The sequence below is a fragment of the Pituophis catenifer genome, unplaced genomic scaffold (assembly GCF_029215685.1).
Source record: "Pituophis catenifer annectens isolate HBS135680 unplaced genomic scaffold, rPitCat1.0.hap2 SCAF_4, whole genome shotgun sequence".
Lineage (NCBI taxonomy): Eukaryota > Metazoa > Chordata > Lepidosauria > Squamata > Colubridae > Pituophis > Pituophis catenifer.
Window position 1 is genome coordinate 40,137,266 of NW_027256884.1, and position 72,089 is coordinate 40,209,354.

A 72,089-nucleotide genomic window follows, 5' to 3' on the forward strand; every position below is an offset into this window, starting at 1 on the left:
TGTCATTAGCCAACCACTGAAGAAACCCACTAAATGCCCATACAAGGTTAGTGCACATCACAGATCAAGTAACACTTACAATTGATTCCCTTGACATGGAATATAATATCCACAACTGTTTAAGTGAGCAAAAAAAGCCAGTTTTTAAATTGGAGTCAGTAGACCAAAATGAATGCTAAAGGGTAGAAAATTATAGCCTGTTTTCAGGCAGGATATAATTTGCTACATGTACCAGTATGTATCTAGTTTATCCAATGATGCTTTACTTGTGTTCTGAACTGCGATTTCCATTCACAATCATGACACTTTTTTCTCTGAATCTTGACAAGGTTAGTTTTAGCTTGAAGACTGCAAGAGCAAGGACTTCCATTATTAGAGTAATCAAGAAAAGGTTTAGTATTTTGTATAAAAACAAACCAGTACTTTTACTTTATACAAGATAAAGAATTCCTTAAAGAAAGAGTATCTATAAATAATTTATTTTTTCCTAGGCAACAATCCATTGAATAAATACATAAAAAGTGTCATTCCATACAAATGTAACCATTTAGATATTTTGAAAGTTAATTTTGCAACACAAACTCAATTTTACTCTTTTGGGGAGGGACAGAATTCTACACAGATTTAGCAGACCTGCTGCAGACAGTCTTTATACTTCTACAAATATAGTTTATTCAAAATCGTCTTCATAGTCATAATCATCCAAGTCAACATCTGCCAAATGGGAAGGCATATCAAAAAAAGGTCTTTTCTCCATTTGATATTTTAGTATGTTGGTCTTTTGAAGGTCACCAGGAATCAGCTCAGCTTCGTAACTAAAAAGAAAAAAAAATGGAACAAATTCAAACTACAGACAGTTCTCTTAAATAGGCACAATTGGGACCAAAATTTCCATCATTGTCACAAGTCATTGTGATTGTAAGTAGAATGGAACCTTATTTTACAATAATTTTATAGCAGTCATTAAATGTATCACTTTACTTGTTTAGCAAATCAGATGGCTGTTAAGTGAATCCAGTCTCCCCAATGGGCTGGGTTTTTTTTGCCACAAATTGGCAAAAGAAGTCCCAAATTGCAATCATGTGACCATAGGATACTGCAACTATGCATAAATGCTAGGTAATTACTAAGTACCCAAACTGGTAACTGGGGGGAGGATGTATACGACAGTCCTAAGTGCGAGTATAAGTCATAAGTCATTTTTTCCAAGGCTGTCATAACTTTAAACCACTGTTAAATAAATGGTTGTCAAGGATTTCCTGTATACATATTTGTAAAAATAACTTGTGTATTTATTACATCATATTCCATAAGAAACAACCAAATCTTGCTGTGCACTATTACCTAAAGGAATTTTAAAGACAATATGCATTAGGGTTGGATAGTGCTTTGGCTTCAAATGGAGAAATGTATGTTGGAGTGTGCAGTGTGCACGTTTAATATTTTTTGACAGCTGCTTAAACCAAATGATTTTTCCCAGGGTTGAACTGCAGTTATGGAGGGCAGCTGTGAGAGCCCATCAAAAGACATAGCTGCTTTAAAGGATTGCCAACAGGTGTTGCATGAGTGCCCTTGCATGCTTTGAAGCACCTTTCCCCCTTTAAATAGCAAATACTGCACACCCTAATATGCATGTTTATGCTACAGCGGGGCAAGTAAATATAGATAGGAATGTACTTTACTTTGGAAGTGTATGTCCACTTATTCAGAAATAGGCAGCACTATTCGGTGGATTTCTGCCCCCTCTCAGTTAAATTCACGTATGGGAAGCACTTATAATTTCTAGAATTAATCTAGATGAAAGTGAGTGTGTGACATCAGGTAACATATCCCTCTTTCTTATTGTATGTGTCCACTTTGTGCACTGCCTGGAGGCAACTGGTTACCATCTGTTGGATTAAAAGTAATAAATTAAGTCTGCTGACAGAATTGCTTCTGTTGGTGAAAGAGGAGAAGGAGATGAAACATCCCTTCTCCTATGTATCTTGAGAATTGTTCCTGGAGCCTGTAACACAGAGAGGGCAGGGGGTTGAGAGCCTTTGCTCTAGCCAGTTCCCACAATACTGGATTTCTCTAACAATCGTCAGGATGGTTTTTCAAATTATTTAATAATGTTTTTTAATGACTCAAGCAACAAATCACTAAAATCCTCAATAACACAGACTTCTACCTTGAAAGGCTCGAAGTTAGTAACTATGTTAAAAAAAAAATCAAATTAAAATATATGACCTGTCAAAATAGTTAAGGCTTTTAAAGAACCTTCAGACACACAGATTTTTCTCATAAATTAAGGCTGTAGCCCTTCCTGGAGAAAAAAATTCATAACAATAGATTAGCTACTAAGCAATTTTTCTACATGTATGTATATCCAACTCTCAAGAAGTCAGTGTCATTAAAAAAACACTGAGTGATATTAGAGTGTATTTGCACCATCCTATTACCTAGAATGTATCCTAGAGAAGTTGAAGGCATTTTAAGCGATTTTTTTGTTTGTTCAAGGAAGAGAACACAGTATCCTTAAATATGTATTTAAATATTTTTTGTTGTAATAAAACCAGTGTCTTTTCCCACAAAAAGGGGCATGCATAAGCGCACCATCCCTGTCCTACTGTCCCCATTTATTCGTCCCCATTTCCTGTATTAATATCCATGTTTATACTTATTCCTGCTATCCTGTTATGTTTGACAAACTAAATAAAGAAATAAATAAAATACAGCACCAATGTTAAGTTCCTATGATGGAATAGCAATGATGCTTTAAATAAAAAGGCCAATTTGGCATTCCTTTATAGAAAGGATGCTGCTACTTATGTCCCCATTTCAGCCTTACCAAATTAGCTAATTGCTTGTGCGAACAGAATCCCAAAAGGAGGAGGACAGCTGGTCCTGATGATTCTCCCCAGACAGATTAATCCCGATGAGACATGGCTCAAAGAGGTTCTTGAGTTAAGAAGAAATAAGTGAATATAGTAATAGCTATTTAAGTGAGGGCACAAGCAAGCCAACTCCAGCAAAATTTGTCTCCTTTCACGTCTACCTTTAATTAACTCTATAGTAGAAATAATTGACAATATTATTTTATAAAAATATAATTAGCATTTTGTTTGGCAGCAAGGCATATTGGCAGAAAATACCAGAACCAATAAATGATGACCAACAATGACTCAGAAAAATATTGTGCTACTGCATTCAAGATACCACTTCTGTCAGGTTCCAATTAATATAGCCATTGCAAACAGAACTCTGAGGCAGTCCGTTTCCTCAAAGAACAGGTTTATTTAGATACATCATCCTGGCACAAACTGGTGGAAAACCAGTTCCCGCGCTTTCCACCTCACTTTAAGTAAAAGTTTCTCATTTTCCCAAACAATATATCACATTGTCCAATTGGGATAAGGGCTGGCTGCTGGTGACTTCTCTCTTCCTCCTCTGGCCAGCCAGCCATTGGAATGTATCTGACTCATCAGATAGCTATGTTGTTTTGGCTGACGACTCCATCCATCTCTACTCTCCCCCTTTAGCTCCAAACTGTGTCAGCCTGAAATCCATGTGAGAATAACCCACAATAGAAACAAAACCCCCACCGGAAATGGACCGGCCACAGCCAGGTCAGATTCAGGCTTAACAACTTCCTTAGTTCCAAAGGTATTGAATGATTTAATTTTTATTTATTTAGTTTAGAGGTTAGGGTTAGGGTTAGGATTGATGATATTACCTAGTTTGGAAATGAAATGTTTGCAAGAAAGCAATAAAACTCAGATAACACAAAGGACCCCACAGTTCAACCCTGAGCTACAAATATTTTAAGAATAATAGTGTAAACACTACTTACCAATCATTCCACTGGTCGCTGGCTGCTTCTTCAGCAACTAGGACATCATACTCCTCAGCAGCGTATTTTTCCCAATCAGACATGTCTTGATTTTCATTTTCAGTACCCTAAAATATTATCATAAGGCATTTAATACTAAATTGATAAAACACTGAGACTGACTTTATAGACAAAATCCTTTTCAGCACCAATCGTCCTTACCCTCAGTACAGAAAACTGATCCTTCTGCTCATGGTCTAAATATTTCTCAATATTGAAGAAAGTGTCAAAGAAAACATTTGCCATCCTACATCTCTTTAAATCATGAAGAGTTATTTTTCCTGGAAAGAGAAAAAAAATTGAAATGTTTTAGATTGTGGTGCATATCCCATGTAAAATTTAAAATTTAAATGCTTGTTTTTATTAATAATTGAGCAGGTACAATTAGTGACAGATTAGGATTGCCTACAATTGTAAGTCCCTCAGTTAGGATGACTGTAAGGGGTTTGGCTTAAGAATTTCATCTGCTGTTAATAAAAACAACAATTTTACAACATTTTATAAAGACTGGCCATATTCATTCTCAATATAAAAGTGAAAGTTCTAACATTGCAAATTTTTGGCTAATTTTGATTTATGCACAACTCAATTTTCAGACTGAATGAAAGTTAAAACAGAAAGTTAGACAAACAGATGCCTTTTTTATCTGCCAAATGCAATAAACAAAACTTACTTTTACAAGAACATTTAAAGCCAAACACTGAATGGCTGTATTAACCTGGTTAACAAAGATACCACAAATAGAGATGGAAAAGATCCATCACCTTCATTCTCTGGCTTCACAAGATCAAACATCTGGCAAAGGCAGTCTTCAAATGGCAGAGGTTCAATCGCCATATTATCCAGTTTTTGACACTGTTCTTCATAAAAATATTGTAGTTCATACATGGACAATATGCCATCACCATCAAGATCCATACACCGAAACCAATATTCAATGCTGAAATGAATCATTAAACAATTTAGCAATCTATTTATATGTTCATTTCTATGTTATGTTTTGAGAAGCAACACAAAATCCCATTTATGAATAATTAAGAATTCAAGACATCTATCTCTAGGCTTTTAGACCAGCAACACCAAAATATAATCCTTAGAAGCGTCTTATATGGGTTCATTTTTCCTGGACTCCCTTTCGTTCCACATGATTTGGTTATTTTGGGCACTATGCTCTACCTCTGTGCTTATATATGAACTTTTTCTCAGAATATACAGGAAGCATTTCTCCTACCTCACCCACCTAGATGCCTGCAAAATGAAACAAAACTCCAAAGAATGCTTGATTCCACAGATCTTATATGCTCCTTCTTGTCCCTCGTCACCCTTCAATGGCTGGGTAATTAGTATTTTTGTGCATGTGTATGTCTTCAAGTCAAGGCTGATTCCTGACTAGTCCTTCCAGTTTTCTTGACATGGTTTGTTGGAAGTGGTTTGCCACTGCCTATTTCCTAGGACTGAGAAAGAGCAACTGGCTCAAAGTCACCCAGCTGGCAGAACTAGAACTCATGGTCTCCCGGTTTCTAGCCTGATGATACAATGGCAATTTGGACCAGGACTGTCATCACTAAGTAATGCAGTCATAAAGCGGGATGTTACATCACTGCATTGCTTAGCAATGCCAATCCTGGCAGTTCTGATTGCTGTTGTAACTCCAAAATGTGCATGTCATTAAGTGAAAATTAAGTCCCTGGTAAGAAATGGGTACTATGGGGGAGGCACAATGCAGACCAGGTATAGGGAGGCCAGGGAGGGATGGTATGGTGCTGTGAGCACAGGCTGGATGGACTTACTGGAACGATTTATGAACTTCCCTGCTGGCTTCGCCATTGATTTTGCTTGTAGGAGACCAACAGAGAAGATCGCAAATGATGATCATTTGATTGTGGGGTGTTACAATCCATTATAAATACAAGCCAGATACCAAATTGTGATCATACAACTGTGGGGGTGATATGATGGCTGGAACTTCAAGGACAAGCTGTAAGTACCACTTGTTCAGTACTGTTGCGTGTTGCACATAGCGTTGAATGATGAGTGAACAAGTAGTCAGTAGAAGACTACTTGTACCAAACTGGCTTTCTATAAAGTATATATATCTATACAATGAATATATTGTCATATAATGTAGTAATAATAATAACAACAACAACAACAACAACAACAACTTTGTCATTGTACATGTATACACAGTATACCCGTACAACGAAATTCACTTAACACCCAAAGACCAGGTCCAACACATATAACAATCCCTAAACACACCTCTACCCACCACAAATTCCCCACCGCTAAACCACCCAAACATCAACACAACAGACCAAGTAATGCTGTCCAACAGCTCACTGATGATGGCCCTTTAGTTCATTGTTGAGTGCAATTATAGCTCTGGGATAAAAACCATTCAGAAAACATGTGGTCTGAGTTTTAATTGTTCTGTATCTTCTGCCAGAAGGCAACAGTCCAAAAATAATTGTAAGCAGGATGGGAAGAGTCTCTGAGAATGTAATATCTTGGTGACTTAATTTTGACAGCATCATAACATCATAATCTTATGAACAACATTTTTTTTCTTACCTAGTGGCAGTCCTTTTGTCTTCTTCTGATATCAAAAACCACACAAAATCTGCATAACTGATTTTTCCTTCTCTCTGTGCTTTCTTGCCCCTTTGAAATTAAGATTTTTTAAAAAAAGGAGGGGAGAGAAAGACAATACGCAGTTATATATACAGCATCTTAATTTTAGAGTTTCAGATATTTGACTACAAGCTGCCTTGACAGTTCTGTGGACAGAAAGACAGTATAAAATGGGCATATAATATTGTTTGAAGTAAGGTTTTTATAAAACACAATTGTATTCAATTGGTTTTACATGTTCCTCTGATTTTTTACTAGGAAAATAAAATAAGTTTTAGTTCTTATCACTGTAAAATATGGAGAAACTGACAGGAGAAATTGTCTACTGTCAACAATGCCACTATATTACAGAGCTGAAAAGCCAAAACTTGGACTGAGATTTCAATGCTAATATCAGATTGCAAGTAGGAGCTTGCATTGCTCAATTACAGCATATACACAACTCTGCATAATTGGTGGTGAGGGGTAATTTAATCAGAGCACGTAGTAAACAACATTTCACTTTCATATAGTTTACACATAAGCAATGCTAAAAACTTAATTCAAAGTATCTATTTTACACTAGCATAACCAGTGGTTTTTGTGGTGGACTTTATAAAAATTTGTTAGCTAACTTGAGAGCCAGATTTATTTATTTATATTTATTTACATTGTTTACACTAAAAGGGCCTTTTATTATAGTACACTTTGACACATAATGTACATGATAGGAAATATATACTGTATGATTTTTTAAAAAGATACCTTGTTACAGCTCCAGAGAAAATCCTCTCTATCATCCGATTAGATATAGCTGTGAAAAAAGGGAAAATAGTAACATTCAATTTGGTTATGTCTGAAGTTATTCATTTATACTTTTTAAATTGTGTTAATCCCCCCCCATTTTTAAACAGCATCAGCAATTAGAAAAAAATATTATATTTCTCTTATTCAATAAAGATAGCGATAAAGATGTACTTTTTCCCTTGCCCATTAACAAATCTGAATTTTAAAACATATCTTGCTTTTCTGCTACAGTACATGAAACTAACTTCATGCACTTACTTCCTGCTTCTACTGAATTTTTAATCAGGAATATTGCCTTACTCTCGGTGTTAAGCACAGAAAAGATCATGACAAAGCTTGTTGCAATGCTCATCTACCCAAATGAGCCCTTTTTCAATACCCCTCTCTTCAAATCCTCAAATACCAATGGTATGCTGCCTTTATCCCCATTGGGGGAATAAAGACAACTGTTGCATATACTGTATACATATAACATGTAGGTGTCACATACATATATATAGCATGTTGGCTGGTCTTTCTCCATTTGAAGGATTCTTGGCTAGGATTTGAAGGATTTTGTGTACAATCCAAATGGCAAATTCTATTAATATTTGCAAATTGCAAACACTAACATAGGCGGAGTTTTCAACAGAAGAATGAAAACCCTACTCTGTAAAGAAACTGCCTCTTTCCCCAGTCACTGGTACACTGGCCATTCCTGCTAAAGAACACATTTCAGCATCTAGTGTTAGCTGTCTGGAGGTTTAACAGTACAGACATCATAATAACAAAAAACAGAAAAAGCCTCTTTGTTTATAGCTCCTCAATGGTTTTCAGGATGCCCCATCAGTCAAGTATTTAAACTAACCAAGATTTCAGCATTGGTATTAGCCAAATGGCTACCATACCACTAACAACCTTTTGATATACTGAAGATGGCATTTAATTTCTTTGTACGAGGTGCGATGACAATAAAGTAAACTAAACTAATAAGCAGAATTTGAAAGGACAAAGCTTAATCTTTGAACCTTCTTAAGAAGAAAGATACAAGCATTCATCCAGTTATGGTCGCCACGATGTAAAAAAATATATGTTGAGACTCTAGAAAGAGTGCAGAGAAGATCAACAAAGATGATTAGGGGACTGGAGGCTAAAACATAAAAAGAACAGTTGCTAGAACTGGGCATGTCTAATAGTTTGATGAAAAGAAGGACTAGAGGTGACATGATAGCATTGTTCCAATATCTCGGGAGTTGCCACAAAGAAGAGGGAGTCAAGCTATTCTCCAAAGCACCTAAGGGCAGGACAAGAAGCAATGGGTGGAAACCAGTGGTGGGATTCTGCCGGTTCTAGGCGGTTTGGCTGAACCGTTTGTTAAATTGCTGGCTCGCCCTGCCCCTTGCCCCGCCCCTCCGCACCACTGGGTGAGGGGTGGGCGAGTCAGCAATTTAACAAACTGTTCGGTGCTTTTTTATAATTTTATTGGCCTCGCAGTTGCCGCGGGACTTCAAAGGGCCGCCCTACAGCTGATCAGTGTTAAAAGAAAACAAATGAGTAGACCGACGCCTGCAAAAATAAATGGGTAGACCCAGTGGTGGGATTCTACTTTGGTAGAACCAGTTGTTAAGTAGTTAAGCCAGTGGTTGCCAAAGTGGGTGGTACCGCCCCCTGGGTGGCGGTGGAATGCCTTAGGGGGGCGGTAAGCGGCAAGGGGGGCAGCAGAGGGACGCTAGAGGCAAAGGGGGGCGACAGGGGGGCTAAGTGGCAAGAAGGGTGGCCCCCCCTTTGACCTGTGCCTCGCAGCACTTACCTCTTTGCAAGCAAACAGCAAGAAAAAACACAGCCTCTTTCAACTTCAGCAGAGATTAATTAGCATGATTAGATGGCCTCCGACTCTCAGCTGATTCGCTCTCAGCTGTTTTGCAGGCTCGTTTGCAAACTTTTGTTTTGCAAGCTCTTTGCTTGCTGCAAAGAGTGCTGGAGCAGATTTTTTTTTTCCCTAGCTAAAAGGAAACTGAAAGTAAAGCAGGCTCTGATGCAACATGACAAAATGAGGCAGGAAGAGAGATTTCTTTTTCTTTTTCCTCACCAAAAAAGGTAGGTGCAAACAATGGGAAATTTAGGGCAAAAGAGGAGAGTTCAAGATTTTAAAACACAAATGAAAAAAAGCTCTAATTAACTAGGGAATTGTAATAATTGAGATACTATTAATTGTATATTGTGTTGAAAGCAGAAATGGTTAAGTTGTGGTTTGGAGGAATATATGGGGGAAATTATTTGGTTTATTATTATTGGTAAATATAATTAATTGATTTGTAAGAAATTGGATTGCATGGAAATAATTGGAACATTCATGTTCATATTGATTAATATACAAAACAGATAGTTCAATTCAATTTCAATTTATTCAATTTATATCCCGCTCTTCTCCTAGTGGACTCACAGCGGTGCACAGCCAGAACTAAAACACATATCAATACAAAATTTAAAATTATTAAAAGAATTATATAACTGTGGCCCAAAAATTTAAAACATTGACTATAACAACTAGTTATAGTTATATAACTAATTGATTATATTATATTAAATATTATATTATATTATATTATATTATATTATATTAAAATGTTGAATTTGTATTAAACAACTGTATTACATAATTACATAATTAATCAATGTGAGGATGGATATAAAAATAGATGACAATGGGAAGGGGTATAATATAGATTAGAAGGGAAAAATTGAATTTGATTAAGATTAGAGATGAGGATGAAGGGTAATATTGGTTTTTTTTAAAAAATAGATGAGGAATAAATATGGCAAAAAGGAAAAATAGAAATTGTAAATTTAATTGAAATGACTAAACACTGTTTAAATTTGTGAACCGGCCAAATACTCTGTTCAAAGAAAATACATTGTATGTTTGTATGTGTGTTTCTAACTATTGTTATTTATTCATATTTGTTCTTTTTTATTCTTTAAAGTTTAACAATTCATTCTTTATCTTAATATCTTTATATTTGTTTGGGGTTGGCTTTCTTCCCATTCCTCTTTATTATTGTATAGCAATCTTTCTCCTCAAACCTACCACCTCTCTCTTTTCTTTCCTTCTTACTTTCTCTCCCCCCCTTCTTCTCCTCCCTACTTCCTCTTCCTTTCTCCTTCTCCTCCTCTCTTCCTCCCTCTCTTACCCTCACTCCTACTCTAATTTACCTTCCCTTCCTTCATCCCTCTCTATTGCTGTATCCTTTTATGCATATGGACTACTCAGAGGGCTGAAAAAGTTATTTTTGACTGGTCGTCACACTTTTGACCAGTCCTCGAACTTACGACTGTCCTCACATTTTACATTTTTGCCCTATCTTGTCACCCTGGTGAAGAGAAGCAGTTGTGAAATGAGTGACACGGTTGTTAAGAATGCTACAATGGGCATAAATGATGACCAGTCATAAGTGCGAAGACCAATCAAAAGTGCGAGGACCTGTCAGAAATCACTTTTTTCAGCCCTCTGGATAGTCCTTTTGTGCACATGGACTACTCAGAGGGCTGAAAAAGTTATTTTTGACCAGTCCTCGAACTTACGACTGTCCTCAGATTTTACGTTTTTGCCCTATCTTGTCACCATAATGAAGAGAAGCAGTTTTGAAATGAGTGACATGGTTGTTAAGAATGCCGCAACAGGCATAAATGTGAGGATGGTCGTAAGTGCGAGGACAGATCAAAAGTGTGAGGAAAAAAAATTGAATCCCACCACTGGTGGAAACTAATCAAGGAGAGAAGCAATTTAGGACTAAGGAGAAATTTCCTGACAGTTAGAACAATTAATCAGTGGAACAACTTGCCTCCAGAAGTTGTGACTGCTCCAACACTGGAAGTTTTTAAGAAGATATTGGATAACCATTTGTCTGAAGTGGTATAGGGTATCCTGTCTAAGCAGGGGGTTGGACTAGAAGACCTCCAAGGTCCCTTCCAACTCTGTTATTCTATTCTATTCTATTCTATTCTATTCTATTCTATTCTATTCTATTCTATTCTATTCTATTCTATTCTATTCTATTCTATTCTATTATTCTATTCTATTCTATTTTAATTCATTTTTAAGCATTGTTGCTCTTAAAGAGACACATAATAAACTACTGGTTTGCTCTATCAGTATTGGTGGGAGTGGTCTTGGTGGCTCCTAAAGTCCATCTATTTGTTGTGAAATTAAGGAGTTTTCATAACAAATAGGTTTTAGCTCCCTTAAGAAATAATGTGCAACTGTACTGAATAAATGTTAGATTTTAATTTCTACTTCTTAGAATACTGCCATCTTCCTGAAAAGTAGAATAAAAGTAGAAAACTACCAAAACTCATTCTCATTCTTAGTGTCATTCTCAACACTAAGAACACCAGAAATATAAATGTGTTCTGACATCTCAGCTATTTTCTTTATTATAATTTGTAGAAGTTTTTAATCATTTTTAATATTTAAATTTGTTTTATAGTTTTAGAATTGTAAGCTAGCAAGGGTCATTTGGTTGAGTTGGGAGGCTACAGAAATTGAATAAATAAAATATGCACATCATCCATGAACATTCATATAATTTTATTTTGAATTAAGTTGATATCATAACATACCATGGTCGTTATGTCGAGCTAAATCCTTTTGGTCGATGTAAAGATCGTGGTCTGTATCTAGCTCCCAAAATTTACAATAAATTACATAAAAATGTTCATAAGAGAAGTATTCTGTCAGCTGGTTAATATCTACTTCCTCTTCTAACAATGCTACATTCTATTGAGAGAGAGAGAAACATTGAGAAAATTAAGGCATTAAACTCATTGATTGGGATAGGTTATAGCAGGTTGAAGTTTCCAATATCTTAACCTCATTGTGAATTTACTCCGGTCCCAATAATTTAATACCAGGCAATTTATAATAACTAGTTTACATAGTTACATCAACAACTGATACATAATCAAAATAATATAGTCACTCAACATATGACTGAGGATGGTACAGACAAGTAAAAATGACTAATAACAAGAAGTAAAAGAATCAAATATAATAATGCACGCTGTGGTCAGGGCAACTCAAACAACAAAAACCATAAATCAAGATGGACTCATAAAACCTCAAGACAGGTCTTCAAAGTCTTTAAGGAGGTAGGTAGCATCAGAGCCATCATGGGGAACACTGTTCCATGGAGCAGGTGACAAATAGTGAGAAATAAGCCACATCTCTTGGATCCCAACAGATGGCATTGCTTAAGGGACCCAAAGCATGTGAAACCTATCAGATGGACAGAGGAAACTAGAGACAGGCAATCCAACAAATAACCAGGCACTGTCCTATGAAGGGTCTTATAACTGATGACCAGCTATCTTAATTAGCTTGGAAGCTTACTGGCAACCTGTGCAGTGTTACATTGTCATACAGAGGTTGCCTATAACAACCCGTGATGTACTCTCACTACCTACAGTTTCAGAATTGTCTTCAAAGACAGCTTTATATAGTGCACACTGCAGTAATTCAGAGTCATGAGTGACCATGAGGGGCCTTCTGATCTAATAATGGGACAGTTGGCAATGCAAGATGGATTTGTACAAAGGTCCTCCAAACCAAACATAAGCTGTCAGTCTAGGAGGACCCAAAATATTGTGCACTGGGTTTGCGTGGGCAGTGTGACACTATCCAGAAATAAGGATGGACAATTACTGCTATTTATTATTTTGGTTTTACTGGTTTAAAGCCTATGTTTGCTGCCCAGAGTTGCAATTGTTAGATGGGTAGCCATATAAATCAATAGAATGGATGAATAAATGCATCCCTAGAACCAGACAGCTCCCAAATCCACAGCCATTAATTTTGCTAGAATTGATCTGGATTTTTTCTGTGCAGATTCCACAGCCTCCCAGAGACAAAACTTCAGTGGCATCATTTGGCTGTCCAAGAGTTGGGATATATACTTATAGGTAACCTCACCCAGTGTCTTCATATAGATGTTTAGACAGAAGTAGGGAGAAATCAGGCCCTAAGGCCCTCTACAAAATGAAATCAAGGGCTATCTTACTCCATCAATGGGCCACGGAGGAAGAGAACCATGCAATAATGAGGCCCCTACTTCAAATTCCCTGAGCTACTCCAGAAAGATAATCAATAGCATTAAAGGTCATGGATCAATCAAAAAAGAGTAGGATGGCTGCATCACCACCATTTCTGTCCTGACATCCACAAGTACAATCAATGCCTTCTTGGTTCTGTGTCAAGACTTGGAATTGATTGTAAACCACCCTGCTAATCCTGACTGGAAAGGATCCAACTACTTTTATTTCCTTCAAAACCATGTAAAGCTGCAGCGTGACCACTTTCTCAACAATATTCCCCAGACAGGAAATGCTGGACCTGGTCAGAAATCGTATGACATTGTTGGGATCAGTAATGTTTTCCTGAGGAAAGTGCAGACCACCTCCCCCTTAAATGAAAGGAGAATCACGCCTTTGCTAAAGAATGAATTGATCTCTGCTTGTACCACGGGTGAAATCCAGCAGGTTCTGGAGAACCGGTAGCGGAAATTTTGAGTAGTTCGGAGAACTGACAAATACCACCTCTGGCTGGTCCCAGAGTGGGGTGGGAATGGAGATTTTGCAATATCCTTCCCCCAGGAGTGGGGAGGGAATGGAGATTTTGCAGTATTCTTCCCCTGCCACACCCACCAAGCCACACCACGCCCACCAAGCCACGCACACAGAACAGGTAGTAAAAAAAATTGAATTTCACCACTGGCTTGTACCTAGTCACACATTACTTCCTAGGATGCCTTAACCAACTAGCATCAAAACTTGAGATAAGTTTTATACTGATTAAAATCTGTGGAGAAACTTTTTTGTTACTATTACTGAATTTGCAAAAGTACGGCAGAAGCTAATATTGGTTTCCATTGAGCCAAGCTAAAATCAAGTAAAGCCATCAGAAATGTAAAATTTCCTAAGTTCATTTCTAAATAGAAATAAACTATAAAGTTTTTTTTAATGATCCACCTGAACAGTTAATCAGTAAAATTTATTTTATTACAAAACTGCATGCCATACCTGTAAAAAGCTGCTTTTTCTGAGTTCATTACAAGTGATTCTTCCTGACCATGACCTGTTTACTGTATAAAATATCCTTTGTATTACCTACAAGAAAATAAAGGGTGTGATTGTTATATCAATCATATACATTATTACACAAGTGCTTAAATATTACAGTAATTTGCCATCTTATTCATACATATATTGGGAACATATATTTAGAATCTACCAATTAGGAGGATTAAATCAATTCAGAGTATTAATATTTGTATCTTTTTCCAGGTTATATCCTTTCCATCTGGAATTAAATAAAACATAACTACTCAGTCCTCTGTACATTATTCCAAACTATTTACAGAAAATAGCAGCATCTATCAAACTATGGCCATACTTGAAAATGGAAGACTAAACTGGCTGATGAACTTTTAAGGGAACAAGGCTTGTTTAGCCTAATGAAGAGAAAGATTAGGCTAAATAAGCCTTGTTCCCTTAAAAGGGGGGCATGATGTCTGTCTAATGGTAACTGAGGGGCTAATACAGGGAGGAGACAGTTGACTTATTCTCCAAAGCACCTGAGGGCAGGACAAGAAGCAATGGGTGCAAGCTTGTTAAAAAAAAAGATCCAATCTGGAACTAAGGACAAATTTCCTGACTATAAGAATAACAAATTAATGGAATAGCTTGCCTCCTGGATCAATAGATCAATAGCTATCGCCACAGATGAGCCACATGAAAAATATTTTCTTTACAGAAGATACTTACCGTTGTAATGTACCGTGAATGAAATTCTGATGCTTCTTTTAAGAAGACTAGACTAGGATGACTATTGACCACATCCTAAGTATGAAAGATGAAAGAGGCATCAGTTCAGAATTTTATGAACTACTATTTAATGAAACAATTTAATTCTGCCAAATTATAGCACCATATAAGGGGTACATTTATAACATCATAAGCAAAATATTCAAATTGTTTCAAGATAATATAACAAGTTTCATTTTTAAATAAAAAAATTAAAATGCATGGAAAATTCAGTTCCTTTAGAAAAAGAATTCAGAATTAAGAGACAAGAAATGAACCAGGAACATATTAGGATTGGAAGATCTAATGGAAAGAGAAGAGGAAGGCAACTCTACAATTTAGCTTAGGAATCAAAAGGCACTGAGAAGACTCAGAAAGCAGTTTAGAGCAGGGGTTCCCAATCCCTGGTCCGCCGCCCAGTGCCAGGCCATAGCCCATTTGGAACTGGGCCGTGGAAGTGGTGGGCGTAAATGCAGCATGTGTGAAGCTGCATTTGTGAAAGCAGGGCATATGCACAAAACTCCCCTCCCCACCTCCTCCACCAGTCTGCTGAGTCTGCTGAGCTGGAAAGAGATTGCTGGTTTAGAGATTGCTGGTTTAGAGAACAGAATTCTCTTGTTTTCATATTTCTCTAGTAATCTAATGAGTTTCTATCTACCAGCTACCATGTCAAGGGCTCAGTAGACTAAATTTAGCCATTTCTGACTTCTTACATAAGAATGAAACATCACTGAGTCAACTAATAGTTCTGGGAAGATGGGTGATTGGGTGTGCATTTCTGAGGTAATAATGAAAAAAAAAAGGAATTTACTTGTAAAAATGGAATGAAGTCTTCTTGTACCAGATAATTATATCCAGGACTCTTTAGAAGGTGAACAAACTTGGCAGCAGCATCATGACAGGTCTGTAATATTCTGCAAAGCATAATTTGTCTAATTTATGCAGATATAGAAAATTTATATATCTTATTTTTCAATTTTAAAATATATTCACAAGTATGAATAACATTTGTGTTGGGCCACATGGAACACCAATCCCTTTGAAATAAATAAGGTATATGGCACTTTTGAATGAACACTATGAAAAGCTTGGAAGAAGAAAGGTGACTGGATAGATATCTGTTTTCAAATTGGCCTTACAAAGTTATTGCAGACTAATGGCTTCCCTTTTGCAGCTTCTATTTTCATATATAATGTTCAACTATGCATAACGTAGGATTCAGCGCTGAGATGAAAAAATGTATTCCCACTATGGCAAAGGTTATTTGCCTTATTCATCACCTGAATTTATATACAATTATCTGACCGTGCTATATTAAATTGTCAGCGTTCATTATATATAAAATGGGCAGTCTTGATCCTGTACCACTAGGAACACAGGCATGGGTTCTTTGAAAGTAAAAGTCCATTGAAGAGAGGAAAGCCAAATTCTCTTCTCATCTCAAATTTCAAAGATAATTCACCTTTCATGTCTATTCATTTGCTCTTAAAATTGCTCTTCATTCATTCCTCTTCAAAATTAAGCAAATTTAAAGAAGAACAAATGTTCAGCCTAGGGGCCAGTAGAATCCACAATCTCAAATTCTTTCAACTGTCCTGTATGTCATCATAGAATTTAGGAACACGGCACACTTAAAGTTAAGTAAATTAAATTCAGCAATATCTCTCCCTCCCCAACTTCTATCATCTATCATTCATTTTGCCTTTTAAAAATATCTTTCAAAACAAGTTAAATAATGAATTCCAATAGAACTTAGATCCAAAATGTGTCTTCTTACGAAGCAGGCGGATGGAAATGTTAAAAGCTATTCCTCAACTGTCTTTTTCATTAAAATAATAACTAGATTTTCCTTAAAAAAATCTTCAAGTAATATTTTAAAACAAGTTAAGTAACCTTACAGGAAATGCATACTTACTTTCGCCACATAGCAATAAACTTATGAACTGATACAAATCCTGTGCGCTCTCCTCCAGCACAATAAAATAATGGACCTTTCCAGTAAAGGGGGCAGTCACAGGCCTAGAATTAAGAGGTATCATTAAAAAGCAACAACTGGCATTTATTCCTACACACTTTCAGGGCCTATTAAGTATGGCAAGAGTTTAGTAAAAGAAAGATGATTCTAGAAAATGGAATGATGATTCTAATTTCTCTTTATTTTAATATTTATATCATGTTTCCCCAGGCAAACCAGCATGTTCAGAAAGGATTGAATGATTTAAAAAATTGTCTCATCCAGAGAACCAATGAGAAGTGCACCATGCACTGAAGAAACGTGCATACACCATGCACAATATTAATTGTGGCTCTTTTCTTTCCCAAAACCCTGCAGATGATACATTATAAAGACTAATGGTTTGGATTCTAACTTGGTCTTATTTGTTTTACAGTGACCTAGTGGTTAAGGCACCAGGCTAGAAAACAGAAGACCTTGACTTCTAATTCTGCCTTAGGCATGAAAGCTGGCTGAGTGACTTTGGAAGAGTCACTCTCTCTCAGACCAATGCATCTCACAGAGCTGTTATTATTGTTGTAGGAAAATAGGAAGGTGTGTTGGATATGTTTGTCATCATGAATTATTTGTAAAAATAATAAAAGCAGGATACAAACGAAGAGATCAGTAATTCAGAATCATTTTTCATGTTTCTAAATTTCACATCCCTGCAAGAAGTACAGAAAAATGTCAAAACCTCTGCATTTTTGCATGGTTTGAGACTTAAAATAATTAACCCGAAAAGATTTCAACATCAGGTTTTGGTGCCCATTGACGAAATTAACTCCAAGTATCTACTATATGCAAAGAGAACTGCTCCCTTCCAGAATGTATTTGTTCGATAATACATGGAGAGGGGAGAAGGAGTGTGATGTATGAACCCACCCCCAGAAAAGAAAAATATTACTCATTTTTTTGAGTAATATTAATATAAAGAAATTGGTTTACTATTTTAGATTATTTTCATTTTGATTTGTTTTGGCTGAGTTCAATAGTCTATCTTATTCCTAGATTATATTGGTGCCATGTACATTTTCTCCTGGCAGAAAAAGCAAAATGAAATAAAATTAAGTTGGCTATGTGGTAATGTACTAAATGTTTTAAGTACTGTTAAATAAAACCAAATAGGACTGAATTGGACAACATTTCAATGCAAATAAGTTTCTTAATTGTCCCTTTGCATCTTGTAGGCAAAAAAAGAAAACATCTCACCACTGACCTTTGCAACTTTGCCCATATCTTCTAATGTAGCTCTCTCATTGGGAAACTGGGAGAAAGTTCTGTCTATTTTTGCAATAATAGCATCAATGTTGACTTTTTCTTTTGGACACCCTTGAGGAAAATAAAATGTTGGAATGGTTTGGCTCAGAGATGGTTTTAAAGATTCCTCTTTCTTTGACTGAACCTGGAGTAAAAGGAAAGTGACAGTTTAAAAAGAGGATTTTCAGCAATTGCACAATATTATTATTTTTTAATCCTCCAAATATACAAAAACTAAACAGAAATGGAGATTAAATTGGTCTCAATGGGACTTCTCAGTAGAGAGATGGATTGGATTGGGCTGTAATATTCAAACATGATACTTACATTTTAAGATTTTAATAAAGCTCAAATCTGAGGAAAAAAAGGGAAAACGAAGGTGTTTTCTTCCTGATACAAAAGCTTTATTTTGCCCTGCAACCATTTGGCCTAGTTTTAGAAACACATTTCTAACAAATATTTGCACTTTTTAAAAAGGTTTTCTATTACTGGAAGCAGCATTACCCATCAAGTCACAAGCAAATAATAAACAGCTTAGCTAGAAGTGACTACACTCTAATTTCCACTTTGATATATCCCTATCTTCCCTGAGAGCACACACTTTCCACTCCAAAGCCAGACGGGGAAAACAAGGGGTGGGAAAAGACATTTGCCTTCTTGGAGATGTACGTGGTTGCTTTAAAATTAGTCTCTATTTAAAGAGAGAGAGAAAAAAACCCTTCTCACAAGAGCTGTGATATTCCATTACTTAGTATTTAAAAGCAGCAGTGACATTACTGGAAAATTAATTAATAAAAATTGTGAAGGGAGACTGTCCTTACAGTCATGCTATCTTCTGGAAATATTACTCCATACAGTTAATGATAAAAGATGCAATATTTCAAAACTATAACCTCTCACTAGTTACAATTAAAATGAAAAGATTACCAGGGAGCAAATCAAAATGCAGTATGTATAATTTCTAGGGGTTGAACCTCACCACTACTATTCATCAACTGCTACAATTAAAAATTTAATTTAGGTTATGAAAAAATGTAAAAAAGGAAAACATGCTTAATGTTCCTAGAGATGGAAACTTATCTGTGATGAGTTAAAGGATGAACTTTTCCATTTGGTTCAGAAGTGTAGGCAAGTTTTACTAAAGGCTCAATCCCCATGAGAAGCAAAAGGGATATGGCCAGGTCCTTTTCATAATAACCGTTTCAGGGGCCACCTACTCATCAAAAGGCTTCTACCCTTTTGACTTTTCAGAATGCACTTAAAACCTTTCTATGTCAATGCGGTTTGGGCCCAAAATGAGGAATTGTGGGCAATGGTCTAGTCCTGTGATGGCGAACCTATGGCACGCATGCCACAGGTGGCACACAGAGCCATATTGGTGGGTATGCGAGCGTTGCCCTAGCTCAGCTCCAGTACGCATGCACACGCCAGTCAGCTGATTTTTGGGCCTTCCGGGCTCACAGGAAGTCAGAAAACAGGCTGTTTCTGGCCTCTGGAGGGCCTCCATGGGGGTGGGGAAGGCCATTTTCACCCTCCCCAGGCTCCTAGAAAGCCTCTGGAGCCTGGGGAGGGCAAAAAACGGGCCTTCCAGTCCCACCATGCCATTGTGTGCCAAAAGTGGGGGGAGCGCGGGGAGGGTCATGTGCGCATGTGCGGGGGGGAGGGAGCATTGAATTATGGGTGTGGGCACACACACTCGTGACCCCCCCATGCTCCCCTTGCTTTTGGCACTCGATGGCAAAAAGGTTAGCCATCACTGGTCTAGTCCAAGGGTGTCAAACTCAAGGCCCGCGGGCCGCATCTGACCCACAGGATGCTTAGATTTGGCCTGCGGGGCCACCCTGGAAGCAGCAAAGTACTGGCCTGCGGTGCCTCTGCCAGCAAAAATGGAGCTTGGGGGCCATGTGCACCCCCCAGCTCCGTTTTTGCTGGAAGAGGGCTGCAGGAGGCAATTGCAGCCAAAAATGGGGCTGGGAGGGCTGCGCACGGCCCCCCTGTGCTCCATTTTCATTGGCAGAGGGTTAGCAAAACAAAATAAAAACAAAACAAAAGGAGAAATGTTTCCCCTTTTGCATTTGAGCATCCAAGAAGGGACAGGAAAGGAGTAAGGGAAAGAGGAAAGACAAGTGAAAAGAAGGAAAGATGGGAAGAGAGCAAGGAAGGAAAAATAAGGAAAGTGGGGAAGGAAGAAGAAAGGAGAATGAAGAGGGAAGGAAAAAGAAAAAAAGGAAGGAAGGAAGGAAGAAGATTATGATGAGAGTGAGGGAGGGTCTGAGGGAAGTCCTGCCTTAGCACTTGTCCACCACAGGTGCCCCGACACGAGTGATGCCGAGCTGGCCAAGCCCCACCAGGTCAAACACAACCCTGATGCAGCCCTCAATGAAATCGTGTTTGACACCCCTGGTCTAGTCTTTTATTAACTTTTTATTAACTTTTATTTAATTTGTATACCTCCCTTCTCCTGAAGGACTCAGGGTGGTGAACAGCCAACAATAAAATACATACATACATACAAAATTTAAAAAACAGAAATAAAATCGAATTAAATAATTTGGCCCAGACAGATTAAAACCCCAATCAATTTAAAACAGATTTAAACTTTGAAAATTAAAAGAGATTAAAAATATTAAAATATTAAAATTGTTTAAAAAGAGGGAGAAAGTTAGGCCAGGCTGCCTGGTAAAATAAAAAGGTCTTTAGAGCGTGGCGGAAGGTGCGCAGATAGTCTGATGGCTTTGTTGTTTAATGTGGTTTGGTGATGTAGTTATGGCTAACCTCATTTTATTCACTTACCAGAACATGTGGACTGGAACAGTATTTGTAAATTACACATACATACAGCCACAGTAACTAAAAACATACCCTGTTTTCTCCAAAATAAGACATCCCCTGATAATAAGCCCAATCGGGCTTTTGAGCTCATGGCAATAAGGCAAAGCGCTTATTTCAGGGTTCAAAAAAATATAAGACAGGGTGTTTTTTTCGGGGAAACACGGTATTAGATGATATATTATAAGCAATGTAATATTTTATATTGATTTTACTCAGTAAATAACATTTCTGAGACTTTCAGAATAATTATTATATCTAGCAATCCCATTTTTTATTTAGCAATCTATCCTTTGAAAAAAATGTGCGAAACACTCAGTGTTTAAAGACAAGATTTTCATATTACAATTTATTATAGGTTTTGAATGATAAATGGCATAAAATTATTAGAAATCTTGTACATTCCTATGCATAAAATGTTACATATTTTGATAGAAAGTTATAATTTTATAAATATTTCTGTAGAAATAAGATACTTCTAAGATAACACATATTTACATTTTTACATTTTACATTGTATTTTATAACCATATCACTTTTTGCATTAGCAGCATAAAAGATTTGTATAGTTAATTATTTTCTCTTATTATGGAAACTATTTGTAAAAAATGCTGAGATTCAATGAAGGCAAGTTTATTGGTTAAAATATTTCAAAATACTGATTTATGGCAATGCTGTACTTAGTAATACAATTTTTAAACGAATGTAATTTTTTGTGTGTAGGTTGCTGAATTATTGATCACTATCATCTTCTAGAACAATATCATGGTGGAATGTCACACATGAATATTTTTCTGGAACAATTAAAGTTTATCTGCTGTATGTCTAGGTATTATTTTTCTGTATTATTTCTATTTTTAGCATGTATACGCAGAAACAGAAACAAAAATGGAACACACACATATAGGCAATATGACTTTGATGTGAGAATGATCACATGATGAAAAGTTCAACATTCCTTTTAATGTGTAATTCATGGTTTTGTTTTATGTCACCTGCTGTTTAATTCAGCTTCTGATCCCTTGTTATCTATGCAAACTGTGCAAACAGTGAGAAAAACTGCACAATTAACATGTGTTCAGTACTAGCTTATGAACTGTTTAGGCATACAATACTGTTCTCATAACGAAAAACTGACTTCTTCATATTTTGATAGGAAACAAAAAGTGATTAAACATTATGAAGCTTATTCAATATTAATAGGCCTACCTGTTAATAAAATACATTTTTTTAAAAAAAAATCATCAGATTTTACAAAACACGACTAGACAATCATGACCCTCATTAAAATTTAAGCCACTATTCAGCCCAAATTACCAAATAAAATGTCTTGGGTTGCTCTCAAGTATTAGTGGTTGCTTTAATGCTTTCATGATTAACGAAGAAAGTGCTGTTCTGACTTTCAATCTCTTCTTCTGAAATGATATTAAGGAAAAACGAAGAAAGCATGCTGAACCCATGAAGTCTGTGGTTTGACACAGACTCATGATGACATGCTTGGAAGTACCAGGCAAACTTGACTAGATCATACCCAGCTGTATGCAAAACTGATGCATTTTTTTGACTCTTTGGGCAAAGATCTAATATATAATTTAGTCGTAATTTGAATCTGTCTTCAGCACTAAGCAGAACACAGACTTTTTGAGAGCTCAGAGTAAAGATTTTACATGATGGATTAATGATAATGTTGAAAATGCTAATTCTATGTGGCATTGCATTGTAAGTGGAGAGTATGTATGACAGAGAAAAGCTAAATTCCATTTTCAGGTGATAAAATGCTAATCTTATAACATTCAACTTTTTTTCCCCATTGTTAGCTTTACATTTTTCAAAAGCATAGTCAGTCAGATTTTTATGTGGTGGAATTACAAGGGCATTTCCTTGTGTTTTATTTTTTTGCTCCATAATCAATAGTATTCTAATAATGGCTATAAATACTCAGACATTGGCATATGGGGAACACAGCAGTCAATTCATTATTGATCTAATCATAACTTTTTTTTAAAAAAAGTTTCTAGCTGACATGTCAGCAAAGATAAGCTGAAGGGAGTAAGAGCAATATTTTGAAGGTGAAGTGTACATCACTAGTATACCTACTAATCAAAAAGCATAGCTCTTCATAGCCTATTGCCTTAAACTGAAGAGCAAATTTTAAATAAGTTGGAGAAGGTTTCAATTATCTTGCCTCAGTGCCTTCTGCAAAAAAATGAAAAGTGAAGTTTACCGAAAACCTCTTGTGACAACTTAAAGTGAAATTAAAATGTCAACAACAGAACATACAATTTAAGACTACAGGCCTTAATTACTTTCTCTAGAAACCAATTTAAAGACAACTGAGCAATATATTAAGTCTTGGAATTAAGAAATGTTAATTATATTAACATATATATCCACAACAGTACTTTTTCCTTTCAGTTAAAAAATAGTTAAAAAATACCAACAACTGTTTGGCTTACCCTGATTTCAAAGGATACACTGCATTTAAGTATATATTTCTTTCAATTTCAGAATAAATGGTATTGCTAACAATTCATTGCTCAAGATACATTCAAATTATGAGCGAAATGAGACAGAATCTTTTATTTATTTCCTTATTTATCACACTTAAATGTAATGCTTTTAAGCATTAAAGCAGAAATAGACTACCCTAATGCCTCATTATATCACATCATCTTGAACTCTGTGCCCGAAAAGAAATGTACCTCTTAGTTTTGTTTTGAAATAGAATTACAGAAAGAAAACAACAATACACTGAGTTTCCATTCTCTCATTTAGATAAATAAAATGGTGCTTATTAACTGTATGTCTGCAATTATACTGCAAAGCATTTTGACTTTAAAAAGAATATATTTCTATACTTTTGGTATAAATATGGTATGCTTGTTTTGCAATTTATTGGAAGAGAATTTCTATAATACAAAGCAGCCATCGTTAAAGAAAGCCTAGATTCTGTGTTTGTTTCTTATTATTGTTATTATCCATTGTGAGGTAACAGAGATCTAACTTGGTCCTCCAGATGTTTCAAACAATTCCAGGAGCTGCAACTAGCATGGTTAATGTTTAGGAATAATGGCCATCCAAAATATCAGGGAACACTATTGTTTATACTTAATTCAGTTGCCAATTGTCCTTTATATATAAATGCTGCATAAAAAACAATTCAAAGTTATGTTTGTATGTCAACATAATCTATTGACTATTGAAGTTTTGTACTTCATTAGAAAAGAAATCCTTACTGGAGGCTAGAATGGAATGCATGAAAGCCTTATTCAGGAAGAGGAAGCTCAGAAGAGCCCTGGGGTAGGCACAAAACATTGTGTACAGCTCCGTGAATCCAGTCCAAAATTTAAAAGCCAATAAAGTGACTTACAATTCAAACTCTGTTTCTTTCCATTTCACATGAGCCACACAATCAAACAATCGTGATCAGGCAGTCTAAGTTCTGTATATATTAAAGCTTGGAAAACATATCGGACTATGTACACATAATTGGTTTCTATTTACATTTTGTCTCATTGTAAAATAGCTAAACATACTGTTTATAATATAGGTAACTACTAAAAGTGCTTAAAAAAACCCCATTCACAAGGCTGAGCTTCAAGGAAAAGTGATAGTACTGAGCAGAGTTACTAACATTCTTGTCTTTTTTCTTGAAAAACCTCCAAAGAGATGATTGGCAAAGGAAATCAAGAACTACAAAAGGGCTTCTTAGATATACTCAGAATAAAGGAAAAACAATCAATACACTGAATATTCAATGGAGATAGCAAAATGCTAAAAAATAATAAAAAGTCAGCGTATTCAACTCTTATTTTGGCTCAATCTTTTTTGATAAGAAGGAATGTGAACCACAGAAAATTGTGAAACAGACAATAAAGAAAAGGGTTCAAGTTTAGGATTGGGAGAAAGATGATGTATGCCATTTTAAATGTCTTTTAATCTGCATGCCCAGGTGAGCTACGTCCTAAACTACTGAAAGGACTAGTTCATAGTCAGCTTGAAATTTTACATTTTATCTCTGAGAATTCTGGTGAAATGCTAAAACAACTGAAGAAGACAATATTGCGCTATCTTCTGAGAGGGACAAAGGAATGAATCGGGAATTATAATTCAGTTAATAAGATACTGATATCTGGGAGGATTCTAAAGTAGTCAAATGTAGTTGGGAGAGCTGCAGATTTAATATCTCGATTTCAGTAAACAGCAAAAGTATCATACAATATTCTGCTCAGGATTAGTTAAACAAAAGATGGGGGATATCACAGGTAGATGCTATATAGCTGGCTTAAAAATACTCCAGGAGTGTTCATCAGCAGTTCCTCATTAAATTTGAGGTAGTCACAAAGTGGGATGCTCCAACTCAGTCTGGTATCCCATTTTAAAAAAAATATTTTTATTTATAAATTGGATGAAAAGGTGGAAAAAATACTGATCAAATTTGCAGTTACCATAAATTGGATGGAGCAGCTAATATCCTACTGCAAAAAATAGAAATAAAATTCAAAACAAAGTTTTTTGAAAAACACTAAGAATAATTGAATGACATTCATTTAACAGAAACAAATGTAAAATTCTTCACTTAAAAAGCAAATTCTAATGTGCATGTATAGGATATGATACAGTAGCGGCCAAAATTGTGGAAACCTTTTGAGAAAAGTGTATTTTCTAAAGCTAGCTAATAATACCACTTTTTTTTGGAGTATTACCATAAAATTATATATCAATGGAAAGATAATTTAATCAATAATGTAATGCAATAACTTTTATGAAGGATTTGCTATTAGAATACCAGTTACAGTATAAAGAGGAAAAATGAAACACGTAGAAAAAATGAGATATACAAAAATTATCACCATAGAAAAAACAAGATACACAAAAATTATCATGTCAGTTAATACTTAGTTGGGTAACCTTTAGCATGAATTATGGCTTTACAACATCTTCCCATGGAGTGAACCAAGTCTTTTTGTTCTGCAGCTGTTATAATATGAAACCAAGATTGAATGATTGCTTCTATTAACCGGGTTTTATTGCTAGGTCGCTTCTGACTAACAAGTTTCTTTAGTCAACTCCATAGATTTTCAATTGGGTTAAGGTCTGGGCCATTCCCTGGCCATTCCAGCAGTGGAATATGATTATCTTGAAACACCAAAAAAAAGTGGTGTTATTAGCCATCAAACCTCACTTTTCCCAAAAGGTTTCCACAATGTTGGCCACTACTGTATACCTGACTTAATAACAGTTACAGGGAAATACATTCACATTGCAGTTGACTATGAGTCAACAGTGTGATATAGCTACAAAAAAGGAAAAAGCAATTTTGGCTGCAACAATAGGAGTATAATTTCCAAATCACCAGAAACTATCTCCAATTTACATTTCTTCACTCATACCGATATCAAATACTATGTCCATATTTTTAAGATGCATTCACAGGTTCAGAGAAGGAAAAGAAGGCTTATGCCCTATGAAAAGACTTTGAAGGTATTGGGCAAGCTTGGCTATGAGAAGAATGCAAATCTATACAGTAGAACCTTTGAACTGCATGAAAGCATGTTACACATAAGATCAAATTTTGTTTTGCATAATTCCAGAGTACAGGACACAAAATATTCAATTTAAACTGCAGGAAGGCAGATTCTAATTGAATGCCAGAAGGAAAAAAAAAAAAAGGAGTCACCTTGCAGCAACATTGATGGCACACAATTTAATAAATAAATAAATAAATTAAATAAATAAGAGGAATATGATAGTGGAGACAAATACTCAGGCAAGTAATGGGCTTCCATTCACTGGATGTATTTAGATACGGGTACATAGCCATCGGTTAGGAATGCTTTAACTTGGAATCATAGGTTGGAAGGGACCTTGGAGATTTTCTAGTGCAACTGCCTTATATCCTTTAGTCCTTATATTATCCTGGACAAATGGTTGTCCAATATTTTCCTGAAAACTTCCAGTGATGAAGCACACACAACTTTGTACTAATTGTTGTACTAAGCAATCATTTGGGCTCAATCACTAATGGCCCTTCAAAGTCTATAAGTTTGTTCTGAATATTTTATATTATGTAATTAACCACATTAAACCCATTAACTTTGTAGTTTAGACAATTTTTGAGGCCAATTGCATTTAATTCCAACTTGCAATATAGGATCAATCACAATCAAGTTCAAAGTGTCTTATTTGAAAGGCAGTTCTCATCAACAAAAGAATAGAATGTAACCGCAGGAATTGCATGATCCCATCCAACAGTTGAAGTCAATAGCTATATCAGGGAGCAGCAAAACATGGATCAGATGACAGATACTGGCAATGCTCTCCGAATTCTAGGGGCAAAGTGGCAGTTGATTTGTGTATGAAAGTTCTAAAATCTCAATAGAAGTCTACAAATTCCCAGGCTGTAGTCCGTCATACATGACTATGCTTCTCTCCTGAACTGCTTATGTTTTTATTTGATTAGGGGCTTTGAAGAAAAAGCCAACAGTAAATAAAATACTACTCCTCTCATTCTTAAATCAAACAAATTAAAATAGCCAGATTAAAATATTCCACAATAGGATGCATAAATAGAAAATATTCAGCAATGCATTTGGAGACCAAGAATGGCCTATTTTTATTAAGTCTTCATTGACTGGCCAACATTGCTGACATCGTATCAATGTATATTTGATATGCAATGTCTTATAAATCTTTAAGTTTCATTTAGTGCACAATAGAATATTAAGAAGAAAAACCATAAAATAAAGTAAAATATGTGAATTTTAATATTTAAATGCTTCTTTAAGTCTTATAACAGAACAGTTCTCCGATCCAAAACAAGTTTCTGCATCTCTTACTCACTGATACAAACACCTCTAGCAAAATCTGAAAATTGGATACTTCTAGATTTCATGGTCAGAATTCATTTAGGACATAAAGATTCCAGTGGAGAGGAAGGCAAGCCACCAATGAGAAGGAATGGCAGCTGCAAAGACATATCCTCTTCACCTATTTCAAGAACCTTAGGAATTCTTCCTTAATCTATTTTGCTATATATATCTAGGGAGCCGCCTGCGTACATAAGATACACAATATTCATTTCTGAGTACTGGCATCAAAAGAACTTCAAGTGGTTAGAAGGAAAAGTTAATACTGAAAAGTGCTGTGTACTCTGCTAAAGAGGAAAGTTAAAAAAAAAATTCCAGAGGGAAACAATTCTCTGTTATATTATTGCCATTGTACTAAATGGAATCACCAATGATTAAGTTCAACTTCTTATACTACTGTATGTGGATTTTAAAATGTTACAACTTTTCTTCTTTAAAAAGTTATTCATACTATTTCAAATGAACAGTCTCACAAGAGTTGAAGATTTTGTGCAAAGATACGATGGCATCTGAAACAGAGGCAGCAATTCTGAGAGAAGCTGATAGTTTGACTGCAAAAGAGGGCATAGCTTAAAATCTTCCCCCCAAGAAGAATTCACTGGATGCCTGACCTAATCTAGCCTTTTCCAACTGGTCTCTGGAGTGCCAGAACATATTATTAAATTATTGTGGAAAGTGCATTTTGTTGAATATATTTAAATCAATAGATTTTATATATAAAGTAAGTTGGACAATTTTGCAACGACAAAACCAACAACAACAAAATCCACAGAATAGTTTAACATTCTTTTTCTTTTGGAAAAAAAAAGGGGGGCGGATTGAAAACTTAAAACCCACAAATCAAAACACTTCAGTTATGTCCTGTTTGTTTATAATTTTTCACTCTCACCCATCTTGGGGTGAGGGAACATTCTAGTCTTTGAGAAATTCAAGTCTTTGTTCAGCCTTCAGCCCGTATCTAAATCTCAGAAGGAAAGCAGATTGTGGGAGCCTATCATTATATTTTGAAAAGTCATTGTGTATATCCCAGCTATATTGATATCACTCCTTCTTTCTGATTGACCTTGCACAATCCATATATTCATAGGCATATAGTGGAAAAACTAGACTCTTCCGGAATCTACCACACTATGCAAATTCTCTGCAGGCATGAACACGTACATTTCAAAGTCAACTTCTGAGCATCAGGGGATCAGGAGAAATTCTTGGAAAAAAAACAGTATTTACAAGACCAGTATTTACTACATACCCGGGAAAAAAAGTGATGGTGAAATGTATAATTTGCAGATTTAACATTTTGCTCCTGACAACAATCAGCTGAAGTCAATGCTTTAATTATATTTACAGCTTTAAGAAAGAAAATTTAATCTTCTGTCCAACTATCTCCTTGTAGAGATTCCCTCATTGGTAAATGGACAAAATACCGGTATTAGAAAAGCAAGTTGAAAGAAATTAAAGAACTGCACACTGTAGCCAGTTAATAGTTCTATTCTCAGGATGTTCTATTTGGTCACAAATATTATTATTTGATCTTAAATATACTATGCAGAAGATAATGATCATAAATCAACACTTCTGAAGCATATGATTTCTGCTATAAGAAAATAATGTTCACTCACTTATAACCTTCCTTTCAAATGTCCTTTATGTCATTTTACAGTACAAATAACATCATGTAATGCATTATTTATTTTCAAATGTGTAAATTACTCAATAAAATATGAAATAAAGAAAAGCCCTGCTTGGATCAGGTTATATTTTTTCACAATTCTTGGACACACTAAATGTCAGAAGGCAAAAAAAAAATAATAATAATAGGGGAAATACTAAAGCAGTTTTCTAAGAATTATTCTGATCTAGGCTTATATTTATTCATTTTTATACCAAGCTGAACATTTTCCAGATTTTTCAGAGTTCGAATCATTAAGTAGTAAGGCACATGGATCTCGTTTCCAGTCAAAGCAGGAATTTTACTCCCCTCCAAAAACCCCAAACGCATACTCTAGCCAAATGCATAATAGAAAGCAAACCTGTACTTGTTGGAAAGCTTTGAGCCTCTTCTTGAATCTGGAAGGCAGAACAAAATCACATCCTCGAGCTAATAATGCCAATTCTTTTCGCAGATCAGGGTCTTGTCGTAAAGAAATCTCCTTTATCCTCATGCTTTCAGATTTCATATAATGCTTGTGTGTGCACCAGTCCGGGCTCTTGAGTCCCAGTAAACAGCAGAGTCCTATTATCACACAGTGCCACTTAAAGTAGCAGCTGCGTTTTACTTCTGTGTTATTCTGAGAGCCAGTTCAGCGTAGCCTGCTCCATACATTAAAAGGGAACTTGCCAGGACTGCAAACACAGACAGGAAAGAAACTTAGGAGCCTGTCCCTTACTTCACACATTCCAATGTTTTAATAGTATTGTATATAAGTGAGTTTCTCATAAAAGTGACATTTTTAACCGTCAATAAAATAAATATCTGGTTTAGTAAAAACAATGAAGGAGGAACAGTGTCAGAGTAGTCTATTTAGTATTAGGTTTGGAGGCCTTTTGGAATTTGCAAAGGTCTTTCACATATTCTTACTGTATATCCTAAAAAACTGAAATACAAGAGACATGTTTATTTATTTGTATCCGCCTTTATTATTTTTATAAATAACTAAAAGCTGCAAACATATCTAATACACTTTTCTCCTATTTGCCCCACAACAACAGAATAACTTTGCTTATGAAAGTTAGCTGCATATATACAACAAAAAATAAATAAATAAATCTAAATTCATTTTCAAGTACGGTTGATATTGACCAACTTTTGATTATCATCATTTGTAAAAAAGCAAAAGCATACCTTTTGGTCTACCTCCTGTCCCTATAGAATACAACTATAAACAGAGGCTTAATAAAACACTGTTTTTCTTGCACACTTAAATTAAAAGGAAATATCTCTGGAAAGCTTACATTTAATATGGAATATTGCATTGACTAGATTTTATCAGTGCCTAAGCTCTCCCTCACCCAGAGTAGATCTACTTCACTTTATACAAGCAATAAAACTGAAATATTGTATGAATAAGGATCAGCCATGTCAATTGAACCAAATCATCTACATCCTCACTATAAGACCAGTATAAAATTAAATATTAATATCTTATGACTAATAGCAACCCATTCAAAAATGTTGTTTAATTTTATAAGTTTGAGCTTCTTTAGTTTTTGGTGTTTGCAATTATTTTCTCAAGGGAAAAGTATTTCTGTAAAACATACTCCTTTTTTAGTCTTGTCAGTTAACAGAATTTGTCCAGAATATATTTACCATTTTACCAAATAATTGTGGTTAGAAACAACTAACTGGAAAGTAAAAGTTGACCATCCTTTCTTAATTAACCACAAGATTCAAATCTACCAATGAAAATTAAGTCTATATGTAAATGCTTCTTTTCTATAGCCTAATTTTTATTTGTGGTTTTGATTACCACATGAATCAGAATCCAAAGGGAGAACCAGAATAATATTGATGAGAAGCACATACTCCTCTTTCCACAAATGGGTAACCATGACAGTCTTTATCTCTTTCCAATCAACTTTAAAATCAGACTGAAGAACCAATTTCATCAGATTCATATAACACTAAGAATTATAATATTTACTGTACTTTGTTTTAGTGACTAGCTCCGTTTTGTTATTTATGTGAATTTTGTATATTAACTAAATGAAAGTATATTATTTGGTAATCTATGCATACAGTTTTATCTGTGATACAAGCAGCATTTTCTCTTTGCCTGTTAAAAAAATGAGAGGTAGAAAAGTTACTTTAAATACTATGTGAAGCAGTTCGCATCTATAGAGACCAACTTTAAACCAGGGAGCAGGGCTAGCCCAATCCCATTGGTTCATCCTCTCCCTTGTCAGCAAAGAGCATAACACTCAATAAATCGCTTAAGCAATCAACAGCTAACTGAGATGCTATTTTCTCATATTCATTTTTAGTATCTGTCACTTTTTAACTTCTCCGTTCTGCAACTGTTGCAAAGTCCTGGGCAGCTGATGGAGATCAGAAGGATTACTATCAAGTGGAATGCAGGGGACATCACCCAGCTAAGGAGTTGCATTTAGTGTGACTACAATTTGGTCCAAATTGCCAACAGTGCTCTCTGCCCAAAAGCATAGCTGGGACAGATACTTTTGAAATTCTGGCAGCTGAGAGTTTCCTAATTGGTGGAGCCTTGCCAGGAAGAACAGTTTACCTCCCAAGCAAATTAGCAACGGTATATGGAAAGAGAGGTGAAAGTTATGTGACCTATGAATAAAACATCTAGGAAAGTGGATCTGGTTCGTGTTCCTGCCATGTTTGTAAAAAGCAAGAATTGAGTAACATAGAAAGGACTTAACAAAAAGCAAACATCTGATGCGCAAAATAAATATTATGATTTACATTTTAACACAAAGTCTTAAGAGGTATAGTTCATTTTGACCTGTGGAACAGAAAATGTACCTAATGGAGCTGCAGTCTTTTAAAATATCTATGCTCATTAACTGGACTTTATAAACAAGGCAGAAAGCTATTGCTGCACGGCAGATTGCATTTTATCTCTACCCTTTTAACAGGCCTTTTGCAGAAAGAATATCGCAGCTTTTCTCCACTAGGGTTTAACATCTTAAATCACTTTCAGACATTTATTCAGATGTGACAAGGGATCACACTGAGCCCCCACCATCATCAGATAAGGCTACATGTGGCAGTTGGGAAAAGTGATCTTCTCCCACATTTTTGATTATTTGTTGAGCAGCCAGTGAAGACCATGAACCCTTGCAAATGATTCCTTGTGGTGGAACATTCTGTGAACATATAAAAGAAAGTTACAACTTCCTCACCACCCAGCCTTGATGCCTGTCACATTAAGAGTTAACAATCCCAAAAGTAGGAGTCCTTGTCACCATGGTGGACCAAGGGAGAATAGCATCTCACTTTAAAAAATTACAGTAATTTATATAGCCAATACTTGACACCTCATTTGACTTTGAGAAGAAACCACTGATGATCACTTTATGAATGCTGTTTGCAAATGAACTGGGAATCTATGTTATGCAATTTAACTACCTTGTTAAAACAGAATGTCCTGGGGAATTCTGTCAAATGTTTTTAAAAGACAATGTTTATCCTGCCCACAGCATTCTCACAACATATTGATGAACTCAGCTAATGAAAAAGATCATTAGTCTGATTATATTTTTTCCTAATAAAGTCACATTGACCTCTACAAATCATTGCATTGTTTTCAAAGCCCTTATGGCTCATTTTACTATCTACTCTAGAAATGTCCCATAGTATCCTCTGGATCACCTGCAAAGAGTCCTCTGTCCAGTGGTTCTGTTTCTTTCTTGATGAACAGTTCCACTCAGTCATTGGTGAGGTGGCAGGAGAGATCAACCTCATAAAATCAGGTGTGACTCACTTAACAACTCCCTTTGATTAGCAACAGAAATTCTGGTCTCGATTGTGGTTGTAAGTTGAGGACCTATAAAGAGTTACTTGGCTTGGTGCCTAGCTATCTGCAGTTATTTCCCAGTTTAATCTACCTGAGAGAAACTATTAGTGGTTCTCCATTGTAGGGCAATGTGGAGGGATAAGGCTTGCTGGTGTTCCTTTTCAGTGGCTGCTCTGATCCTTTGGAATGGCTTCCTAAAGGACATCTGGTTTCTTTCACTATTACCGTCTTCTGAAGTAATAAAAACAGGGCTTTTCCAAAGGGCAATTGAGTCATGAATCTATCTAATGTACATTACCTATATTAGTATAATAGGCACTTATTATGACTTCCTTTTTGAATCAGTATATGTTTATATTAATTCATCCCATAATGAGAGACAGGGAGGAGAGAAGAGGAGAGAAAGATATAGGTTACAGAAGATTAGCATAATGACATGATTTTGGAAAGTTATATCTTATCAATAAAACTTTTACACCACTTTTACACCAACTCTTTAAAACTACTTCTGGTCAAGTCATTGCAGCTTGTTTCTAAATTGATACATGTACATTTGCAGTGTAAAACTGAGTGTCTCATGTTAATAATCCCCCTTTAATTATAGCTTTGGAACAATGCCTTATGTACTCTCTTCTGTAATTTCCATGAAGTCTTGCAATTTAGGGAATAAAAGCCTGGAATGCAAAACCAGCTTCTTATAGGCCATGCATATATTTCAACATCTGCTCTAAATTCAGCTCACCAGAAATTCAGAACATTTGTAAGGATGAATGCCCAGCACAACCTACAAAGATAGGCCAACTGCCTTCTCTCAGTGGAATTTATACTCAAAGCCTAAATAAATGACTTTGAGAATCACTTTCAAAGACAATATTTGCAAAAACACAGTGTATAGGCAAAAACACAAGAGTATAAAACAAGAGTGTACATTTGAGAAGTCATGGGTTGCAAGTGAGACTTCTGACTTTTAAAGAACTGTATAAGATAGTGACATCACTGAAAGGTAAGAGGCTGAAGTTTTGCAGCCCCTTTTTAAAAAGTATTTTAAGGGTGGAAATAGGAGTGGGATACCTCTGAGAAGTAAACTGTTCCCATTCTTACCCATAAAACTTCTGAAAAAAAGCCTGAAATTGGCCTCATATCCTCTCTCCGAATGCCAAAAAGGCCAAAATGTTTAAATCTAAAGTAATAAGCTATACACCTTCCAGTTCTGTGTTTACATAAGTTTAGACTGCTGGGAAATCTGCCTTCAATAATTCTGAAAATTATTTTCCAGATTCTTTGGTGCTTCTTTAATGAGATGCTATCTGGGATTGTTACTTTTGAAATACTTGTGGGAATTGGCAACTGACTAATTCTCAGTTTTGGGTCCCTGGCTGATTTGATTTTAACGAAGAGTTTTTGCCATGCTGGAAAAGGAAGATTGTCTATGGACGCTTAGTCAATACTGATTTTTCCAAAAGGCTAAAGCAGAGGTTAGTAGAAGCAGAATGGAGACTTTCAAAAAAACTTATGCATATTTTCTCCTCTCAGAATGGACAGACAGGCAAAATTCTAGCTAAGACGATCTATGGTGACAGAGTTGAAGAGAGCCCTTAGAGATAATAATTATACAACAGGAGATCTGTCAACAAATTAAAATTATGATATTAAATAGATAAAGTGGCAGTTGGATACTTGCCAAACAGAATAGGACATGCTTTTCCAGGATCTGTCTGGTTCCTGGAGGACACATATATACCTGAGAACAATCAGGCTACTGTTATAGCTAACCTTAGATTTCATTGTGCAACTGACAGGCATCACATCTCATTTGAACTTAAGGTATGTAATATGGAAACAGTGCCTGGCTATGTTAACTGTAAGTATTGCATCCCATTAGAAAAGTCACATCTAATTTTTTGAGAACTATTTTACTTGTCTAAATGTCAAATGTACTTCATGTGCAACCACAGAAGAAGTGAGGTACAGTCATTTATTAATTTTCTGCCTTTTGTTTATCTGACACTCAAAAGGTCTAATTAATTAGCAATCAATTGCTGTCATTAATATTTACTTTGCCAAGCCTGGTACCTGTATTTCTCCAAGAAGATTTTCGATCTGTCTGGAAAAGGATAATAGAGAAAAATCAGGTCTTATCCTTTTGCCTGGGAACTCATGATTGCTGTGGGGTTTCAAAAAGCCAAGCCCATGATCAACCAATGTATTAGGGACACTGATCTATAAAGGAATTCATATGTAATGTTTGGTTACTATAGCTTTGTCATCAATAGTAACAATTACACTTTAACATCTTTTCTTCCACCTTCATTAGAAGACCTTTATTATGACTCTTTTTAACATTTGCCATCAGCCCTGCTTGAGGATATATTTTGACAGCTCTTATATTATGAAAACGTCTATCTCTATAGCTTGGTGGTAGATATGGTTGCCTATGTATTGCTTTATTATATAACCTTTTGATTATGTTAAACTCACATCCTGGTCATCTCCCCTACGGACTACAGAAATACACTCTTCATGGGACAACCCTTGAAGATTATTTAAAAACTGAAGCTGGTGCAGAATGCAGCAACAGAAACAATATTGGGTAACCCTAGGATTGCACATATAATATCTCTGGTATGTGAGCTGCACTGGATGCCAATTTGCTTCCAGGTCGAATTCAAGATGTTGGTTATTACCTTTAAAGCCCTTCATGACATGAGACCAAATTACCTGAAGAATCTTGTCCCAATTACACTGAATGTCCCATGTGGCTAGGCAGAGAGGATATATTATGGACCCATCAATTAAAGAATTTTGATTGGTGAGGCCTAGGAAGAAAACCTTCTCTATTGTTGTCTCTACTCTATGGAATTTCTTGCCCCCAGAGGTAAGGTGGCCCCCACTCTTCTGTCCTTCCAGAAGAGGATCAAGACTTGGCTCTGCCAAAAGGCATTGGTGTGGTGGTGTCTAAGAATGGCATGCAAACCAAGATGTGGTTGAGGGCTTGAGGTGCTCGCGCTGCTTTTTAGAAGTTTTTAATAGCAATAGCACAGCAATATACCGCTTCACAATGCTTTTTAAAGCGGTTTTACAGAATCAGCATATTGCCTCCAACTATCTGTGTCCTCATTTTACCGACTTCGAAAGGATGAAAGGCTCAGTCAACCTTGAGCCGGTGGGACTTGAACTGCCAAACTGCTGGCAATCAGAAGTCAGCAGAAGTAGCCTGCAGTACTGCACTATAACCGCTGTGCCACCAAAGCTCAGTGTAAACTTGTTTTTAATTCTGTTTTTAGCTTTGTTGCTACCTACAGTAGTGGCCAAAATTGTGGAAACCTTTTGGGAAAAGTGTAGTCTCTAAAACTAGCTAATAACACCACTTTTTTTTTGTTGAATAGTAAATTATATATCAATGGAAAGGTAATTTAATCAAGAATGTAATGCAATAACTTTTATGAAGGATTTGCTATTAGAATAGCAGTTACAGCATAAAGAAGAAAAGCGAAACACATACAAAAACAAGATGTACAAAAATTATCACTATAGAAAAAATGAGATATACAAAAATTATCATGTCAGTTAATACTTAGTTGGGTAACCTTTAGCATGAATTATGGCCTTACGTCTTCCCATGGAGTGAACCAAGTCTTTTGGCCACTACTGTATGTCTCTTTTATGTGTATAAATTTGATACATTAAAAATATTGACATAGGAAGTGCCTCACAAGTGCATATATTATTTCAATAGAGAACTGACATATTTGGAAGCTTAACAAACATTTTTTTTTCTTACTGCTTTTATTTTACAATTATTGCAATTCTTTCTTTTGCCATGAGAGCAGTACAACCCCTCACCAAGACTCACTCATAAAAGCTATTGATATCACAGCCAACCCACTGTTCATGGCTTGCACTAAATCAACCTGTGGGACATGCCAAGTCACAAATAAATGGAAACAGCTTGTTGTCCCCTACTCATACTGTACAAGGCATTTTAATGTTTATACAAGATATAATTAGCTAATAGCTTTTGCTGGGCTCCTGTGTGGTATATTACTACAGTTACATTCTTCAGTAATCATCTTCATTAGTCTTTTTATTCTTCATGCTATGAAGAACAAAGTTAATGAGCAAAGATGTTCTACAATTATTACAATTATTATCTAGAGGCATTTGATGTCTTTTTCCCCCTTGAAAACAATTATTGGCATATATTATAATTTTGAAAGAAAAGCCTTCCAATAGTCAACAAAACCATAAAGTTGAAGGAATATAAGGAGTCATCTAGTTCAGCCTCCTGCATACTGCAGTATTCATTACATCTTTCCCAATAGATGACTATTCATCCTTTGAAAACCTCTGGTGAAGGGAAAGAAACCACTTCATGGGATAACCTATTTCAATGATTGGTAGCTGTAGCTGTCAGGAAGTTCTTCATTATGTCTAGTCTATACTTACATGCTTCTGTACAAGTCCACATGACAGAAAAAAAGCACAACATATATTAAAATATAAACAACCAGATGGTAAAATATCCTATCAAGTATTCAATTTGTCACCTGCATTCATCTAATAAATGGAGACTTTCTAGACTGCTCAGTCCACTAAGATCAGACAAAGATTTTACTTTTTCTTTTCAGAGCATAATTTATTATTAATTATAATGCTTCATACAGCAGGTGGATTAGAAATGTCACTATTAATGGCCATAATCTTTCAGAATAAAAATCAGTAATGTGTTCTATTTTTTTTTTCTTAACATAATTCTTAACCTATTCATTTCGACTGGGTTCAAACCCCCGATTTCAACTTGGCAATATTTAAACTCTATGCTATCTCAATATTTTTTACCACTAGCTTTTTCATAAACTCCTATAATTTACCTACTGAAATTAGCACTATACAGGGTGCTATTAACCATGATGCAGTATGTTAATTTTATTTTACCTTGCATTAAAGTTTAAACTATTCTTGATGTTCCGTCATCAAACAATATTCTTAACATGAAGATAACACTTATATATGTGCACTTAGATGACTATAAATTTACTGTGGATCTAGTCTGTGCAAAGTTATCCTAGAAGGAGTTAATAGAAAACTTTGCGGGAAAAGGCAACATGAAGCTAATGGAAATGTAGACATCCCATCAAATACAATCAATCAATCCACACACGCACGTTTCTCCAAAAAGACGACCCATCTTGAAAAGAAGCCCTATCATGTTTTTGAGTGCATGCAATCAAATTAAGCCCCACCCACAAAATTAGCCCTAATTAAGACCTTGCCCACTCCGGAGTGCAGGGGATGGGGGAGACACACAGGTAAAAAGTAAGCTAGGGTGGGGATGGGGGTGGTGGAGCTGCTTTACTTACCAGGCCTTGCACACCCTGACACTTGCCTCACCTTCTTCTGTGACAGCTTCTTCTGTGGCCGCTTTTTCTGCAGCCGCTTGCCATCACTTGCACTCATTGCCCTGGCCTGTGTTTCATCTTCAGATGCCTGCCGGAAGGCATCTGCAGCTGATAACAGAGATCCGGATTGATCTCTTATTGGCTGCAAATGCCTTCTGGCAGGCATCTAAGGTGAAACGGAGGCCGGGGCGATGCGTGTGAGTGGCAGTAAGTGGCCGCAGAAGAAGTGGGCCAGCAGTGGGCTCCTGCTGGCGGGGCTATCGGTGCCACCACCACGAGATGAGTCAATAATTAGAACCCTCCAAAAAGAAGGCCTAGCTGTTTTTTGGGGGGTCAAAAGAAAATAAGACCCGGCTTTCTTTTTGGAGAAACATGGTGTGTGTGTGTGTGTGTGTGTGTGTGTGTGTGTGTATATGTATGTATATATATACACACACACACATATGTGATTATTACCATTTAGCTTTACCACATCTTCATTTGAATAGTATTCCATAGTCAAGCTTCAGAACTGCAGCTTATGAAAGTAAGATAATTCATATTCTAAACCAGAAGACAAGTGAGATATAAAATATGCTTTCTACAGTAAGAAAAAAATAAAATTGTAAAATTACTCTAGATTCTGCAGTTTAAAAAGCATTGACTTACATGAATGCAAGATATGCTAATAAGTAAAAGAATGTAATTTAAATAACTTCTTTAAACAGAAGATACTAATGAAGCAATGTCTAAATGTCTCCACCATCAATGTTGCCTGATATGCTATTCATTGGAGAAAAGAAAGGAAGGGAACAAACATTAAGAGCTGAAGCAAACTAATATGCATCAAAATTAATGTTGTTAAATACAAAAATAAATTTTAGGGTATAACTACCCTATTATTGGAGGAACAAAGGAAATGCTATCAGCTTCATGCCATTCTGAATATTGCCACAACTGTTAAATTTCCTGATCTACTACAACTTAAAAGAACTGAAGTTCAATTGAAGAAAATATTTGAGAATGTACAGCCCTCAAAAGGTAAATACATTGCATTAGTATTGATAACTGAAATACATTCATATTTTCTCCCATGTGCATTACAGGGAAGATTTCTATTTGGTAGACATAGAACAACTACACATATTACATTGCCACTGCAGAAAGTAACAGTGCTGTACAAAATAACATTAAAACCATTTGTACTATAAATTACGATTAAAATATAATTATGTTCGTTACTTGCCAACATAAACAGCTACATAGTCTGAATAGTCTACCTCAGAATGAAACTACTATGTAAACACATTCTGGACTGACAAAATCATGTGCCATAATAGCAGTTTCCTTCTGTGAAGTACTTTTCTAATAAGCTTCTGGTTTAACATTAGTACCAAAATACAAGAAGTTCCATAGTAAGTCACGTAAAATTATTGTTTAAATAATATTTTGATGTCGTTTTAAATGAAGGATAATCATTTGAACTGAATAAAATTGCTTATGGGACAGATACCATATTCAACTTATTGTACTGAAATTGACAAATGTATCTGCAACTAGAGAGAACATTTTTAATAAAATAACATTTCTGCAGCAACATACCAATCTATCAAAATAGCTTCTTGTTACACTGCAAGAAATTTGATCTAATCTGGTAACTGATCACATAATTAATCCACTTACATTTCTGCTACTTGAAGATCTGCGCTTTCTTCGAATACCAGAATAGCTCCTAGGACTTGTTGAGGTACTGAATGGAAGAGCAGTGGAAAGGTGAGGGGGGCTCGTTGGAGTCAAAGGAGACATCAGACTGCCTAACAAGCTTTGTTTGGAGACAACGTTAATTTGAGAAAGAATATTTTCATTGTCCCCAGCATCACCGCTACCTATTTCAATCTTTTCTTCACTGGTTATACTTCTTAAATAGTCTTTGAGCATCACTTGAGTTGCTGTTTCACTCAACCAGCACAAAAAGAGCTCATCCACTTTCATTTTTAGTACAGGCTGTAAAACTTTCTCAGTTGGCATCTTGCTTCTTCTTAATTTATTTTTTGCTTGAAAGAAATAATGAACTTCTCAAATCAGATTAAACAGATTTCCACCTGAAAGACAAAGTGCCTCTTAAAAAGATTTCATTTAAGATTATTAAAACTGTCTGTCTCCACCCGCCCACCCATCATATAAAGATGCAAAAAAAAAAAAAAAAGGAAAGAAAAAAAAGAAAAGAAGATATGATGTTATTAACAGTTTTACATGTTTTAGATTGTGGTATTACAGAGCATGGAGGTTAAAGTCTTTCTCTCTGTAATTTGTCAATTGAGGTACAAGTTAGCAGTATGCTTTTATAGAACATTTAGAATATGAGAAAGAAAAACAATTTTATGTTGAAATACTAGATCTCAGTTGCAAAATATCATATGATCAACAAACAATGTTTCTTGTACCTCTTGTTCCCATTTTGTATTTGTATTTTTACAGCCTACAGTAGTGGCCAAAACTGTGGAAACCTTTTGGGAAAAGTGTAGTTTTGAGGTTTGATGGCTAATAACGCCACTTTTTTTGGAGTTTCAAGATAATCATACTCCACTGGGAATAGCCCACACCTTAACCCAGGGGTGGGCAACTGTGGCCCTTTTACAACCTGTGGACTTCAACCCCCAGAACAATCTGTGGACTTTTACAACCTGTGGACTTCAACTCCCAGACAGCTTGGCTGTCTCAGGAATTCTGGGAGTTGAAGCCACAGGTTGTAAAAGGGCCACAGTTGCCCACCCCTGCCTTAACCCAACTGAAAATCTATGGAGCCGACTAAAGAAACTTGTTAGTTAGAAGCGACCCAGCAATAAAACCCAGTTAATAGAAGCAATCATTCAATCTTGGTTTCACATAACAGCTGCGGAACTAAAAGACTTGGTTCACTCCATGGGACGTAAGGCCATAATTCATGCTAAAGGTTACCCAACTAAGTATTAACTGGCATGATAATTTTTGTATATCCCGTTTTTTCTATGGTGATAATTTTTGTACATCTTGTTTTTTTCTATGTGTTTCACTTTTCTTTATATTGAAACTGCTATTCTAATAGCAAATCCTTCATAAAAGTTATTGCATTACATTCTTGATTAAATTACCTTTCCATTGATATATAATTTTATAGTACTACTCCAAAAAAAAGTGGTGTTATTAGCTAGTTTTAGAAAATACACTTTTCCCAAAAGGTTTCTACAATTTTGGCCACTACTGTAGGTATAGAAAACCATATGAAGAATCCACTTTTTTCAATTATTCATTTTATTAGGTTTATTTTAAAATGAAGATATAGGATTTGATCTGGAAATGTGCAATATAAATTAACACTATAAATTAGAATTAAACAATTAATGAAGTCCCAAATGTATTAATCTACAAAGTTATTTAAGGCAGGGGTCCCCAACTCCTGAGTTGCAGACTGGGATCGGTCCGTGATCTGTTAGGAACTAGGCCGCACAAGCAGAAGGCGAACAAGCAAAGCTTCATCTGCACATGTGCAGGATCTAGGCTGTGTGTGGAAACCATACACCCCCAGTCCATGGAAGACATTTTTTCTTTCAAAACTGATCCTTGCTGCTAGAAAGGTTGGAAACTGCTGATTTAAGGCATACCTTAGTAAAGTCAAAAAATGCTATCTATAACTAAGTCTTATGAAACATGAACCAGAGACACAAGCGTATTCAGTTAGTCAGCTTATGTTTGTAGTTTGAAAAATTTAGAAGAACTGCTTCAGACATTACAGACATATAACACTATCCCTCTACTACTTCAAGTACCTATATCCCTGTTCAATCAAACTTAGGGAAAAAAACAAAACAAAACAGAACCCAGATTTATGGAGATACCTTATTAAAGTAATTCTTTATGCCAAACTCATATGGAAATCTGAAACAAATTTATGGATGCCTTTATGAATGGCTGAGCAGTAACGTTCTTGCATGTGGCCTAAAACATTTTTGAATTATATTTATTTATTTTATTTTATTTTATTTTATTTTATTTTATTTTATTATTTTATTTTATTTTATTTTATTTTATTTTATTTTATTTTATTTCTGTACCGCCCTTCTCCTGCGGGACTCAGGGCGGTGTACAGCCAGGATAAAACATTAGCATATAAAATTTAAAAACATTTTAAAAAACAATTAAATAATTTTGGCCCAATTTTAAAACAACCCAATTAAAACCGAAATTCAATTAAAAACTGAGAGGATGGGATCAAGCCAGCCCAGCTAGATGGAACAAGTGTGTCTTCAGGGCCCGACGAAAAGTCCGGAGGTCTGATATCGTGCGTATCTCAGGGGGCAGGTCATTCCAGAGGGCAGGTGCTGCCACAGAGAAGGCTCTCCCCCTGGGGGTCGCCAGCCGGCACTGCCTGGCCGACGGCACCCTGAGGAGGCCCTCTCTGTGTGAGCGAACCGCATTTACAGTAAATATACTTGACTTCAGCCCCATTCAACTTTAGTAAGAAAATGGCAAAATTTATTTATTTATTTGTTTATTTGTTTGTTTGTTTGTTTCCATTTCTATACCGCCCTTCTCCAAACAGGACTCAGGGTGGTGAACAGCCAAAGTAAAAAACAGAACATACAAAATTTAAAAACAGTTTAAAATAATTAAATATTTTGGCCCTAAATTAAAACAACCCAATTTAAAATTTAAATTTAAAAAATTTATAGTCCATATCCTTTTATTTGGGAGTAAAACCCATTGAATTCGTTTCTTCCTAACTTGATATAAACGCATAGATCAAACACTTCATGACTAAAATACTTTTACTTCACCTCTGAGAATTATAAAGTACATATTAGGTTTTGTACAATGAAGAGTTTCTAACGTTAACAATGAAATATACCGCATAGCCATATCTTTTCCTCATTAAGGATAACTTTTTAACAGGTGGTCATAAGCAAGGGAAGCAACAGCAGTGTGGATTTTTAAAAGTCAGTGCAAACAAATACAGGTAGTCCTCGACCTACGATCAGAATTCAGCCCAAAATTTTTGTTGTTAAGTGAGACATTTGTTAAGCTTGTTTTGCCCCATTTTACAACCTCTTGCCATAGTTGTTAAGTGAACCTCTGCAATTAAGTTAGTAATTAAGCGAATCTGGCTTCCCCATTGCCTTTGCTTGTCAGAAGCTCACAAAAAGTGATCACATGATCCCAGAACACTGCAACTGTCATAAATATGACTCATTTGCCAAGCATCTGAATGACCATGGGGAGGCTGCAGTGGTCGTAGGAGTGAGAAATGGTAATAAGTCACTTTTTTCAGCCCCATTGTAACTTCGGTCACTAAACAAAATGTTGTAAACCGAGGACTACCTGTACTTCAATCTCTTATTCTGGGTAGCATTCAGAAGAACATTTAGTGTTTGTAAAACATTTGGGCAGTCCCTTGCCAAAGCTCAGTTTTCTCAGCTACTTAGGCCAGATATACCGGAATAGATTGTAATTACTGGGTGATATTTGTTTTTGTTTTTTTAAAAAAGGCCTTTTACTATATCGTTTCCCTCATCCTAAGTGAGAGGATCCTGGAGCTGGAGTGCTGCTAGCCGAAAATTTACTTCAATCTCCTGCAAATAACTACTGGGCATCCCCCTTCCTCCTCCATCCTAAAAAAAAAAAAAGTCCACGTGGGGATTTCATTTCTTTTTTTAGCCCTTAGCGGTTTCTTCAAAAGCGGAATAGAGCTAGTTTTTGGGCCTTCTATTTTCTCTTTCTGTGAATAAGAGGAAACTTTCCCCAGGTTGAAAGAAAAAAAACAACAACAGTTGGTGGAATCGTGGCTGAAACGCAGCTCTTCCCCAAACGGTTAGCTCAACTCAGCTGCTGGAGCGACTCCAAAGCCCGTTATTCGTTCCAGAAAGCACAGTGAGTGTTTATAAATAGGATTACCATACATCCGGATTTTCCCGGACGCGTCCTGTTTTAGCTCCAATCGCGTTCCGTCGGGCCTCAAAACAAAACAAAACAAAACAAAAAACCAAACATCCGCCTGAAACGTCCGCAGCTGCAGCGGGGATGGCGGATGGGGGCGAAACACCAGGAAGAAACGGGGCGGGGCTTCGCAACGGTAGCGTTGGAGTTAGCGCGTCACTCCTGCTGCCTCCTAATTGGTGGGTGAAAGAAAGGAGGCGTGGCCAGAGAATGTACAGAAGTGCATTTTGAAAAGTTGCTGCAGTTGGGGGAGGTTGTGCGGGAAATGGGTGGCTTCGTGCAGCCAACGCTGAATTGCCTGCTAGATTAGAACCTTGTGATTCAATATATAACCACTGCGATTGAATTCTGCAAACGTTACCTCTTGGGGACTTGTGACCACAAAAGTATGATTTTACACAATCTAGACCGTGGCGTATGTTGCAGAAAAAAAAAACAAAAAACCACATCAGTGGCAAAGAATTGTGTAATTTTTTTTCTCCAGGGAATCAGTAATTTGGTAAATTGAAAGCCTGGTTTAATACCGCTGACTCTTCCAGGAATGTTAGCCAACACGCTGATCTCTGGAGAAATGCTTAATGTTTAAATCCAAATTCAGTCATTGGAATAAAATCAACTTCAATTGATTTATTCAATTTCAAAATCGATTCTCAACCAGAGCCATTCTTTATGTTAATCTCGAGAAGGAGCATCACATTCATGGGCAGAGGCTTATCTTTTCTTTTTTGCTCTAGCTCCTTAAAGGGACAAGTCCCATTTTTCTGTTTGAAAATTATTCCTGGCGCCACTTCCATGGCCAAAAGAAGTATCCTAGCTTCATCAATTGTGTTGCATTTAGTTGTGCTTGAGGCTTCCATATGGGCAGAGATGTGATTTTGCCCATGAACATACAGTCAGGTTCAGACACTTGACTTTGTATTAATATTGATTTAGCAAGACATTTGAGATTTCGAAGAACAGACATTGGTTTAGTGAGAGTCTGAATTGGTACCATAAACCTTGATATCAGCTCAAAGACTGTGATTTCATATTAGAAATGAGAGTTATCTTGCAGAACTTGTTTTTAAAACATTCCCATTAAACTTAAAAAATATTAACAGGTAACATTTCTTGAAAAGTAGTGCTTTTAAACATTTTTAAACGTTGCTTTTAAACATTCCTTGTTTTTTTTTAAAGCATTGCTTGTTACTTTGTAGCATTATATATCAAAAAAGTAACATGAGAAAAAAGCTAGTTTAGTATAGTGGTTAAGGCATCGGGCTAGAACCAGAAAAACTGAGTTCAAGTCCCTCTGGGTGAAATAAACTCTTTACTAAATTAAACCCCAAGAGAAAAAAATCCTAGAAGAAGAAAAAAAACAGATTCCTTAAATTATAAAAAAAAAATAGCAACTTAACAAGTATAAAAAAACTAAAACGTGCGACACACAGATACACAAAAAAGAGTCTGAACTATATCTAGTGCTAAATGGAAAAAAAACCCAGGCTAATGAAATTATATCATTTTTTCCAATTTCATCATTTTGATTCAATGATGAAAACAAATTAGACATAGAGAATCATTTTGTCCAATTTTGCCTCTGGTCCAGGTTGAGGACTGACATACTTCATTGTCACCTTTTAAAATCTAGAATAACTTTTTCAAAGTAGTCCAGGCTTCATATATCCTAAAATCTTCATTGATTGAAAGATTACAAATTTGGGGACATTATTTAACAAAATACTAACCTGTAATTGCCTTCATAGCATCTGAGAACTATTAATGGACACACCTATAATATACTGTATGAAATCTTCCCCCACACAATTTACTATATATCCATTAGAGAAAGGTTTAAAAATATTATTTTAAAAAATCCCCCCAAAATGTAAAGTTTTTGCTAAACTAATCAATTCTTTTTTTATTTTGATCATCATAAATGTAACTAACTTTCATTACAACTTAGATCACTGAATAAGCAATATAGACTACTTCAGTTCCTTATTTGAAATGTCTTGTAAATTATTTACTTTTGTATTTTTTTTTTTAAATGTAATGTTAAATTGCCAATTTAGTTTAATAAAAGTTTTGTTCAATGAACACAATGCCTGTGTTTCAAAGGCTGTGACAGTCCAGGGCTAAATAACGTAACAAATATTTCAACTACATGTATTGTCATTTAACCTTTTGTGGTATGTCATATTATTTTATGAAATCTCAGAATTTTAAAGCTATGATTACTTAATTGGTGAAGGGTAATGATTCCATTATGAGCTCATGTTTTCTTGAAGAGAATTATCAGCCCTTTTAAAGTAATTATTTATCATCATGAGAGGATAAATCGAAGGAAGGTGCAATTATGTCTGGTTGCCTTTAATGCTGGAAAAATAGCCAATTTCCTAATCTAATTAGAAGGAAGAACTTGTTAAGGTTACAAGGTACTAAATAATGTTAAGTTGAGTCCATAATGAGAGGTTTGCATGCTGGCACATAGTTGAAGTTAGTGTATACAATCAGTAATACAAGTAGTCCTTGACTTATGACCATAATTGAGACCCAAATTTTTGTTGTTAAGCGAGACAGTTAAGTGAATTTTGTCGCATTTTACAACCTTTCTTGCCACAGTTGTTAAGTGAATCACTGCAATTGTTAAGTTAGTAAGACAGTTGTTAAGTGGGTTCTGACTTCCCCATTGACTTTGTTTGTGATAAGGTTGCAAAAGTTCACATGACTCCAGGACACCGCAACTCAACTGTCATAAATATGAACCAGTTGCCAAGCATCCAGATTTTGACCATGTGACCATGGAATGCTGCAACGGTCGTTAAGTGTGAAAACCGGTCATAAGTCACTTTTTTCTCTGCCATTGTAACTTTGAATGGTCACTAAATGAATGGTTGTAAACCGAAGACTACCTGTAGTGCTAAAATCAGGAAAATTAAAAGCACAACCTCATAGAAGAGATGTACAGTAACTTTAAAATGGATGTCATGGTTATTTCCCCTTTCATAAAAAATTAACAGTAAATTTATAAATCTGTTTAACATATTTCGGTAGAACCAATATTGGCTTCAAATTATATATTGGCTTTAATGCAAAACTGATTTCTTCTGCACAAATTTATGTGTAACATATGAATTATTCCAATTTATTGCATACCTAGAATTTTTACCATACAGTGAACACTTCTACAAATTTACAACCTACAAACTTTATCAAAAAACAAAACAAAACCCAAACCAGTGTCATTTGCTTATATCGATATCTTTTATTCAAGATGAGGTGGCATGTTGTTCAGATTCCCAGGACGGAGAAAGAGACATCACAGTTTGTGTGGGAGAAAGAAGACAGCTCCTACTAATAGTTCTTGGTTTATAAGTTTATGGTACAAGTAGTCTGCTTTATTTTGGCAAGACTTCTGTCTATAGGGGAGGCACAATTATGACAGCATATTTTCTTCACTAATATTAATTTCTAATGTGCCTTGGTAACGAGAGCAGTTAGTGGCACTGTCATAGGTTTAATGTGGGGCAAGTTAAAGAACAGAATTAGTGGACTTAATGTTAGTGAGAAAAAGAGCTAGGGATACAACCCAGCTTCTGCTGAATCATGACATAGTTGCTACCACAGTGTGGTACCAAGCTTCATAAAGAAACTTGTACTGAGAGAAGATGAAAAACACACTTTAACATTAGATTAGATAATGTGAAATTAGACATTTTAGGAATGGGGATGAAATGAAATCTACATGTGCAGATCTTTAAAGCTCATTGAATGAGAATGTTTGAGCTACAATCAACGTTTGTGCGGAGGAATCCCCAAAAGTACAAAAATGCTCATTAGTTTGTTGAGAATAGCATTGTGTACAGTAATACCTACAATACCATATCTGGAAGATGCCTTCAAGAGGAAGAAGGGGAAAATGTATTTGCAAAGTTTTTGTATGTACATACTTGTATGTACATACAAGTTTTTAACAGAGGACACTAATGGCAAATGATGCCCAGCACATATTTTGAACAACTGTGTTCATCATATGGAAAATAATGGATATTGACACTGAGAACATTATTTTTAAACTTATCAATACTTTCATAGTTATAACCAGAAGGAGTGCTGTGGGTTTCTTATTATCAGATAATTAAAGCTGCTTTCTTATTGCAAGAGAAAATGATTGTCAGTATTTCCAGGCATCAGAAAGTGGATCTGGGACGATTACAGTCTTCAGATTGTGTTTACTATCCCACAGCAAGCTGGCCATATAGATTAAGATATTTTCAAGCATGATTTCAATGAACAAACCATTCATGAGAGGGAAGACAAGTATACTGTAAATTTGCTTGAAACCCTTGATTTTTGTTCACATCATCATTCTTAACTGTATGACCACCAAATTCTGTCCTTGAATGTAAAGGGATTACATCAAAATCCCTGCAAAAGTGATGTAGAGGGTGACAAATTCTGTGAAGTTGCCTATATAGGACACATTTTAGATATTTTAAAAAACTGATGAGGTTTCTGCAAGACTTTTCTTGCTTCATGTCGCTTGTTTTGAATGATACACGGTAATGATAATCTTGCACCAAAGGCCTCATAGACAAAGGGGAGGGGAGGGAAGATGCCGATTGATTATACTGTATATGTGTTATGTTTTGATCAGGTTGGTAACCTGAAAAGATTTATATAAAGTTTTATAATTTTCTAGTATACTAGAAACGAGTCAAATATTTTAAAATGTTGAATATCACTTAGAATAGTTAAGTTTCCTCACCAATGCCAAGCTAGAGGGATTACAGAAAGTACGTAACAATTTGGCTATTCAGTTGCTAAAAAAGCCTCTATTTTGAAGGTACATTTTTATGCAGGTTTCCTCAAAAGACATCTTGAAAAGTAATCCATCACTATTGAGAATTTAGATTTGATATCACTACATAACAATGCTAAAATAGCATAGAAGCAAATATCTGACTTTTGGAAGAGGTTGATAAAAATGGAAGCTGATAGTTTAGTGTATCAAGTTATATTTCTATATTTCTTTGCAAAAGAATAGCTTACTCTGATGTTAGTCATTGAGATTAAGGTAGGATCATCCAAGGTTAGGGTTTATGGAACGTGCTATTGATTTGCGTTAATAAGTTGAGCCATTCACATAAAAACAATGGTGCATAGGAAGCAGATATTTTTTTATTATAAAATATTGTTAGTTCCAGCAAGAACAATAAAAAAAAAAACCTGCAGTAGTCTGAGTGCTGGACACATTACAGTCTGGTCCAGTCGATCCTCAACCTACTTTTATCCCCTTTATATCAGAAGCAACCAAGGAGATATATATATATAATGTTAAATCCCCAACATTGTTTTTATCAAACAATGTTATTATATGGGTATCTCTACACAATTTTGTGATATAGACTGAAAACTAGAAGTTGTTTTTTAGAATATGGGACTATTGCATATTCTAAGATCTTGTTATAGCTAGAGAGTTTGTGGTTTAATTTATCAAGGTTGGAGTTATATATGAGGGAAACAAAACAAAACAAAATCCTATCTGTCCATGTCATGTGTTCCTGGCTCTCAGTTGTGTATCCAGCTGCTAAATTCCATTAAAAAGGAGTTAAAAATACATTAAATATTTTCCTGTTGCATTGCCGTATAAATATCTACTGCAGTTGCCATAGGGACAGTAAATTAAACGAATCCTGGTCAGTGGAATGGCAAATGAAAGGGGGCTTTTTAAAAAGGGTAATCTTATGACAAGAAATATAATTTATCCATGTTACAAAATAATTTTAAGAATAGTTACCTATTTAACATTCTCTTGAGCTTTAATGTTCACGAATTTAGGGCTTGTCACCCAGAATAAAAGGGCTGCACTATTTCACGTGACTACAGATTCATTCCTCAGCCCATTTTGGAGAAAATTTAAACCTGAGAATCTCCCAATGGGTATTGCTAGCTGTAGAATGCTCTTAAACTAAACATGGCACATCTGTGCCAGCTTTTAATGTAAGGGGTAAAAGGATAAATCAAATAGTTTGGCACCTTGCCCATATCAGTCATCTATGCCATTTCATTCTCTTCTTGCAGCTGTTTACCAAAAATAGAACTAGAATAGTGAGCTGCAGATCATATGCCATCCAGAAGTAGATTCATATGCAGGCAAGAAATGTGAACAATGTTGGCTTATTACACATGCTACCCACCTTGACAGTAAGGGGTGGGGGGGTGGGAGGATGTAATTCAGATAAATTTACAGTGTCTGGCACTTTTTACTATTCTACTGCAGGAAATATCTAGGAAGGAAAAAGGGACAAAACGATGCAGGATTACATGATTACATTATGAATTGCTTTTTAGTTTGACAGCTTGCTATGGTAATTTATGGCAGTGTTCTTCAACCTTGGCAACTTTAAATTTATTTATTCATAAAATTTATTGGCCGCCCATCAAAGGTGATATTCAGCCAGTTCGGACCGGGTTCCCTTAAACCGGTAGCGGAAATTGTGGGTGGGCGCTTCCACCTGCCTCGGCACTATGCCGTCCTATTTAGGCATTTTTAGAGGCTGGGCACATGTGCAGAAGCCGCGCATGCGAGCAAAGTGCATGTGCAGAAGGCCATGTGCGTGCTCACATTTGCGAACAGGTAGGGAAAGTAAGTGAATACTACCCCTGCCGTCCATCTTACTATAGGATAACTCTGGGCAGCTCTAAGTTAAAGCATAAAAAGCTAAAATCAAACATTAAAAACACATGGGAATGGTGGGACAGAGTTGGGGGGAAGTGGGATCTGTTATTATTCAACCACCTCCATTGAGCTGACACTGGGGCTGCAAGCCAACTGGCAAAGCCATGTCTTTAGGCCCTTACAAAAAGATAGGAGGATTGGGGCCAACCTCACATCAGGGGCAAGATGTTCCAGAGGGCAGGAACAGGAACAGCAGAGAGGGCCCTCCTCCTGGACCTCACCAGCTGAAATAATCGGACTGATGGGACCTGCAGCATGCGTCCTCTGCCAGCACGAGTGGTACAGGCCAATCCTAATGGGGTGAGATAGTCCCTCAAATAACATGGACCCATGCCATGAAGGACTTGAAAGGTGATCCCGACACCTTGAATTGTACCCAGAAGCTGGCTGGTAACCAATACAGCTCGTGGAGCAGTGGTGTTACAGAGGCCATTCTTGGGGCCTCCTAAACTACTCGTGCTGCCAAACTGCACCTGCTGTAGCTTCTGAATATTTTTCAAGGGTATCCCCACATGAAGAGACCATTGCAACAGTCCAGTCATGAGATGACTGGGAACTGAATGACTGAGTGCAGGGAATCCTGGTCTAGGAAAGCCACAACTGGCACACAACACAAAGTTATACAAAGGCTTTCCTAACTGCGACTGCCACCTGTTCCTTGAACAGGAGTCGCGAGTCCAGGAGAACCCCCCAAGTTGCGGACCGGGTCTTTCTGGGGCAGTAATACCCCATCCAGAGTCAAAGATGACAAAGTCCTGGAACCCGGAGCCTGCATATCCAAAGCCATTCAGTCATGCCAGGGTTCAGTTGAAGCCTGTTGTCCCTCATCCAGGCACTGTGAAAGGGCATACAATATATATCTCAACCCATGGTGATGGATGATCTCACCCAGAGGTTTCATATAGATGTTGAAAAGGAGTGGAGGAAATACCAAGCCCTACAGTACACCACAGAATAGCGTCCGAGGGCTGGACTTCTCCCAGCAATCCTGATTGGAACCTGCCACAGAGAAAGGAGCCAAACCAATGCAGAATTGTGCCATCCAACCTCATTGCCTGTAGCCAGCCCAAAAGGATACCATGGTTGATGGTATCAAAAGTTGTGTGGACTTCAAGTCATAGAATTCTTCTGGCTGGGGACTGGCTGGTTGAACTCTACATATCTTAAAGCTGTCAACTTTGACAAACACTTGTTTACTTTCAAGACATCCAGCCTGCCAAATGTAGTATAGAATCTGTTTGCCAGTTATCTGGAATTATTAACATGGAATAATTCAATTCTACATCATTCTAGTTGTAAAATTTACTGTAATTTTACTTATTTATATTAATTGTGGTGATGAAATCCATTTGGAATATACCTTGAGCAATGTAAATGATGACTGGTTATTGAATTAACCACATCTGCTAGAATTAGATCAATCTTTTTTGGATAAAATATATCCCTGGAATATGCAAGAATAAATAAATCATATTTATCTTTGCTGTAGGGTCACATTCTCTGATTCTAATGTAATACAGTCTGTGTAAACCACTTTGGTGTCAATATTGCAGCATTGTATTCAGCTTCAGTACAGTAACTGCAGCCATTGAGGGAAGCCAGCTATATTGTGCTGAGAAATGTAATGTTAGGGAAGGCTTCAACTTCCAAGCCTGAGGCCCCAAAGAGAAAATTCCCCACCATTGTTAAATTGTGATCCTTGTTGCTCATATTACCAAGATTGGTGACTCGTTACAGGGTAAACAGGATGCTAATACTGGAAAAAATTCTCAACTGTTTTTAGTGTTTAAAAAAAAAAAAAAGGAAGCCTTGTCATTTGTTAGCTCAAAACTCTTTCCCTTAGTACTGATTTTCTTCCCCAGGGACAATTAGCTTGGCTTTCTTTAGTATCATCCATATTTTAGAATGATATTTTCCTGTAGAAAATCAGATATTCAGCCATCCCAAAATGTTTTTTTGTATTTCCAGAAACAAATAAAAAGTAACAGTTTAGAAATTGTTAATTATATTTTTTCCAGCTGGTGATCCTCACCTAACTGTGTATTGAACAGCAATTCCCATAATCCTCCAGTCATCATTCTTTTGGGAGTGATGGTAGTTGTAATCAAATATAACCGCTGGGTGCCATGTTGGAGATTCCATGCATTACATTTTTCAGTTTGTCTGTTACATGTTATTAATACAATTCAATTAATTTCAATCCAGACAACATACGATTATTTGCAAAACAGTGGCATAATGTTACTGCAATATTGGCTAGTATTAGATGCAGAATTAAACCAAGATTAGCAAGATTGTTGCTGTTGTTCTTGCAAAGCAATTCAATTAAGCAGAATTCCCAGAATTGGAACAGTAAAACATTCTAACCCTAATATAATAAAACAAAGCACGCACGCACACACACACACACACATATTAATGGCATATAAAGGCAGAGATCTCTGTAATGGTAGTTTAATACTTTGACGATATCAGTTGATGGCTGACGAAACTTAGTAAAATAAAATTTTAATTATTTTAAAATTTTAAGTTCTGGAACTCGCAGGATGTCTGCTTCTTTCTTTACTAATATACCTGGAACTTGTATTTTTAGAATAGTATGTAACATACATATATACGTACACATACACACACACATAATTAAATACATATAAAGATGACTCAGCTTTTAAACAGGTTAAATATTGCCGATGCTGAATCATATTGTTCAATCTTTGCATTACATTGTTGGAGTATTAATTTAAAGGCTGAGACAACACATTTCTCCAATTCAAGATTTCAAGTCTGGAATACAAGTAGTCCTTGATTTACAACAGTTCATTTAGTGACTGTTTAAGGTTACAATGGCACTGAAAAAAGTGACTTATGACACGACTGTTGCAGCATCCGCAAAGTCATATGATCAAAATTCAGATGCTTGGCAAGAAGTTCATATTTATGATAGTTGCCTAGGATCATTTGATCAACTTTTGCGACCTGACAAGCAAAGTCAATGGGAAATCCAGATTCACTTAACAACCATGTTACTAACTTAACAGTTGCAGTGATTCACTTAACAATTGTGGCAAAAATGGAGTAAACTTACTCAACAAATGTTTCACTTAGCAACATAAATGTAGGGCTCAATTGTGGTCGTAACTCAAGGACTACCTGTAGTGCTTTCTAACAATTAAAAATTATCTTTTTAGTTACCTACCAAGTATAATAAGTTCAACTGGATTTACTGATATATAAAAACAATAATTGACACAGCCCAGGTGTTGGGATATAATTCAATCATCACATTCATTTATTTAACCTTATTTCTCTTTCTAAAATCATATCCACAAATGGATAACTGTAAGAAAAATCCAAATCATAAGTATCAGAATAAATATATCTCCAGCATAAAAACATTTATACACATCGTAGACATGAACTGAAGTGTCCACTAGGCATGGACAGGACTCTTGATGAATGGACATATCTTTAGGTCATTAAAAGTGAAGAGAAGAGCAACTAAGATGATCAAAGGCCTGGAGACTAAAACATATGAAGAACTGTTGCAGGAACTGGGTATGGCTAGTTTAGATAAAAGAAGGACTGGGTGGACATGATAGTATTCCAGTATTTGAGGGGCTGCCACAAAGAAGAGAAGGTCAACTTATTTTTCAAAGCACCAGAAGGCATGACAAGAAACAATGGATGGAAACTAATCAAGGAGAGTAGCAACCTGGAATTAAGGAGAAACTTCCTAACAATGAGAACAATTAACCAGTGGAAGAGCTTGCCTTCAGAAGTTATAAGTGCTTCAACACTGGAGCTTTTAAGAAGGGACTGGACGCCCACTTCTCTGAAATGCTATAGGACAGTGTTGGCGAACCTTTTCGGCACCAGGGGAGCACCAGAAACCGGAAGAGCACACGAGGGAGTGCTGGAACCAGAAGAGCAGTTCCCCAGTGTGCATACGTGCATTGGGAAGCTAAGCTTCCATTTTCCAGTGTGGGCATGCACGCTGGTCACCTGGTCTTCCAGTTTTTGGCATGCATGTGTGCGCAAAGACCAGCTGACCAGCGTGCATGTGTGTGCAGGAAACCAGAAGCTCAGCTTCCCAGTGCATGCATGAGCGCTCTTCCAGTTTCTGACACTCCCGCATACGCAAAGGCCAACTGGCCATGCACATGTGTGCGCCGGAACCTGGAAGCAACGGGCAACGGCTGGCATGCCTGGAGAGATGGCTCTGCGTGCCACTTCCAACACGTGTGCCCTAGGTTCGCCATCATGGGTATAGGACAGTGATGGCTAACCTTTTTTTCCTTGCCAAAAGTGCATGCATGTGCCCATAATGCAATGCCCTCCCAATACACCCCGCCTCCTGCTCATGCTTGCGCAACCCCTGGTGTTTCCCACCCCTTTGCGCATGCATGTGTGACCTCCCCGTGCCCCATTTTGGGCCTAGCAGGCCTCCCTAAAGCCTCCGAACTTCCGGGAGGCCCATTTTTTGCCCTCCACAGGCTCAGGAGGGTTTCCTGGAGCCTCCAGGAGTGCGAAAACGGGCTCCCCCAGCCCTCCGGAGGCCGGAAACGGCCTGTTTCTGGACTTCTGATAGGCCAGTTTTTCACCTTCCCAGAGCCTCCGCGTGAGCCCTGTATTTACCTGGCATCCAAAACGGGCGACGTGGAGACTCCTGGGAGGGGCGGGGTAGCATGGGCATGCATGCATGTCTCCCGCATCCACTGCAGAGACCCAAAAATCAGCTGGTTGGCGGGAGGTGCATGCACATGCACGGTGGAGCTGACCTAGGGCGACGGCTCGTGTGCCTGCAGAAATGGCTTTGTGTGCCACCTGGGTAGACAGGCCTGAAGTGACACTCCTTATATTTTCCAGGAGAGCCCCATGGGCTGGATGCAACCATATTGCAGGTTGGATCCAGCCTGCAGGCCTTGAGTTTGACACCCTGGTCTGTAGCATAGGAAGGAAGGAAGGAAGGCAGGCAGGCAGGCAAGCAAGCAAGCAGAATAAAGAATAAACATGCTGATACTCACTCCATAGAAATGTCATGAAGAGTAAGTTCCTATTTACTTATCTGACATTAAGCCTCACTGAAAAACTCTGAGTAAAACTGAACAGAATTGTGCTGCAAAGACAGAGTAACTTTTAGATTCTCAGTGGAACTATCTCCAAGTATATTCTTTCTAGATAAACAGAACAATAAATGGGCATCATGTTATAATTATTTTATTAAGCATGTTTTGTTCAAAGATAACATATTAACAATTTTTTTTCCTGATCACTTAGTTTTGTAAACCAGATCAATACTTTCTTTCAAATAAGTCTGGATACGACTTACTATGATATAAATTATAAACCCACACATTTGTAGAAAAGTCTCAAGGCCCAAGAATGGTACAATGCACATAGTTACCAAAAAAAAAATAAAATAAAATAAAAAAAATCAAACAAACAAGCAACGACAAGATGCAGAAAGTCTTCTGTAATTCCTTTTCCTTTTCATCATTCTGGATTGTTTAGACTGGGGTTGTGTAAAATTATATGATGCCAAAATGGTGGCATTAAGATAATATTCTGCTAGAATTGACCTGGGTTTGCCACTGTTTATGTTCTCAAGTAGATTTTTAAAATATATATTTTAAGTGATAATGTGAATTATCATGACAAACCTGGTATTTATCATCGCTGATGCATAGAAATTTAGCTTTTTTAGTATATATTCATCTGAAAAGTGCCCTCCTCTTGATCTTCTTAGCAGCTGCTGCTTTACAAATGTTCTAACCCACATAAATTCTTAATTCCTGCTTGTACTTTTTGCAATGGAGATGATATCAGTAAGGTAATAAGGAAAAGCTTCCCTTCCCCTGGGTAATGCACATTTTTGTACCTTACGAGAATATTGAATAGACTTCATTATTTTTTTCAATACAAGTCTGAATTCTGCCATTTGATTACCTAAACTAAAAGCATTTCAATATGCCATCCATCACCCTGACCGGTGTAAAATGCTGAATATTCAGATTAAATTGGAACTTTTTTTTCCCTGTGAATAAGGAATTTGGTTCAATTCCATAATACACAATGTCTCTGGAGAGAGGAAATTGAGCTGGAGGTCGCTGAAGGCAAGTGAGAAAATTGTATTATCCAAACACAAAATTCTTTTTCTTATCATCAAAACCTGAAATATAGCCACGGGGAATAAAGGGGTCAAGGGAGGATTCAATTAGAAATGAAAATAGAAAAGGTGCACTTTTCAACATGCCTTTCATTTTTCCAAACAAGTGAGATCTTTGAACTGCAGATTTACAGTAAACTATTTGTCAGGCAGTTTAAATTTTTGCAAAATATGAATAATAATATCTAAACTTATTCTATAGGCTTGACAGAAATCCATGCTAGTTTGCATGAAAGCTTACAAATCTCTAGAAGAAGTAAGTGCGAGACAGATGGGGCGCTTTCACAAAGGCAGTTGTTGGAAACAAAATGTAATCCTGCATGGACCTTTACTATTATCGACAAAGTTTTTCTTCAAGAAGGCTCATGTACATTTTTCTTATATTTCGAAATCTGTAAATCCAACTTCAGCTGGAATGTGCATAGGAATAGTCTTTTCCTATTTGTTATTCCACATTAACAATATTTAGGAATACAGAAGGAGCCTGAATGAAACCGAAATATCCTTAAGTTCTTAACCAGACAAGAGTAGAACTCTAATCAATTTAGCTTGCCCTAATACATAATGATCTTTTTGGATCTCTCCCTTACATTAACAGCATTCCCAAATCAATGAAAATATCCAAAGAGCCAATAAAACAAGAATGGGGATATGCTATAATTCAACTGAAATGTACCTACTGATGGAAAATTTCATTGATGCAGATTTAGGAAGGCAGAATTCCAACTCATTTGTCTTAGTGGATCTATATTCCATCAGTTCTGAAAACAATGCCTTGGCTACTTCTGAGCCAAATCAAGGCACAGTGCCAAAATGGCTTGTATCCCACTAGCTTGTAAATATAACTTCTTGCACTTCTTTGCCTGTGCATTCAGAATGTTAGTTGACGTGCTTTAATATGGGATTTCTGTAAGAGAAGTGCATGACTGAAACAGTGGATCCTACTAGCTTCAGGGTTGAATTTATTTAGGTCCTAGTTCAAAAACGTTTCTAGGTGCCCAGCTGTTTAAAAACTTAATTCAAGTTACTTTAGGTTGTATTGTTTTGAAACAATACAACCTAAATAACCGCTCAGCTGATCGCTGGAACTTTTTTTTTTTTTTTTTTTTACTTTTTAGACATTTTTTACTACTGGTTTGGACGAATAGGTAGTAAAAAATGCTTTAAAAAAGTAAAACAAGAGGCTCTGATGATCTAGCTGTGCCGTGTGATCGTCGGAGCCTTTTTACATTTTTTTAAAGCATTTTTTTACTACCTATTCGCCTGAGCCAGTAGTAAAAAAATGCTTTAAAAAAGTTTTTAAAAAGGTTCCCAAGATCGCGCGTCGCAGCTGATCACCTGACCTGCACTGTTCTATTTACCTTCCCAAGCCTCTTTTTGGTGTGCGTATTTGGTTTGGTTTGTAGTGCACATGCACAGCACGCATTTGGTGCGTGGCATGCATGCGTGGCCAGCGAACCGGTAGTAAACCTGTTCAGATTTCACCACTGACTTAGACTTATATACTGCTCCATAGTGCTTTTAACCAGTTTACAGAGACAGCAATTGCCCCCAACAATCTGGATCCTCAATTTTCTGACCTCGGAAGGTTGGAAGGCTGAGTCAAAGGCTTGAGCTATTGAAAATTGAACTGATGAGTTAAAAAAGCTAAAGAAGGATTGGTAGAAAAAAATCCACACAAAAGTTACTTGCCAATACTAAAACTCTTTTATTAGCTGGATCACAATATTAAAGTGAAGTTTGCATTAAATGGAGTATCTCTGTACAATAAGTACATAATCGTTGTACATAAGTCAGCATAATAATTTGCTTCTTGGACTGACATCGCTATTACTTTTGTTCTTGAACTATGCTTTTCTTCATGAAAGGCAGCTGTAAAAACTGCAACACTCTGGGGAAATAGGTAAGAAATACAGATAGATTGCACATGACATTTAGAAACAAAAAACAGAACTGCATGGCATGTAAATCTTTATACAACAAACCCAGATTAGAGACTGTGGAAAATCTCTAAGTAGTCCCAGTATGTGCCAGCATGACAGTATAAGCAAAATAGCTAGCAAGATTAGAGAGCTGCTCTTGAAATCTAATAGCTTAGAAAATGCATTGATGGGAGAATGTGATTTGAGCCAGATACTGTACATGTTCCAAGATCTGGGTCAGAAAAGAATGACTGGAAGATAGCTGGGTTGATGTGCTAAGAATAGGAAAGTAGAAATCTGATGATCTATGAATTATCACAAAAACCATAACATTATGTTCCTAATAAGTTAGAACCAGAGGTGTGTACAGTGCAGAAAAGTATGCTTCTATTTATCTGCTCATAGAGGGGAAAAAAACCCTGCGCTGTACAATTTCTCTTGATTCATTTCAGAATGGAGAATTTCAAAATTTTAACAGGGGTGGTAGTGGTTCCATTATTTATTTATATAAGCAAACACCTGCTCTGCCACAATCAAAGTAAACTCTGTTTACACAGTATATATGAAATAAGAATTAAATATCCATGGTCAGGGTTAATGATCTCATATACAAATGCAACATAAAATTCCTAATACAAAAACCATTAAAATTCAGTTTTAACTTTTTCTGAAAACCTAGCAAGGATGGAACAACTTTATCTCTGCTCCAAGGCTGTTCCATGTAGAGTTGAAGACTGATTGATTGCCTGGCTTTGCTTAGCATGTGTATGTATATATACTGTATATGCGGCAAAGAAGAGTTTGAGGGGTTTTTTAAGGGGACTAGGGTGGGTTTGGGGGAAAATCCACCGGGTTCAAGACCAGGCCTTGTGGAGGGCTGCGACACTAGGGATACAGAATCGGAGGTCAGGGAGGGGGTTGGAGCTCAATTTAGGGAGGGCTGTTCTATTAGTACAGTGAGTGGGAGGGGCAGATATGGCAGAAGCAGGGAGCCACATCATGTTCGGGGAGTACACACTCGCTACCTTAGAGCGATCATGCACTCTGGTCCCCAATGCTTCTCTTGTTCCCCAGGCTGCTCAGATCCTCAGGGCCAGAGCCTTCGGCTGATGTTGTGCAATGCCAGGTCCATTGTTAATAAAGCACCCCTCATCCACGATCTTATACAGGAGGGGGGAGCGGACCTGGCGGGCATTACGGAGATCTGGTTGGGCCAGGAGGGGGGAGTTCCCCTTGTGGATATGTGCCCACCAGGCTTCCGTGCATTCCATCAGCCGAGAGCTCAGGGCAGGGGCGGGGTGGTGGTGGCGGTTATTATAAAGGAAGGTCTGGATCCGAGGGAGACCACTGTACCACAGATAGCTGGATGTGAGTCCCTTTTTGTGAAGTGGGGTCGTGGGGTGCAGATGGGCCTGTTGATCACATACCTGGCTCCCTGCCACATGGCAACAGCCCTGCCCTAGCTGCTCAACATCATAGCTGGGGTGGCGGTTGATACCCCCAGGCTTTTGGTCATGGGGGATTTTAACCTGCCATCCATCGGTGAAACGTCTGAGGTGGCCTGGGAATTCATGGCTTCCATGACAGCCATGGACCTGACTCAGTTAATTCATGGCCCCACTCACATAGGCGGGCACACTCTGGACTTAGTTTTCATCTCTGGTCAGTGGTCGAGTGGCCTTGATATAGGTGATATAGTCATCGAACCCTTGTCATGATCTGACCACTCACTCCTTCGACTAGACTTTCTAGATTTTTTTTTGTGCATGTCTCCAACTCTTTGGTTTCTGATTACAGAGACTGACTCCCAATGCGCAGAACACACATGCTGCAATGGGATTGCGGTGCAGAGCTTCAGTGGGCCAGCTTTGCTTCCTGCTGGGGATGCCTCGCCCAGCAGACTGTAGTGTAGAAAGATTCCCGATTTAAAAGATGGTGTGGTTCCTCATCAGTTGTCTTGTAAAGTGCTATGGTAGCAAGATGTACTTTTTGTAAATGTAAAAAAAAAAAAATAAAGATTGCTTGGACAAATGTAAGACTAAGAAATAATTTTATTGAACATGGCTTCAAGTTTAGTTTTGTAATATAATGACTCCTGCGAGAAAGCGATTTTTGTGTAATTGTCTTTCCTGGAAATTTCTTTACCTCTCTCTGCTCTGTTTCATACATATTCACATTCACATCCACCTGAACATACACATTCACATGTACACAACAGACACTTGCAATATAATAAGCACAGCCTATAAAACTGAATGAAGTTGAGAATCCATATGAAAATTTCTGCAGGATTCAATCATTTTCACAGAAATCACCATGAGATTAATCAAAACCAACCAACCACTCAATTTAAGAGAGATCTGAAAATTAAAACAAATGTTTCAGAAAGGCACCAACTTTAGCTAAATAAGGAACACCTAAATAAACTGGGCAGTATTGAAAATTGCTGCAATAAAGAACCAATTGTTATAATGCAATTTATTTTTTAAATATAGTTTTGGAACTTTTGAAAAAACACAATCAGCTTCTATATCTTCATAAACTAATTTGTTCTTGATTTAATACGAACAGATTTTATATAAATAGGAAAGATTGAAAGCTTACATTTTTCAGTAAATTACTACCAAGGTTCTATCAAGATGCAGAAATACCACAATGATCAATCAGGGTTTATAAAAGGGAGACAAATGAGATATAATGTTAGACAAATTGTAAATTTACTGGAATATTTGGAAAAAAATAATCAAGTCCCTGCAGCGTTTATATTTTTGGATGCAGAGAAGGCATTTGATCGTTTGAACTGGCAATTTTTGTTCAAAATAATAGAGAAAATGCACTTTGGGGAATATTTTACACAATCAATTAGAGCGATATACCAGCAGCAAACAGCACAAATTATAGTTAATGGAGGTTTAACAGAGGCTTTTAAAATTGAGAAAGGAACAAGGCAGGGGTGTCCTCTGTCCCCACTATTATTTATTTTGACTTTGGAGGTACTATTGAATAAGATACGTGATTCAGAAAAATTGAAGGGTATTGTAATTAGACAACAAGATTATAGATTAAGAGCATTTGCAGATGACTTGGTTATTACTTTATCCCAACCTATAGAGTCGGCTCCATATATATTGGATATAATTGATCAATACGGGAAAGTATCAGGATTTAAAGTTAATTCACATAAGACAAAGATGATAGTTAAAAATATGACTATACTTGAAAGAGATAAACTAGCAAGATTAACAGATTTTGAAATAGTTAAAAAGGTTAAATATCTAGGGGTATACATAGCAGCTTCAAATACAAAATTATACAAAAACAACTATGAGGTACTTTGGCAGAAGGTACAGAAGGATATGGAAAATTGGAAAAAATTACAGTTGTCTTTATTGGGAAGAATTGCAGCAATTAAAATGAATGTTTTACCTAGATTTTTATTTTTGTTCCAAATGATACCTGTGCTTAAGAAAGATGAAAATCTGAGAGAATGGCAGAAAGGTGTTAATACTTTTATTTGGGCTGGGAAAAAAACCAGAATAAAAATGAAAATTATACAAGATACACGTGAAAGGGGGGGTCTTAAAATGCCTAATTTAAGATTATATTATGAAGCAGCGGTTTTATCACAAATTAGTGATTGGTTTAATTTAACTGAGGGGAGAATTTTGAATTTAGAAGGTTATGATTTGTTATATGGATGGCATGCCTATTTGTTATATGACAAAAAAGTGGATAAAGTATTTAAGGTTCATATATTAAGAAATGCTTTGTTAAGGGTTTGGAAAAAATATCAATATAAGTTAAATTATAAGATACCTTTATGGGCAAATCCTAGACATGCAATAGAAAATATAAGTATAGAACAAAAACAGGAGGTGATTACCTATAAAGAGCTTCTTATTATGGAAAGGGGGGTAATGTATTTGAAATCTTTAGATATACTGAGAGAAGAAGGTATAATTTATACATGGTTTCAGTATGGTCAACTTCAAGCTAGATGGAAGGAAGATCAAAAAACTGGCCTTGTGCAAAATGAGGAGAATTTGGTAAAACAAATTAGAGATCAAAAACAAATGCATATTAAAAGGTTGTATAATGTTTTATTGGAAATAGATTCTGAGACGGAATTGGTTAAAGACTGTATGATTAAATGGGCACAAAATTTTCAAGAGCCAGTAATGATGGAGATTTGGGAAAAGATTTGGATTAGAAATGTGAAATTTACACAAGCACAAAATTTAAGAGAAAATTTTTATAAAATGTTTTATAGATGGCATTTAGATCCTAAAAAATTATCATGTATGTATTCTAATGTGAAAGCCAAATGTTGGAGATGTGACTGTGATGATGCAACTTATTATCATATATGGTGGACTTGTAGAAAAATCAAAGCATTTTGGATAAAGATCTGGTGGGTGATGCAGAATATTCTTAAAAAGCGACTGAAATTTACTCCACAGTTGTTCTTACTGGGTATAACTACGGATTGTACAGTTGCAGAGACTAAATTGATTTTGAACTTGATAACAGCAGCAAGATTGTTGGTAGCACAACACTGGAAGAAGGACTTTTTGCCTACTATTGATGACTGGATATTGAAAGTAACTAATTTAGCTGAAATGGCTAAAATTTCAGCATATCTGAAGGATCATACACAAGAAAGGTACATACAGGACTGGAGAAGATGGATTGATTATATACAAAATAAGTATCAGACCAAAAAATATCAAATAGCTTATGAATGATTACTTTTATTTGTATAAGCGTTATATAAGTGATATTAGAAGTATTATGTTTAAGAAATAGGATTTTATATATGGGGGGTTAAGGAATTTTTTTTTAGGGGTGTTAGCTTAATGATTGGTTATGCAATTTAGTTTATTGTTAAAGGTCAATAGAAATACCTTGTGTTCTGCTCTGGGAAGTCGGGGAGGGGGAGGGGGGGGTTGGGAGGGGGGGTTGTGGGGAAACTTTGTTTGTTTTAAAACTTTTTCAATAAAAAAAAAAGATGCAGAAATACCTGGTCACCTATTAAAATTTAAGATAACTGATGATGATTTCTCTCTTGCACTCTTTCTCTTTTTGCAATTGTCCAGATTTTACTTACCTGTTGATTTTTGTGAGTACTACAATAAAGCTGTTTGTCTTTTGAATCAGTGTGTTGGAAGACAAACGGCATAGTTATTTCCATGCTCCAGATCAGAATCCCTGATGAACTTCCATCGTAATTAGCTCCATTACTTTAAAACATTCAGATCTGATTCGTTAAAAATTTACAATAAAAGAATAGCAATGTGAATGTAATGCAAATAAGGAACAGTGTAGATTTCTAAATTACTTTCAGCCCTTCTTATCCTCTGTTTCTTTGTAACATTCCATTCAAAACCTTTGTTTCACTTTTATAAAGTAGAAGACAATAATTTTATCCTCGAAATTAGAAAGATCTTTTTTTGAATAGTCACTAATGGGACATCATTTTGCACATAGAAAAATTATCTGTCCGGAATGCTATTAGTCTGCATAATACAACAATTAGTTTCTCCATTTATTATCATGACTTGAAAAAGTGGAACTAGTGATTTCAGGAATGAAAGCATGTTTTAATCAAGTCACAAGTTCAGAAGTCTGAACTTTATTATCGATTAAAAATATGAAAAGGGATTTTCTCAATAAAGCAAACCACATTTCCTTCTTTCTTTCTTTTTCTTTTATATATTCATTTAGGAATTTAATATGTCTGGATTTTACTTTATATTGTGCTTCCTTTTTATTACTTTATATTACTTTGCTTTGTTCATAAACTCCATGATATAATTGCCTTTTGCTGGGACAAAGTGTGCTTTGGTAATAATTTGAGACACTGCTCATTTCTCATATTGAAAGAAAAGTTATTAAAAATGCTTGTAAAGTATGATCCCTTATTCTTCTCTTAATAATTTACTCTTTAAAGTTTTCTTTCTCTACTTCACAATCTGAGAAAAATAATTTGGAAACCTGAAAATATAGATGGACATTTAAGTAGATAATGGTGACCACATGCAAACAAATATTATAAAATTATCTGAGTTATATTGCAAGTTGGGCAGCTATAAAAATCAATTTAGTAAATAAACTAATGAACTAATGAACTTTCCTGCGTGTTGGTACAAAATGTTACAAAGATCTGCTGTGCTCAGAGCACTTTGTGAAGTGTAAGAAAGTAAATCACAGCTAATTTTCTTCCATTAAAAAATGAAAGAAAACATACAATTCTAACATTTCCAGGTTTCATTTGTCTCATGCTAAGGCCATAGCAGTCATTTAAAAATGTTGAGTTTGTTCGCCAGAAAACCTTCAAAAGTTGTCAATAAATTAACATTACATATATCTGTGGAATTGTTATTATGTTACCATTATGGGCTATATGCTAGAGAGTATGATATATACTCATATTGCTCTTATTATTTGATTATTTCTTTTGTATTTTGATATTTATTTCTTTTATATTTCAGAACTGCATTTGTATTTTTTGTTCAACTAAAATAAGAGAGTATTTTAGTTTATAATTATATCCATATTGAAGAAGGTTGTGAGTAACGTTTTGTTATGGAGTTTCTCAATCATCAAGGTCAGGGGTGTCAATCACGATGTCATCATGTGATGTATCGGGACTTTTTCCCCTTTCGCTAAACCAGGTGGGGCAAGGCCAGCATGTGATGCATCCAGCCAGCGTCCAGCGGGCCGCAAGTTTGACACCCTTGATCTAGGTCATTGTTGTCCTAAAGGTGCTTTTCAAAAGGCTACTGGACTTGGCTTTTTTCCTTGAAAACGTTTCACTTCTCATCCAAGAAGCTTCTTCAGTGAAACGTTTTCAAGGAAAAAACCCAAGAAAATCCAGTTGCCTTTTGAAAAGCACCTTTGGGACAATGGGTTTTTTGCTATTTGCTTTTTCATAAATCCACCATACATGGTAAAATGCCATTTCATATACTTATGTTTCCAGCATTGATTAGAAGTACCTATAATACATTTTAGATAATTTCTCTGGTGTCATCTGCTAATGGTACATCATTTCGTAAGAGTTCTCCCTTAAATTCTAACATAATGTGAATTTCAGTCCCTTTAGTCACATTCTCTCCCACTGGTCTATCTGTATATTATAATCAATTCTTAATCCTTTTTGTGCCTCGTCCACCCCCCCCCACCCACCCAATAGAAGTATATACATTTAGCAATCACATGTTCATCATTCATCCTGTCTTTTCTTACTTTTTAGAGTGCAACTTATCATGCCTCCCAGTAGGCTAGGATCGTCCATTAACTAGGCTGAAAAGTTCTGAAACTGAGGAGAAGGGGAAGGAAAAGGGAAAGGAGAAGGAGAAGCAGAGATGACATAATTGATCAGAAACCAGATTGAAACACAATAGTCAGCTAGGGTGATTATTTTCTTGTATCAATTGATGTCCACTAATTAATACTTCGTGGGTTTAAATAGTATTGTTATCTTATAATATGCATTGCTTTGCTTTTAGAATTAAACACATAACTGTGAATGTACATGGTACTAAGTAAATAGTACCGACAGAAGAAGTGGAATACTGGAAATAGAATTGCATTTAGTAGGACCTTCAATAGATAGATTGGGATTGCAGTAAAGAGAAACAGGAAAAAAGCATTTCAGATGCACAATGACTTATGTAGCTTTCGTTTATGCTAACAGTACCAATATTTTTTTAGTGGCTGACTTTTTTACATGTATGAAATATAAAGTTATCTGAACATTTTTGAACTGAATTTCTGACAGGTGGTACTTGTTTTATTTTCTTCTCTATACCAGAATTTCTATACCAGCCCCTAAAAATGACTGTAGCTTGTACACAGTCTAAAAACATCAACATGACAATTCATTCTCAAAATAACCAAACCCACCCACCCTCCTGCATCAGAATCAGGATAAAAAAAATTGGAGGACAAAAGATGGGTGGATTTGGTTAGTTTGAAAAAGCAAACTACATATTACATATGGTAATGAGCACCATCTGGTGGATTAGGGAGGGTTTTTTAAATAATAGTATACAAGTCTAGTAGAGAAATGTTTGTGAGTTTAGTTCTGGATAAAGAATTTCCTATTCCTATGTTTCCTATTTTAGCATTAGCTAAGAATTTAAGAGTATCTCCATATCTCTCTATATCTTTAATGTCACTTTCTGAGGTTATTTTCATTTTAGCTTTCAGTAAACAATATTGCTTTCTTTAGTGGAGAATAGAATAGAATAGAATAGAATAGAATAGAATAGAATAGAATAGAATAGAATAGAATAGAATAGAATAGAATAGAATAGAAGAGACATCCATTGTTATATGAGAGACAGAAAAGATACAATCCTATTCATTCTAGAATTTTTGGCAGCTTTTACATCCTATTGGTTCCAGTATTGACATCCTATTGGATCCAATATTACTTTTAGATTTCTAGATAGTAATGATAAGATTACAGTCTTCTGCATGTATTCATAGAAATGATTTCCACTGATTTTTATCCCCAAATATAAAGTTTCATCTTAGGTTGATTTGCCAGCTGTATTCTTTTTTTTAAGAAGCAATGCTTTAGGTATGGTTTTTTAGGTTTCAAAATTTAACTTATGCAGGCTCCCTAAAATTAAACCCTGGGGGATGTCATAGGCCAAGAGGTTGTAGACCAGAGCCCCAAGTCAAATACCCTGTTTTCCCCAAAATAAGACATCCCCTGATAATAAGCCCAATTCGGCTTTTGAATGCATGGCAATAAGGCCAAGCGCTTATTTCAGGGTTCAAAAAAATATAAGACAAGGTCTTATTTTCAGGGAAACATGGTAGTAAGATAGCCCAGAAGAATACAGGTATAAAATTACTGTGAAGTCTAACAGATATGATCCAGTTTCTACTTCAATTGAATTAATTTGCTATGGTGATTCAAGATGTCTCAATCCTAAATCCATGCCTAAAGCCAAGTTTAAAGGAATCCAGATAATTTCATTCCTTAATTCTTGGTAATAGATGATCACAGAGCACTAAAGTACATTACCTTAAAATGTGAAAATTGACACTCACTAATGATTATTGTAAAGAGTGGGACCTAAAGATATCTTTAAGAGAAAATGAATTACTGTTATATCTATATAAATTGGAAAGAAGACCTGACACCTCTGTGCATCCTTAACAAACCAAGATGGTCAATGTTGCATAGGGACATCTCTCATCCTAAATCTTGTCCATATCTTCAAATTGAACTGAAGAAAAATTTTCATCATTAGAAAAGCAAATGCTAACAGTACTTAATCTGGAACTTCAAGGCAGTAGGATGAGAAGAACTTGGTTGGATAAGACACAGATTCATCCAATCTAGAACCTAGTGGCATTTAGCGGCCAACTATTTTTGAGCAGTTGTATACACCATGAGAAGTTGAATTAGAATTTTCATTTTTCTTTATGCTACCTAAAAACTATCATTATTAGATACACACTTTCTTCTGGAAAAGGTATTGATTTGTTATAGTAATGCTTAGCTATCTTTGTGTTTCGAGATTTAAGCTTTAGACATTTAGTGAAACTTCACATTTTAGGTTATATTTATTTTATTTTTTTCCTGGGTTCTTATCTAAATTAACCACTGTTTCTAGTTTGCATTGTTAATTTATAGCCATACAATTATTCATCTTATTCCTCCAGTGACTAGTTAATATAGCTTAATTTTAGCAAAGGTCATTCATATTAGATAGCCTGCTGGAATCCAACTGTTCATTTAGTGTTAAGCTTTCTTTAATATTGCTGTAATATGATTTCTGTAATAAGAAATAAATATAAATAAATTAGGAACATGGTTTTGCCTCATGAACTGAGGAAAGAACAAGGTAATTTTCTTATATTGTATAAATACAACTTAAAGCAGATGAATGACTTGGCATAAATCTTGGTAGGTTAAAAGTGCAGGGTGAAATGGGGTTTTAGAGGTAGTATGTGGAACAAATTCAAATTCTTGTTCTGATAATTCTGTTGTCCAGATAAATTACAATCTTCCAGGATTGGATGATCTACATGATTACAGAGTTCTGAGGTCTGTTGCTTCAGAATTTAGATATGATTGTACAATTAAAAATTTCATTTTATTGGTATGTATTGTTTCTTTTTGAGGTTGAATTATATATTTATAAGAACCATGTGCTTTACCTTGATTGAGAATATCACAAGCCAGAATGTTGCTGCAGATACTGTACATAATTTTGTGGGGACTTGTGATCTTATTTCCCTGATTAGCCAGCTTTTCAGAGGTCTAGAGGGATCCAGTCAGCCTTATGAAGTGCTGCTGAGAGCTGTTCCATAAACTCTGTGTATTCAAAGTTTTTTTCTCTGTGTACCCCCTTTTCCATTATTTTTATTCCAAGAAGCTAATGATTTGTTTAATTAAATATTGAATCATAAAATAGAGATATACAATAAAATAACCAGTAATAAAATTTATTCCAATATTAAAATAATATTAAAGCTTTCATAAGATTGAATAGACAGATATTACTGATTTCACATTTTCAGGAGGGCCTCTGTGAGGGCTGAAACAAAAAGTTGCTGCAGGTGCCCCCCTCCTTCTTAACATTTAGAAAGATTTTCAAGCCATTTTGGTTTGCCATTTTTATCTTGTTTTTACTTCTTGTTTTTGTACAGATAGAGCTGTTTTATTGCTTTATGATTGTATTGATGTTTTATTTGGTTTCATATGTTATATAATCCAACAAAGTCTCAGAATTGTGGCAGCACGGAAATGTAACCTATCTATCTATCTATCTATCTATCTATCTATCTATCTATCTATCTATCATCTATCTCAATAATTAGGCAAAACTATGTTAAACAGATTGTGTATAAAAGGACAAACCTGAAGAAAGACGTACCTGATCTAGAGTATTTTCTTTTCATGATTAATCTGATATTTCAAAAAATGGTTATTGCATTGTTACAATTGGATTATTTATTTACATTATTTATATGTCATATTTATGTAAATGCCCATTTCACAGATTCATGACTCTGGCCAGTGTACAATAAAAAAGAATAATAAAAGCCTGACAGTTAAAAAATTCAGCCGTTAAATCACCAATCAAAATGACCAATAATGACATAGCAGTTATTTTTCTAGGCAAAAAAGCCATCTCACTAATTCATTGCCTCCTTGAGATTCCCAAGTCACTAAGCAATTATTGTTACGTCTGACCAGACTCTGACAAGACTGATCCAAATTTGGAATGGGTCATTCTCTCAACTTTCTCTGGCTGCTCAGGTACTAAAAAAAATTCTTTTTAAACTGAGCCAATAGAAAACACCTCTTTCCTCTTTGACAATGCATCGCATCAAGCATGTTGAAAATATCAGAATTCTGAGCTAGAGAGTGCCTTGTGAACCAATATACATCTTACCATCCTGAAAATACATGCAGTGTACAGGTAGACCTCGACTTATGACCACAACCAAGCCCAAAATTTCTGTTGCTAACCAAGACATTTGTTAAGTGAAAATTGCCCCGTTTTATGACTTTTCTTGCCACATTAAGTGAATCACTGCAGTTGTTAAATTAGTAACACGGTTGTCTAATGAATCTGACTTCCCCATTGACTTTGTTGGTCAGAAGATTGCAAAAGGTCATCACAGGATGCCGGGACTCTACAAACGTCACAAATATGAAGCAGTTGCCAACCGTCTGGATTTTGATCATATGATAACGGAGAATGTTGCAATGGTCGTAAGTGTGAAAAATGTTCATAAGTCACTTTTTTCCAGTGCCGTTGTAACTCCAAACAATTACTTTTGTTTTTAAATCGTATTAACTGCCTTTGAGAGCCAGTTTGGTATGGTGATTAAAAGCATCAGACTAGATATTGGAAATCATGACTTCTAATCATCACTTGGCCAGAAAGCCAAGTTGTGCTTTCTCAAGCCAAGCAAGAAGTTTGAGGACAAACCACTAAAGAAAATGCTTCCAAGAAAATTACGGTTATGGACACTACATGGCTAGTGCAAGCAGCAATCAAGAGTAACTGGAAAGTGGGTGCATGTACACGCATGCACACAGATTCATACATACAAACCTGCCTTGAGTGCTTACCTATGCCAAAAGCTGAAGTCTGAATCAATCAACCAATCAATTAATTAATTAATCAGACAAACTAATAAAGTCAGACAGCAGGGGGCAGCCTCTTCTGATATTTGGTGATAATCCATGTAATTCAGATTCAACATTGCAGGCAGAAATAACAGAAGATGGATTGGGTATTTTGACAATTAAGACTTTAAGCAGCCCTTTTTCCATATACAACTCTTCCTTACTTGAGTTTAAAAATATCGGTGATACTAGAATCACTGAT

General features: G+C 36.1%; 1 protein-coding gene across 2 annotated transcripts; it reads right to left on the reverse strand.

Annotated features, from left to right (window-relative positions):
* Window positions 1-463: 463 nt before the first annotated feature.
* PPP2R3B (protein phosphatase 2 regulatory subunit B''beta) lies at window positions 464-44,920 on the reverse strand. Of its 2 annotated transcripts, none has more exons than XM_070942697.1 (14): window positions 44,865-44,920; window positions 40,620-41,038; window positions 18,340-18,525; window positions 17,043-17,146; window positions 15,939-16,041; window positions 15,089-15,163; window positions 14,345-14,431; window positions 11,891-12,047; window positions 7,250-7,298; window positions 6,446-6,535; window positions 4,636-4,811; window positions 4,034-4,152; window positions 3,833-3,939; window positions 464-815 (listed from the first exon to the last, which is right to left on the reverse strand). In XM_070942697.1, exons 2-14 carry the CDS (start codon window positions 40,962-40,964, stop codon window positions 671-673), a joined length of 1,743 nt encoding a protein of 580 aa, XP_070798798.1. In that variant the 5' UTR covers window positions 40,965-41,038; window positions 44,865-44,920; the 3' UTR covers window positions 464-670. The 2 variants fall into 2 exon arrangements, with proteins under 2 accessions (XP_070798798.1, XP_070798799.1); XM_070942698.1 differs by lacking the exon at window positions 44,865-44,920 and adding an exon at window positions 30,109-30,421 and having other exon boundaries at window positions 40,620-40,704.
* Between the last annotated feature and the right edge of the window lie 27,169 nt (window positions 44,921-72,089).

Coding starts and splice junctions, on each gene's coding strand:
- PPP2R3B (XM_070942697.1), bottom strand. CDS start 40,964: ATGCCAACTGAGAAAGTTTTACAGCCTGTACTAAAAATGAAAGTGGAT. Junction 17,147..18,339: donor ATATGGGCAAAGTTGCAAAG/GTCAGTGGTGAG, acceptor TCTTAATTCTAG/GCCTGTGACTGCCCCCTTTA. Junction 16,042..17,042: donor TTTATTGCTATGTGGCGAAA/GTAAGTATGCAT, acceptor TATGCTTTGCAG/AATATTACAGACCTGTCATG.